Source organism: Magnolia sinica, chromosome 8, assembly GCF_029962835.1.
Source record: "Magnolia sinica isolate HGM2019 chromosome 8, MsV1, whole genome shotgun sequence".
Lineage (NCBI taxonomy): Eukaryota > Viridiplantae > Streptophyta > Magnoliopsida > Magnoliales > Magnoliaceae > Magnolia > Magnolia sinica.
The window spans coordinates 6,892,018-6,953,469 of record NC_080580.1 but is presented as its reverse complement, the minus strand read 5'-3'; the positions used below and the strand labels follow the sequence as shown (position 1 = coordinate 6,953,469).

Here is a 61,452-nt window from a genome sequence, read left to right as displayed (position 1 = left end):
TAGATGGTTGCAAAGAGAAACATAGAAACGGTCCACATTCACCTAAAAAGAGGGCTAAGTTTAGCGGCTATGATCTTTTAAAGTGAGAATTTTTCAGGCATGGTCCATCTACGGTAGGACAAAACAAAACAATGGTCTGGATTACTGACCAACTTACTGACCATGACCCGAGTATCAAGTTGATGCATTGGTTGGAGAATCCCGCCAATTTCTGCCTTTCATAATCAAAGCCAAATTAGAAAAATAGAAATCGTGGGTTGTATTTTCCCACTTCCTGTCCTAACAAATGGTACTGATCTCCTACTTACAGTTGGACATATGCACAGTCCAATCCGAAGATCAGAACTGTCCAATATATTCAATGGTCTACACTGCTAAAATCGTACCGATCGGATGATCCTATCCATCTGAAATTGGCGTATTCTATCTGATGGATAGAATACAACGGCCGTTGGCATTTTTGAATGGTACCCAGTTGAAGTGCGGCCTGGACCTAATGAACGGCCCAGATCGATTAATGAACTGGATTATTACTTTTTTGAAGATACAAAGTCCAAAAGTGTAAGTGCATTGACAGAGGAGAATCCGAGTAAATCCATACACACATGGAATGTATTAAATTGGTACTGCTGTTTTTGATAGGGACATAAGTGTAAATATAAGATTTCCCAAATCATAGAAATTGCAATTGCATTTCAGATTCTTGGATCGGTGAATGGCTGAATGCTCTCAAAGCAATGGCGAACTTGCATTTTCTTTCATTCCTTGTCATTCTCTTCGGTGTCTTGATCGCCGTTGATGCTCTTGATGCTGATAGAAAGGCAAGTGCTCTCAGTCGTTAGCTAATCATACGTGGAATTCACACGTGTGGGAGATCTGAACCATGAAAGTGGTGGGGCTCACCATGAAGATCATATGGTGAGGAAATCACTCATATACACTCGTTGGCGCGACACATCTGTGTGTTGATTTGGAAAGCAGCGGGCCGGGAAGTGAAGGGTGTGAGCCTTTTTGGCTCGACAGAGGGGAATGTTAGGGGAGCTGTGCCGTCGGCAAGGATCGCTGTATACATTGTATGCTGGCCCAATGGCTGCTTTTCACATAGCGTCTTGGCTGCATTTAACGACGCTATTGCCGACGGTGTCGACATTGTCTCTATTTCATTGGGCCCAGCTGCTTCAGCATACTATGATCATGATTCCATTGCCATTGGAGCTTTTCACGCCATGCAAAAGGGTATCCTCACTTCACAATCTTCTGGAAACAATGGCCCGGTTCCTGCATTTCTATTGAGCGTGGCTCCATGGGTCTTAACCGTCGCGCAAGCAGCACCAATTGATGGATCATCAATAAGCTTAGACTTGGAAATGGCAAGACATTTTTGGTGAGTGAGACAGTATATCCATAGTTTGGATTCTTTACTAGGCCGAATTCATATATCTTTTTTATTCCACTTGCTGTTTGGATTGGCACAGAAAATTGGAATTGAATTGAGTTATATTCCATTTTTCCACTTCGCCACTCTGATTTCTATCACACTCTCATTTTTATTGCAAGTAGAGAGGAAGTATTTTACGGGAAACAAATTCTCTGAGAAAGAAATTATGCTTACTATATGCTTGGGTGTTGGGAAAGCTATGCAAAGGATCTCTTCCTCTTTTTATTGGTTTCCATGTGGAAACGCCGTTGTTTATACGCCATCCAAACCGTTCGTTATCCATGCCCCTGTAGATGAAGGGAAACTCCAAAAATTAGGCAAATCCAAAACTTAGGTGAGTCACACTACATAATCTACTGTTTATGTATTACTTCACATTATTCCTTATAATGTAGCCTACCTTGGCTCTTAACTTAGCAAAAGCGTAGATTAAAAAGAAAAAAGGAAAAAAGAAATCATGGTATTCTTTTCAAAAATAGCCCTTGAATTTAGAAGAATAGAGATTATTGATATTATTGAATAAGGTATTAATTACAACCTAATTTACATGATTATATAAGTAATAGAAAATTTCAATTCTTAATTTAATATGAAATAAGATAGCTTTTGGAAATGATAAAATTACTAAAAATAGTAAAAAGATGTCTAATCTTTTCAAAATTTATAAACAACATTTAAAAGACTAAAGTAAAGATTTTGGAGGACATCTAGACTCTTATAATCTTAAAAATATATTTTTAAAAATGAAATTTATTAAAAAAAATAGTTAATTTTAATTTAAAACTATAATTAACTCTTAAAATGACCATTTTGAGGCCAGTTATTAACCGAGGTATAGAGTTCGTCAATAACTTTCCGACAATATCTTATACACACAAAAGGGACAACGGTCACAAAATTATAGTCATCAGAAGTAATAGCATGCATTTAGGCTATTTTTGCCTTAGTTTTTAACCTTTATGCTGAATTTCCTTCAATCCTAGCTGTCCTAAAAATCATCCCCATCATGTAATAAATTTGTTCTAGAATTTGTTTTTATGTGGGGGTCTGATATTTTGGATGGGGTGCCTCTGATGAGAGGCTTGGATGTCTGACAAAGACACCATGCCCCACTCCAAATTGTATGTTTGGTGGAGTGAATGCTAGATCAACACCCACAAAACATATATATCTAGAGAGGGAGGATTTCAAAAAAAAATAAAATTGACCGTTGGCAAGGAATCTATTTCCTTAGAATTCACAAGTTAGCTGTGACAAAGGAAACAATAACATCTCTTAGCTTGAAACCATTTCCTAGGAAACTGTTTTTAGACATCTTCTTAAACCCAAATGTAGGAAACATGTACTTTTTATGGAATCCATTTCCTTTGGAACCTCTTTCCACACAACATCCACATGTAATTTCAATTTTTCCTGTGTTTGGATGTCCAAATCACCAACGGACGCATTTCAGGTTTGACCCATAATGCATTCAAAATTGATTTGGTTAGCCCGAAACACACTGAAATGGAAGATTATCTAAACTGCTGAAATATGTAATTGATTTGAGATTTGGAGTACACCCAAACAGGTCCTTTGAAATAAATTTATATTGGACAACCTAACTAGATCATACCACTACACCACAATCGCCAACCGGTACGGTTGGCTTTTTGGTTCAGAGACGGCTTTAAGCCGTATCTGATTTGAAACGGTAGTGAACCGTACTCGAATAGTTACTGTTGTAAGTTGTTGCTTTTACTGTTTTGTTAGTGTGTCCCGATTGATTGTTGTATATTCTTATTTCTTATTATTATAATTTATTGTATTATTTTGAAACAGATGGACAAATGGATTCTATTAGAACCCTCTATGTGGACCCCACATGGCCCAACAGTCACATTTATATAAATATGCCGCAGACTACTGGATTATTTTCATCGCCAGAACGCCAAAACGCGATCTCCCTCTCCCTCTCTTTCGATCTCCCTCTCCCGATCTCCCTCTCACTCTCCCTCCCTCTCTCGATCTCCCTCTCCCTGCAACATCCACCATCCCACGATAGTCCCCAACACATGGGGTATCTAACATTGTAGAAGCAACAACAGCAGCTCCATATCTGTCGTCCACGGTTGAATGGGGAAGACTGAAGGGAGGGAGTGAGTGCAGCAGCAGCAGCAGCGTGCAGACAGGTACACCCAACCCCTTCTTACAGCATTTGTTGCAATATTGATAAATCCCCTATTTCCCTGCTTTAGAAAACCATGAAGGTTCTAGTTTACCATATTATCTCTTTTGGGGAGGTCTGTTTCCCCATTTGTATTTTCAAATCCGAGTTCCTCGATTGACATGACACTACCTGTGTAGGGAAAAGATAGAACTCAAACATTCAGGATAGAACAACTTTCAGCCAACTGCAAGTGACGGTTTGATTGGGAAATTACCTGTTTTAGTGCTAATTATGGTCTAAGCTTTTTATTGACAACTATGGCCTGTGACAATAGCATCTGAGGACCATGAAATAGAAAATAGAAGAATAATGTCTTTTGTAAGGTGAAGACAAGTAAAACAACATTGGAAAATCAATAATCAACACAACCAAAGCAATTTTCAGTTGAAAAGCAAAAACCAAATCCTGTTTTCTTATGTTTGTAACATCTCTGTAGTCTAAGGATGAGAAAATAGGCTAATTAGTTAGAGCAGTTTTATTTATTTTTATTTGATACTTGTTTGAGACTTGATATCACATAGATGGTTGGGAAGAGAATGCATTAACTGGTTGTGATATTGGTTTTGATGGAATGTTTTTTCTTTCTTTCTTTCTTTTTTTTTTTTCTTTTTTTCCATCTGGCGTCCATTTGTTTCATAAACTGTGGCCCATCTGACGAGGTAGATCAAAAGCTTAAGGGAGTGTGTGTCTGGCCTTCGGAAGCCAAAAGCCTTGTATTTTACAGTGGAGTTATTTAATACTCTGGCAGGATGCTTGATGCACAGGCACTCAGAATTGTACACGTGCCATGCATTAACTCAAATCAAACTGACTAAGCTGTGTAAACAACTGTTTCTAAGATGCAGTCCCAAAATCAAATTCGTTGAACCATCCTAACCCAGATTTTGTTGAAATAGGATCATTTAGATATTTTCATTTATAACCATCCAATCAATGTCAACCAATCCGATAGTCACATAATCAAATGAGTATAATGTTTAATTCATGATACATCTAGATGCGACCCGTTACTTAATTAGACAGTTTAATTTTGAAGTACTTGTAAGCCACTTATGCAATTTCTAAGTAATTTCAAAATGCATGCGTATCAACCATCGCACTAGCCAGAGTATCGAAGTTACTTCCCTATTTTATTACATGGAAAATGGACCATCTCATCACATAACAAACACAAGCATGGGTCCTTGGTTTAGTCATCAAGTCCTTCAGCTCCTTTGTTTTTTCCGTAGCATAGTTTTTTGTTTTTTATTTTTATTTTTGTCACACGTGGAGATACAAACATTGCTGCTCATTGTCAATGAGTGCATTTGCATCAGGGATATGGCTCGATAGAATGCAGCAGCCACTTCTGGTTCAAATCATTGGACTCTCTCTGCATGTGGACCCCGGTGTGGTGCAAGGAAGGACATGATGAGGTCGATCACCGTCTCACTGAGCTCTTTGGAAACAAAGTTACAACTCTTTAAATAAGGATATCAAACTCAGTACGAAGATTTAGACTTAGACTCCAACTCAAACACCCTAAAAAATGTGACTTCAAGCTGGCAACTGTATCCGATTTCATCCACTCTTGCTTCCGCTTGTGGGAAAATTGGATCTGTTTTACTCTATATGGCTGGAAACTGTCTTGGGTCTTGGTTGTGGATACTCTCTGACACTGCACTTTGGGGTTATGCTTCTAGTTTTTGTCTGCATACAATATTCATTTTTTGTCTTTTTTGCTCTGGCTCTGGTTATGGTATTACAAAAATAAGAGAAACATATGCACACATAGTTCAAATTTCACTATCATTTATGCCTGTGATCTTTTTCTTGCCAGATGCCATGGTTCCAAATGTCGTCTGAATGCATCATGTCACATGTTTTGTATTTATTGAAGTACCTTTGATATGACACACTCTGATGTTTTGAAACTAGACAAGTGCCACATTTGGCAAGTGTTCAACTGGAGACATATTGAATGAAGAAGAGTGATTTTTATTTATTTATTTATTTTTCTATCAAGACTTTTGCATCTACAGGTAAAATGTAGTTGTGTGGTATTTGAATTATAATTGCAACACAAGTATTTTGCTAATATAAATTTGATGTTCTTTAATGTAGGCTGCATCACTACCAAAGAACTGTGTACTATGATGAGATCTCTTTGGCAAAATCCAACTGAAGCTGATCAGCTCCAAGATCTCTTTATTATTATTTTTTTCTGTTGTCTTTTCTGAAGAATTGTCAACGTCATGCTCAATTAAAAATGATGGCTCATATATGACATTTTCAACTTGAAACAGAGCTGCTTTTGTGAAATAGATTGAGGGGTTATCTTTGACTTGATTGAACTGATTGATTACTATTTGCAGCTGAGCATATTTCTCTTATTGGTAAATTGTACAAAGCACAAAGCAGTTTTCTGCATATAGTTTCTTGTTTCTACACTTCACTGTATGTGGTGTTAATCTGTTGTTAATGACATTCAAGAACTTAAAAGTAGGATTCAAGCCTGAACTTGGTTCTTTGAAGTATTACAATGGTTTGTCACATGGATGTGAAATAGCTCCTTGCCAGTACAATACATAAGTGCCCAATTTTGGAGTTCAGAATAATACATATGAATTTTCTCTGTTTTACAATCTTTATAATCTTTTTATGGAAATCTGTACCCATGCATTGTTGGGGAAACTGAAAAATGGTTTCAAAGACTTTTGGTTCTTCTTCTCAGGTATGAAACTTCAAGTTCTTGTTCTGTTATTTATTTATTATTTTAAATTTCTATAGTTTGCTGACATATCATGTTGTCCAACCACCAGATTTTCACAAGTGCCTTTCCTGTTCATTATAGTCCTCCAAATGGTTTCCATTTTGAAGTCAATGATGAATCTTCACCTATACAGGTACCTACTTCTTATGACAGTTCTCATGTACTCATCTGGATTTTGTTATAACTGTGTCTCCTCATTGCTATCATGGAACAATTGTAGGATGATCCTCATCTATATCTATATGACTACAATGTTGAACAATGCATAAATGATTTCATTGATGCTGCTAGGACTTAAGAATTTTGTGTACTCTTCATATGAAGTGTCCTAGTGGTTTCTGATAAGAGTACAATGCAGCCCATGCATTTTATTTGGCTTTGATGAACAGGCAAATGTGACACGTACAAATCACATCATGTGGACAATGGGTGATGATTTTCAGTACCAATATGCTGAATCTTGGTTCAAACAAATGGACAAGTTTATCCATTATGTTAACAAGGTAACGCACTAGGACAAAATTCAAACTGCCCTTCAATCTTGGGTGGAAACTTGGAAGTAGTTCTATTCAACTTTAGAATATTGTTACTTTTCTTCTTCTCTCTCTCTCTCTCTTTATATATATATATATATATATATATATATATATATATATAAACTATAAGAGCCAATATATGACCAAAGAATGTAGGTACAGAATAGTCATACAACAGATTAACATTACATTTGTTCTTGTTCTATCTTGGAGTTAATACAAAGAATGTAATTTTTTTTAGCAGTTGAAGTTCTGTGATATTCTGTGGAGGTATCCAGAATGGAAAATCATTGTCTACCACTGATTTTTATATAACTATTAACTTGTAGGCAGTTATCTGTTTGGATGGTGATGGTTGCAAGTTAAGAACTGGACTGGTGAAAATTGAGGAAGGTTTTACTCTTGACACGTTAATTGCTTATGATTCATGTGATCTTTGGCAAGTACATTTCTTTGACAAAGCTTCCTAGAAACCAAACTAATGATAATTGCCAACTCTTAAACTCACTGACACACGTGCCCTTAACAGCAAGATGACTCTCATGCACCATCTCTGCAAGGTAACACCTTTCATCCAAAGTGATGCTTTTTCTTCCACTAGGCTATTAGGCAGCAGTCTTTGAAATATAATGTGAACAATTAGTCTTTTCTTTCAGTTTCTGCTGGCATGTACATGTACATTTTCACATACATGTCTACTTATTTGGGCTGTCTATGAAATATAATGCCAACAATTAGTATTTCATTTCAGTTTCAGCTGGTATATGCTTATTAGATGTTGTGAACAAAAGCAGAGTTCGTCATCATTGTTCTTCTATACTATGATTAGTTTTTTTTTTTTTTTTAGGGTGCAGCTACATGCAGAAAGAAAGAGAGTCGGGTTTTAATAGTGAGCAACAATGCCCACTTTTTCCTATGTTGTGGCCCACTCGAGCTTTAGATCAGCCTTATTTTTTGGGCTGACACTGTAACATAAATGTGAGTTTGAGTAGATTTGAATAATCTTACCGAAATAGCTCGCCAGATCAAGTATGACGGTTTCAATCCAGGCATGGGCTGGAATGCCAAAAACTTTGATCCAGACCCCATCGGCCCCGATAACCTCTTCTGGAGACCATGTTTCAACAGACTGGAGTCCCATTTCGTTATGTAATGGAGCATTTTTACTAAATGCTATCATATCTGCGTCAGATCTGAACAATAATAGGAATTTTGAGACATTTATTCTCACAACTTCCACTGCAGAGAGCTTCAGCTTAGGGTTCTTCAATGCTCCAGCTAGCCGATCAATGCGGATGCTCTAATCCACCGCTGTCCCCACCATGGAAAGTTTTAGACCTCGGAGCCAGTTCTCGACTGCTCTCGGGTCTGCAATGGTTGTGATCCCTGAGCTCCCCTCCATCCGGATTCGGTCTACTGGTTTTTCTCTTGCAATCGCATCAATAAACGGTCGGTCCTTGATTGGTCCTCTCTGGTGGGTTATTGATTGTAAAGTGGGTGACAAAGCCATCCGAGCGGCACCAAACTGGCCAGTCGCCCACGCAATATGAGCAATCCTACCATCAATCCGTCTTTCATGTAAAAATTGGATAGCATTGTGAGCATCTTGTTTGTAGTAGAAACGAATGAAGGCGAATCCACGAGATCTGTGGAGTTGATGATCCCACGGAATGAATGCATCCCGTATTTTCCCAAATCGGCCGAAAATACGGAGAAGATCCTCTTCCGTGGTATCAAATGTCAGATTCGCCGCGAATACGGAGAAAAAGGATTTTGAAGAATGGGATTTCCTTGCAGTAACTCAAACCCAAGGGTTATCCCGATCCCGATCTCACTTATGCTCCTGTTCCTCCATCCTGCTTGGGCTAGCTCGAATCATTTGCTTACTCTTCTGTGTAGAGAGATGAAAGTTATAAGTAGCCAATTCTACTTCTTTTGATTTTTTTAAAAAGGATTTTGGATGTCATAATTATGTTTATAAGTAGCTTTTCATCAATGTTTCACAGGGAGTTGTGATGGTTAAAAGTTTGGCTGCCAAGGAATCATCTGCATGCTGGAATTTCTCACTATCTTTTTAGCGAATTCTACCCTCTCCTTCTTCCCATTCTCTGCTTCCTCTTCTGTATAGAGAGAGATGGCTTGGAGCTGCCTTCTCACGCAGGTCAGATTCACCATCTGAATAGCTTTATTTTTTTAAATCTGTTCAATGGTTTTTTTTTTTTTTTTTCCTTCTTCATCTTGAATCTCAAACCCTTTTCTTCTTGTTGCTGGTTCGCCCTATTCCCTTTTTTTAAAAGATTTTTTTTTTTTTAAAGGTTTCAAGGATTTCTACAATTTTCTCCCGAAAACCCCTTCTTTCCATCGTCGACGGATATTTCTTTCAATTTTCATGTATTTCTGCCTTATTCGGATGGATGGATTTTCAAGGCTTTCTGATGTTTGGTTCTTACATCAGTTCTCTTGTTAGTCTTTATGCTTCAAGAATCTATTTTTTTCCTTTATTATTTATTTATTTTTGGAAATGAGTGTTGATGCAATCTGGACTTGCTGTTTTTGGTCGTATTTGGATTCTATTCGATCAGTGGTGATCTTGTCTAGAGCATTGTTTGTTCTAATTTCTTTCTTGATTAAGAAAGTTGTTTTGATGAAAGCATTGATGGTTTGGATTTGAAAAAAGAAAGTTGCAAGGTGTGAATCTGGGATCATATGCTCAATTAGAGAGCCTGTTGATTGGAAGTATGGAGAAAATTGGCAGCTTAAAAGAATTGATCCACACATGGCCCACTGTTGAGCAGATATGCCTGGTTTTTAGGCCATGGCTTATACATGGTGGGTCATTGGAAAGAATTCAATACAATAGGCATCCTTTCTTCAACAACATTATGAAATCTAAACATTTTGTTCGAGAAGACTGTTCTATAGGCTGAATTACTGCTGTAAAGGGTGTTTTTGTTGTGTTGGGATGCACAAGTGAGTTGAATTGTGCATCCACAAATTTTAATGATGTTTGCTGGTATTCATAATGTCAAAGTAGCCCCTGGTGTTCCTTTCGAGTCCAACATGATGGTCACCCAACTTGGATTTGGAGATCATACCCTTGTTGTGAATATGGAAGGAAATCATAATTGGTTCTTTTTGATTTTGTTAGACTGATAATTGCAGTTCAGTTCAATAATGCATCCAAACATACCTTTAATCACATATGCAGTTCCATTAGTTTTACATGGGGCATTCTCATGTGGATTTATCGACTTGGTGTATTTGGTATGTTTTGGAATCTGTTTTATTTCATTTTAAATTTAATCCTTTTTTGTACTGCAACAGGTTACAAGACAACAGCGATGGGACATGCCACATTTGAGTGGACTGATTTGTGGGGGATGGACGAGAAGACATTGAAGAGGAGGATTTGCAGCGGATGTCATATCTGGAGGCAGTGATCATTCTAGAAAAGAGCAAGGAATTGTTGGATTATAGAAGCCTGGAAATGAAATGTTGTATTGAAATTGAAATGTATACTAGAAAAGAAGGAAAAAATTATTATGTGTGAATCATTCTATTGTCTTTTTTCTTCTCTGTGTAATTATCTAACATATGATACAAGTAGATTACATAACCCACTCTCTCATACAATGAACAAAGGGGTTTAAAATTTTTCTTAAAATTTCGTCCTAAAATCTGACCATGGCAACATTAATAAGCATTCAAAACCATTTCTAAGGTTGTGCTTAAAATGTGACCATTGGCACTAGAACGGTTTTAAATCGTTCCTAAAATTCCGTTTCTAACAATTGAAACGGTACCCAAAACGGTTCTGAACCGTTCCTGTTTTTCTGCGATGCCTCATTTAGGAACGGTTTGAAACGGCTCTGAAGAATTTAGAAACGGTTTAAAACCGTTCCTAAATGACGATTTTGGTCTACTCAATAGTAGTCAACACTTTCAAGTCGGGTGGGAAGATGCATTCCTTGATTTATGGTGGGGACGCTGCACGCAGCTGCGATGAAGAAGTGGCCCAGTAAGTTTCAAATGGTGATTTTTTTTTAATGGAGTTAATTAATATTATGCAAATATAATCCCACATGATTTGAATTTCATTTCAGGAGTTGCATTGATGGCTGTTTGGATGAAAAAGCATAAAGGGAAAGATTGTTTTCTGCGATGCACAAACGCAAGGCGAAGAACCATTCACCGCTGGCGCATTCAGATGCAAGATTCCAGTACCGATTTCTCTCTCGTTTATCCATTACCTTCTACTCTTTTAAGCTTAGATGAGGGCTAGCTGGTGAAGTCATACATAAACTCCACAAAGTAAGCTTTCTTATCTATGAAAAATGTTGGCATAAACGTACCATACATAGATGCTGGTCTGCCACAGTTAAAAGACTTAGGGTCCATTTGGATACCACCAAATAAGTTACTTTTTCTACTTACAACAGTAGATAAGTAGCTTATTTTAAGATTAGTTTATGATTAGTTATAAGTAACATTTTTACTTAAAATTATTTAATTACTTCAGTTAAATATTTTTAGCCTTTTTACTTTTCATAAGCTTTCGAAGAGAGGCATTAGGAGAAATGGAAGAGAGAAGCTGATAATTATGTTGTTTTCCAAACATACTTATTTACTTAATAAGTTGATACAATGATAAGCTACTTGAGACATAAGTAGCTTAAGTAACTTAAATCCAAACAGGGAGTAAGTAACTTATTCGAGATAAGTAAGTTTGGTTTAAGGGGGTGTTCGGATCATAAGTTACTTAAAATAAGCTACTTATGCCTCAAGTAACTTATCTTAATGTTTACTTATTAAGCTAAAGTGATTAAATAACATTAAGTAAAAATGTTGCTTATAATTGATCTTAAACTAGACTTACTTATCTGAAATAAGTTATTTATCTATCGTTGTGAGTAAAAAAAAAAAGCAACTTCATAGTGGAATTCAAATGGGTCCTTAATCACTTCAGCTTAATAAGTAAAAATTAAGATAAGTTATTTGAGGCATAAGTAACTTATTTTAAGTAACTTACGATCTAAATGCCTCCTTAACGACTCAGACCGACCCATTTGGTTTTGAGTTGGGTCATGTTGACTTGAGGCCTTAGTCAACTCCACATAACTCATCATGGCTCAAATTGTTCATCCAAAACAATCTTTTGGGCATCCATTTTTTTAGGTTGTTGATGAAGGGATAGAATCACCCTGTTGGTCTGAGTTTTGCGTGGTAGTCTATGAAATAGTAGATGCACCTGATGGACGGTTCTGATTGATTAATTGGATAGTCCAAGTGTGGGGTAAGGCTTGGGCCCATAAAAGAGGCCCATATGTTAGCATGGGCCTTTGAAGTCCAACTAATAACTGATTGGGCCTAGTCCAATACCTGGCCTAAGCTCATGAATAGACCCGTTTATGATGCTAATGGGCCAAGATGGCCAGTTACTAAATGGACCCAGCCCATTCTGACTTTCTGTTGAAAAGATGTTACTAATCCAAACCAAAAGATTGTATTTTCTTAAACTCATTTTTCTGTTTCAATTTGAGAACTCAAAGCCACCCTAACAAGAAGTGCAGCCATTAACGACTCCACTGCTCCCGTCGTCGTCTCATTCTCTTCTCGAGGGGCCAACGACATCTCGAAAGACATTCTAAAGGTGACTGTTTCATCAAACCTCTCAACCATCCAATCTGGACCACCTTTCATTATCTTGGAAACATGTCCATTGATCATCTGTTGTGCAATGCAGCCGGACATAAGCGCTCCCGGAGTAGACATCTTAGCCGCATTTTCCCCTGTGGCTTCAATCTCCAAAGTGCATGGAGACACGAGATCTGTGAAGTATAGTATACTATCTGGGACGTCCATGGCATGTCCCCACGCTACCGGTGCAGCCGCATACGTTAAGTCATTCCATCCAAAATGGTCGCCGGCAGCCATCAAGTCAGCTCTCATGACCACTGGTAATTTTTCTAACTTCAGTTGTACAAACATCACTAGCTATCTATGAGCCGGTTTGAATAGACCTGGCCCAACATATCTAGCCCAATGAATATGGGTCCGACTCAAAATCCAACAGGCTTGCCTGGACCATTCCAAATGGTCCCAACAGCCTTGTCAAGGCCCAATAAATGAACGTCCCAGATCTTGTACATGTGTGTTCGTAACATGGGAATTTAGTGTTTACTCATTCGTTTCTGTTGTTTATAGCATCCCCAATGAATGGAAACACGACCGTATTCGCCTATGGTGCAGGCCACATCAATCCAATCAAGGCCGTTGATCCGGGCCTTGTTTATGCTACTCAACAAGGAGACTACATAAAAATGCTATGTAGTGAAGGTTACAACTCAACGACGCTACGGCTCATAACCGGGCATAAAACCACATGTCCCACCTCAAGCACAGCTACGAAGGATCTTAATTACCCTTCAATGACATTATCAGTCAAAGCAAACAGTTGGATCACAGCCAATTTCACCAGAACGGTCACTAATGTGGTGCCCATGAATTCAAAATACAAAGTGACATTTAATCCCAACTCTTCGCTTAACATTACGGTTAGCCCGAGCGTGCTATCTTTCAAGTCGTTGGGCGAGAAACGGACATTCATCGTGACGGTTGAAGGGGCGGTGAAGAAAGGCGGCCCGTCGGGCCGTTTGTCCTAGCTACTTCGATTGTGTGGTCTGATGGTGCCCATAATGTGAGGAGTCCCATAGTTGTGTATGCAAGCTAGAAATATGAATTTGTTTGATGGAACCCCCATTGGCTTATGATATATGATTAATCTTAATTTGGTATTTTTATCTCAGTAGTACTTAATAACTGAGTTAAGGAGAGTAAGGGATGTGGGCCCCACACTAGTAGTGGAAGAAATGTGGGGCGTCAGTGGGCCCTACTAAGCCGGGCTAGTTTTAATTTAAGACCTATGGGCAGGGTTTGGGCCTGGTTTGAAGCCCAAAATGTAATGGATCGGGTCTTAATTGATTTTATCAATTTCCAAGGCGATGGGTTAGCTACTATCTAGCTTTCAGTTCCATGGGCCTAGGTGGGCCTTGTGATCAGGTCTGGCCTGAGCTATTGTTGTCAATGGGTTCGGCTAGCTATTGAGCAAGGCTTTCTAGAACTCGGGCCTATGATTTAAGCCTTGTCAGCCTGACCCAACCTGTGTTAGGATTTGAAAGGCATTTTTGTCATATATCATGCATGGTGGCCCCACAGCTTCTGCCTACATGAACTTCCTGTTGGCAGGGTTTAATCCCCACTGCGTGGTCCACATGAGTCTTGCAACTGCCTCATTTTTGGGCTTGCATCCTAAAATGATATGGAAAAATGGATGGACGGTGTGGATAAAACTCAAAATGAAAGGGATACGGATTGGGTACTACCCCCATCCCTAGTAACAGACAGGGGCTATGAGAGTCCATGTGATGTATTTGGTTTATCCACACCGTCCATCCATTTTTCCATATCATTTTAGTATAATGCCCAAAAATGAAACAGTTCAAAGGCTCAAATGAACCACACCACAGGAAGCAGTGGTGATAATGACACTCACCATTGAAACCTTTCTAGGCCCCACCGTGATGGTTAATTTCCATCGAACCTGTTCATCGGGTCACATGGACCTGGATGAAGGTAAATCACAAATATGGGCTTGATCCAAAACTTCAGTGGGCCCCAAAAAAAATTCAACGGTGATTGTTTAATCCCCACTATGTGGTCAACTTGAGTCCTTGAACTGCTTCATTTTTTGGGCTTTTACCCTAAAATAATATGAAAATATTGATGGACGGTGTGGATAAAACCCAAAATGAAAGGGATACGGATTGATAGGGAAGGATTGGCTACATCCCCTGCCACCAGCCCCGTGGCCGGTGATCGGTGCTCTGTGGGACCCACCATGATGTATATATTTCATCCATTCCATTCATCCATTTTTAAAGATCATTTTAGGGCCTCATACCAAAATTGATAGGGATATAAATCTCAGGTGGACCACACCACTGGAAAACAATAGTGATTGGATATCCACCATTAAAATCCTCCTAAGGGCCACTGTACTGTTTATTTGACATCCAATCTGTTAATTAGGTCATATAGGCACAGATGAAGGGAAAAAACAAATATCAGCTTGTTCCAAAACTTTTATGGCCCCTAAAAGGTTTTTAATGGTCGACGCTCATTCAACGTTGTTTCCTGTAATGTGGTCCAATTGATATTGGTATATACATCAGTTTTGGACTTATAGCATAAAATGATATGGAAAAATAGATGGACAACATGGATGAAACACATAAATCATGTTGGGGCGCACAGAGCACCGATTGGCTGGTGGCGGGGGGAGTAGCCAATCCATGTCCAGGAAGGGGTAGTACCAAGTCCACGTCCCTTTGAAACTAAGGGCCCGTTTGGATGCCGGTAAGTTGTTTTAAGTTGTAAATGACTTACCTATAAGTCAATTACAAGTGAAAGTTTCTTATAGGTAACTTGTTTGGATATTAGTTGTAAGTCACTTACAGGTAAGTTAGTTTTTATGTTTAGATAACATATAAGTTACTTATAAGTAGAAACTTGTATATTCACATCAAGCAAAGCTTAAATTATAAAAAAAATAACATGGGATTAAATATGTTATTTTGTTAAGCTTATCAAGATGAACATTTGAGATAATTATTAAGCTAAATCAATCAACAAGTGAGCTATAAAAGTGGGCCCACAAATTCAAAATATCTATAATATGGAGTAATAACTCAATTTAAACATTGAGAATAAACTTCCTTTGTGAAAAACTCGAAAACACAAACATGGGCCTAAAATCTCTGATGGAGAAATGGTTAGGCAGAGTGAATATATAATACGTCATCAAGGTGGGCCCACGGCAAGGGTAACACCTGGTACTGTGTTACCAGTGATGCAATAAGATTACATACTAAGTTGTTGCTTTACTTTTATTACACAAAGTAAATTCAGTTGGGCCATTGTAAACGTACACGGTTTATTCAATTAGTCCATTCAGTTTTTTCATCTACATGCAGGGGTCAAGCCATAAAACTAAGCACATCCAAAGCTCAAGTGGACCATACCACAGGGAACAGTGAAAAATACTGATTTAAACTGTTGAAACCTTTTTTTATTTGTCATCCAACATGTTCATGAGATCACAAAGACCTGGATGAGGGGAAAAAAAATAGCTTGATCCATAACTTACGTGGCCCCCCAGAAAATTTCGACGGTATACACTCAATTCACACTATTTCCTTTGGTGTGGTCCACTTGATCTTTGGATATAGCTAATTTTTAGGATCAGGACTTAAATTTAAGTATTAAAATGGATGGACAGTGTGGATCAAATACATATATCATGGTGGATCCCACAGAGTTTACGCATTACTCCGCACTCAATCCCTTCCATACTCAATCCCACGAGTTGGCAAGAGTTCTCCTAAGAACTTTTTGAGAACTCATCATACATGACTTGAGTCCAAAATCTGAACGGTCCATGTGATGCAGAACCCATGAAACCTGTGACCCAACTTTTACTTTGATCTAAAACATTGGTGGGCCATGACAAAAGAAAACATTTTCATTTCTTGATTTGCATTTCTCTTTTATATGGCCCACCAGAGTTTTATATCAGGGTGAAAATTGGTCCCGAAAGGTTTCATGGGATTCTGCATCACATGGACCGTTCGGATTAGAGGTCTATGACACGTGTGAAAAAATGAGCGCATGCGCAGGTGCGTATAAGTGAGTGTGCCTTACTGAGTAACGTCAAGCCACCACCGTTTTCAAAGAGAGAAACAGGGTTGATGAAACCCTACCGTTCCAGGAGGAGAAGAGACGGAAGGCGTAATTGCAGAGAGAGATTGCAGAGACGGAGAGAGATCGCAGAGAGGGAGGGAAGGAGGGGGAGAGAGATTGCAGAGAGGGAGGAGGAGAGAGCTTGGGATGGAGAGGCGAAACCTTCAATCCCCATTGGTGCGTTTCTCCCTCTTCCACTCTTTTTAAAAATCCGACCGTTGAGCCTGTAAGTGACTTACAGGGAAGTGACTTCTCACCCCCACCCCCTGCAGTTTTTTGGTAGATTTGCCTGTAAGTGACTTACAGGTGAATTTTCTCCCCCAAACACCACCTGTGAGTGACTGCCCTGTAAGTTACTTCCTACCTACCCAACTTACAGGCATCCAAACAGGCCCTAAGCAAGGCGACTTGGGGTAACACTCTTCCAAATGAACCGGATCCGAAAAGTGAAAATACAGGCCCGATACGTTCCGAATTTCCATGCCGGAAACGTGACGGAACCGAAGCCCTCTCCAATCGACCCTTCCAATCTCCTCCGTGTCTGCACGATCCTCTACCAGCGACAGAACGCCACCGACAGGAAACTCTTCTCCAATCTCCGAAACGCTAACTTCCCTCTCACCCACGAATCGTTTCTCCAAGTTTGTAACAGATTCCTGGTTTCCTGGAAACCCGTGTACCGGTTTTTCAGATTCTCCGTATCGGAATCCAAATTCCCACATTCTCCCACCACCCACGACAAGATCCTCGACATCTACGGAAGGTCCCGGAACGTTGAGCTGCTCTGGGAATTCCTTCAGGAGACTGCCGAGAAGAAGCTCGTAACTGTTACGACGCTCCGCATCGCCGCCAGATGGCTCGCGGTGGCGAAAGAGATGAAGAAATGCGTTGAGATGTTTCGGTTATTGGAGGATGCCCATTGCTATGATTCCTACAGTATAGAGGTATTGAATTCCGTGGTGGAGAGCCTCTGCTGTCGGAAGCTTGTATTGGAAGCGAGATATCTGGTTTCGAAGCTGAGAGATCGAATTGAGCCGGATGAGATTACGTATGGGTTTTTGATTGATGGGTTTTGTGAGATTGGTGATTTGGTGGAGGCCTGCAAGGTTTGGAATCGAATGGTGGAGGAAGGACTCGAGCCCGATGTTGCTTCCTGCGAGAAGATTATAGAGGCATTTTTCAAATGTGATAGGATTTCCGATGCGATGCAAATGTTCAGATCTGTAAAGATGGAGAGATTTCATGACGTGGGTATCTCTTTATATAGGCTTTTGATCACGTGGTTGTGTAGAAAAGGGAAGGTGGATGAAGCATACATGGTGTTCGATGAAATGCTCAAGAGAGGGATAAGTGCTGATAATCCAACATTAGCTGCTTTGGTTTATGGGCTTTTGTGTAAAGGGAGGGTTAGAGAGGGCTATAAGATTGTGGAGGGGATAAAAGAGCCTGATGTGGGTGTTTACCATGGGCTGATCAAGGGTCTGTTGAAGCTTAGAAAGGCAAAGGAAGCCACCCAAGTGTTTAGAGAAATGCCTGAGAGAGGGTGTGAGCCCACCATGCACACATACATCATGCTCTTGCAGGGGCATTTAGGGAAGAGAGGGAGGAAGGGCCCACATCCATCAGTGAATTTTGAGAGTATATTTGTTGGTGGGTTGGTGAAGGTTGGGAAATCACTGGAGGCTACAAAGTATCTAGAGAGGATGATGGACGGTGGCGGCAGAGTTGAGGTGCCAAGGTTCAACTACAACAGGTTCTTGCATTGCTTCTCGAATGAAGAAGGGGTTGTCATGTTTGAGGAGGCGGGGAAGAGGTTGAAGGAGGTGGGGTTGGTTGATCTGGCTGATATTTTGGTGAGGTATGGGGAGAAGATGGCAACTAGGGAGAGGAGGCGAGCGGCGGTCCACATTGACGGTTAGGCCATGTAGATTAGTTTTGAATAGAGGTTTCAGAGTGTGACTCGCTTGGAAATTGAAACCGGTATAACTCACCCCAACTATTCCCATTATGATCCCATTTCAATCTGGTGACTCGCTTTGTTGCCCACTGAACCGAGACCAACTTAGCTGAGTTCACTCAGTTTCCCAATGTCAGCAGTGGGGTCATGTAGAATGGTTCTAAACAGTGGTTTCGGAGTGTGAGTTGGACATTGAAACCAGTACTTTTGTTGCTCGCTGGATCCGGACCAACTTGGCTGAGTTAAATTGGCTTCCAGATGTCGGTAGTGCGGTCATGTGGAATGGTTTTAAACAGCGGTTTTGGAGGGTGAGTTAGTTGGACACAAACATGGGCTCCACCTTGCTTGCAATTGAACTTGGTTTCATGGGGCCGAACTATTCAATTTCAACCGCATGTGCTACTGCCAATTACTGCTTCTATGCTGCTGCTAACCACATCCGGCGAGGCGAGGCTGATTTAATGCTTGCTAGGGGAACTGAAGCTGCAATTATTCCCATTGGCTTAGGTGGTTTTGTTGCATGTAGAGCTCTATCCCAGAGAAACGATGATCCCCAGACTGCATCTAGGCCATGGGATAAAGACCGAGATGGCTTTGTTATGGGTGAAGGTGCTGGAGTATTGGTATGTCTCTTCATGTGTCGTATAGGTGAAATTCAAGATGACCTATCTATTGTTGGGTAGATTTATGCTCATCGTACCTTTTCAAGTTCAATGGATGATGTTGGAATGAGCACAGTAGTCAACGATGTGAGGACTGCCTGACCACCTTACAGATGAGTTGCACAAAAGTTGCTTCAGGGCCCTCCATCGGTCACCTGCTGTCAAGGTTTTCCATCATAGCCCCAAAATCACTCGGATGGGATAATTGGGTCTTACCATCCATTTTTGCGGCCCTGAGTCTGATGGATGTAATCATCTGGTCAGGGTGATATTCGGGTCGTCTGCAATCCACTGTGGGATCCTATCCAATGCTGTCATTGCTTGTATTGTGTGCTCACCTGGACCCCACAAGGGACTTGCTGTATTCTGGCAAGGAGAATTATCACTGCACCGCTACTCTCCCTCCCTCTCTATGAATGACTGTTGAACCATATTTGAAGTAAAACAAACGGTACAGCAAGAGTCCATGAAGGCAATGGATAACAGTCCTGCATACAAAAAGAAGACCTCTCGCTGTGTGTGGGTGTGTGCGTGAATGTTTGCGTGGTTGCATGTGGGTGCGTGCATGCATGTGTGACACCTTTACTTTGATTACCTTGGTGATTTGTGAATAGAACTGCATTTGGTAGTGGTTTCTAGTCTTTTTCCATTGCATCGTCCTGGCTTCTTATGGTTTTTATTTTTTTTATTTTTATTTTTAATTATCAGTCCAATCATAAGGCTTAAGCCTCAGGCCATTGACTTTTTCTCCTCAATCATGAGGCTTACGGCTCAGAGCCTTGCAAGCCAGAGAATTTTTTCCCTCACTTTACTTTTATTACCTTGGTGGTGATATGGGAATAGAAAAACGTTCGGTTTTCTTGTTTCTGCATTTGGTTATTATGTTGCTTGTCTTTTCTCTCTTTCCTTTATTTTATTTATTTTAATTTTTTTTTAAATGCATCGTTTTTCTTATGAGTATGGATTTACATAAATGATGGAGATCTCATGACTTGATCTTTACAATAGTTTTCTCATCTTCTTGGTAGGTAATGGAGAGCTTGGAACATGCAATGAAACGTGGTGCACCAATTATTGCCGAGTACTTGGGAGGTGCTGTTAACTGTGATGCTTATCATGTGATGGATCCTAGAGCCGATGGACTTGGTGTCTCAACATGCATTGAAAGGAGTCTTGAAGATGCTGGTGTGGCCCCAGAAGAGGTTTTTTCTTTGGTGTTGCTTTAGATAGCATTTGGCTATACTGCTAAATAGTAGTTGGCGGGACTTCCCCGGTGTACTTAATATGCCTGCTGTTTGTGGCTGCATGGAAAATGGAACCTGCATTAAATACCTAGCATTTCCCATATTTTTACATCTTAAATCACAATTGAGATAAGAACAGGAAGGTCATGTTCTTATCAAAGTCACAATTTGGCAGTAGCTGTTCTGTTGGCCTTGTCTGGGCTATTTGTAGTTGCTTGTTACCCTTCTTTTAGTAATTTTATGAATTAAAAAAAAAAATAAAACTGTTGGCCTTGGCAATTGGGAACACCCATACATATTCATAACCTCCTTATACCAATTGGTTATAATTGGAGTTCAGTTTTGATTTTCATTTTAATTTTAAATATATATTTTTTTTTGTGAGTTGTGCACATTATTGTAAATGTATTTTCTTCTTATCTCTTCAAATGAACATCATTATCTTTTTTATTTGGAAGATAACAACAAATTTGTATAAACAGAAAGTGCAGAAAAGGCCTAGTCAATAACCAGACCCCTTGTCTCATTGTCACCCATGTCAAGAAGTGACTTGAATCTAACGTATCTCCCGTTTCTTTCTTCCCAAACCCCCTAAAGACCCACCAATGAGTTCAGCTGCCAAATTCCTTTCATCTCCTTTCCAACCTCCATTGCATGCCAACCCAAAACATAGTAGCCGGTAGAGCTCGGAGAGGCCCAAGAAACGTTGAACTTGAGTAAGTACTAGTTCCATAAACTGCTAGCAAACATTTGGAAGCACCATCCTCCATTTTTAGAGAGTATCCACAGTCAACATCCTTTCCCTTCCAACAAGCCAATAGAAAGCTGCAACTTTCAGCAGAGCACCATAAGACCAAACATACTTTGTAGTCTTGATTTCCCCATCCATTCTGTGGCTACACAATAGGATATGAAAGAATGCATGGAGAAGCATCCAGATTTACCACTACGCCAAACTATCCTATCTTTTTCTTCAATGATCAGGCGACAAGTGCTGATGAGATTTTACTACAAGACCAATTCCTCGATCTGTCATTGGAAAGAAAGTAACCGATACGTGGGTTCCCTTTATTTGTGCACCCTCTAAAAATATATAGGAGAAATGGAGTTCAATTCTCTCCTTTAAGCTTGGCCGATTTCGATATATTGTTTTGTGGTGAGGTAATCTGTTGGAAATATGGTAATGGAGCCAACTTGTACACTAGGATTAAGGCTCATTGTTGAAGATCTCAACATAAAAAATAGCAACTGTGTTAGTAATCAGTGGTGGCTAAGATCAGCCCTTCAAGCGTCTTGACACTGTTAGAAGAAAGATGGCTGAAAATGAAATGAAGAGAATGAAAAGAATAGAGCTCGAGTTCACAATCTGGTAATATCCTGTAACACTGGCCACTGGTAAAGCCTGAGACCCATCCATATCCTCTAGCCTTTGCTCCCTTGCATGTGCTGCACCAGCTGCTTCTGAAGCCCTTCCACAAAGATCCTTCCCCTGCTGATGACTAGGGAAGCAAGCAGAACCATCTTGCCTCAGAAGGATAGCCTTGGGACCGCCTATACTAACTATAAGGGAGTAAAAACCTCTTTTGTGAGTAGGAAGAACGGGAGGGAATTGGGACCTTCTCGCCCTGCTTAAAAGCCTCACTGGATTGAACCATCGCACGTGGTAATGGCTCTACTGGAAGATCTTGCAAATCTGCACATGCCAAGGGCTCTTCGGGAAGAGAAACCAAGTCCACACGTGTCGATCCACATGTCATCATCAAAACCCGTCCAGTGTCAAGATCAAGGCAAGCATTACACGTGGTGCGCTTGATTGGCTTAAGGAGTTTTCGACCTAGAAAACTGACGTAGGAAGAGGGGCACATGTCTCCCTCTTGGTGCCGCAACCAGCTTTTAGTGTTTCGAGATAGACACATCGACGATTCTTGCGATCCCTCCGAGGCTTGGAACCACTCATGATCCGAAGCCCCTCTGTTTTGGACACCTCGACCTGCCCCTCTGTTTTGGACACCTCGACCTACCCCCCCGGTACAGCCTGAGCCTGCAACCCATTCGTGTCCTCTTTCCGGACACACCAGTCACCAGTTTTATCAGGTTGGTGTTTGTATAGTCCAAGCCGGGACCAAACCTGATACATGCTGCCCAAGCCCAACCCAATGTCGGGTCAGTTGGGTTGAATCCATCCGACTTTCAGCCCTAGCTAGCAGGGGTGTCAATGGGCCGTGCTCGGGACTACAAAATCATTATCTTGAATAGGGTTGGCCCGAAGCTCCGGCCCGAAACAGTTCAATATCTGGGCCAAGACCAACCCCAGGCCTTGCATGTTGACAGCCCTACTAGCTACGTACTTCCTAATCCCCTGCAGACACTACACCGTCCCGCCTTCTGGTGCTCTCGATCATTGAAGTGGCGCTCCTTCCCGACAACCATTGCCAACTTGGGAAGTTGTCAATGCCTGCTCATGCATTTTCCAGGCCTCTCCCCACCTGCACATAACCGCCTACAACGATTCCTTCACCATCTTTACTTGAATGGTGATCTCGCCACTCTAAGGCTGACAGAATCCAGAGCTGGGGCAGCCCTGCTTCTTCTAATACAGAGCCTAGCAATGCTTAGGTCTTCCCCGAGCTCGGATGCTTCGTCTATGGCTAGTACCTCCCCTATGCACCCTCCGACAACCACGAACACATCCTTGTTCCACAACTCCAGGGGGATAACCCAAATGAAATACCATGCTATCTCGCTCCCCAACATAGACCCATCTTCCCATTTACAGATAGAGATAATTGGCCCATTGTTGAACATTACAATGGCCATCACCATATGATCTAGATTGGAGCCTGCCTTGACTGAAATCTACACCTCATTAGCTGATAGGGGCTTGATCTTGTAGTCGCGATCCTCCAACCTTCAACAGGCTTTCAGCCAAACCCTAATCTGCCAGAGAAGAGCCCCCTCCCTGGTCTCCGCCAGCACAGACCATTGGAGCATCGGCTTGTCGCTTTCAACCAATTTCGAGTCAACACAGACCTCAACTCCCAGCGGGGTTTCTCTCTTCCACACCCAGCTCCTCTGCAGAGCAGCGCCTGCAGCTCTCTGCTCTCCGGGAGTTTTCTCCTTCCGATTTTGCCTTCATCTTCAACTAGTGCTGCCTTGAAAGAGTGGGGTCTCTCTCTCGGACTGGGAACTGCGTTGGGATAAACCTCCCTCAAACCAGATGAGTCCCCCTCGACCTCTTTCCTGGTAACCACCTTGCCCACCTTCTTGTTCCCTCCTCCTTGCTTGATAGGCTAAGGCTTTGCTTTCTGTTCTTCAGTGACCTCTGCTGGACCAAACTTGGCCCTTTAGACCAGCATCTTCCTGCCAGCAAAACTCTCACCATTCGGTTGATCAATAGCTGCCTGTAGCTCCTCCGTCTTCATGCGGACAAAGGCGAAGCCACGCGGAGCTCCAGAGCCTCGAAAGCGAGGAGTCACCACCTCCCTAACATACCCTGCCCTTCCGAAAACCCTAGCAAAATTGATGGGCAGCCACCCTTCTAGATAACCCCTAATGTACAGCGTCAGCATCTACTCCAGAGGAGCCTTGACCACCCTTTTCCAAGCACCCTCCTATCCCCTTCTCCTGCCTGCACAAACCCAACCTCTATCGTCATCTATTGACCTAGAACGTTCCCCATCTCCATTGTGATCGCAGCCGTCGATCCCCTTCCCCTTATCTTTCCCTTGATGTTGGCTCTCACCCTCCTCGTCGCTTCCTTTCTCCGAGTTCCCCTACCCTGCTATCGATCTCTGAGGATTACCTGAGCTCTGGTTGCTACCACTGTCTCTCCTCTCCTTCGATCTGCCTCTTGTGTATCCTCAACCACCTTCCGTAGATCTGCTTCTCTCAAAACCACTCCCGACCCTACTCCCCATCATCTAAAAGAAACCGACTGTTCCATATGAAGGTTGCAAGATAATATAACCATTTGACACATAATAAACTAAGTGAAACAATGCTTCTTTCTTTTATTTATTTATTTCTTTGAAGTCTCTTCTAAATCGATGTGGTATAAGAACACAGTTGTATTTATTATATTTTGAAATCGAGATACCAACAGCATTTTTTAAAAGAGATAATACCAACAGCATTAATTCAGAACTACATACAATCTATATACTGAAGGAATGAAATAGTCTCAAATCCTCTCTTACTTGTATGAGCCAAATTATCTCCAGGTTAACTACATAAATGCACATGCAACTTCCACACTCGCTGGAGACCTGGCCGAGGTGAATGCTATCAAGAAGGTCTTCAAGAACACTTCGGAAATCAAAATCAATGCAACCAAGGTGAATGTCCTAATTCAGACTTAGGTTTTGATGTTAATCTCTTTCTGGTTGGACAGGAGAATTAATTACTGATTTTTTCTGACTTGTCTGTCTCCAGTCTATGATTGGGCACTGCCTCGGAGCTGCAGGCGGACTTGAAGCCATTGCCACAGTGAAATCAATTAATACAGGGTGGCTGCATCCTACCATAAATCAATTTGTAAGGATAGAAAATATTCCTACTTGAACTTTGATAGAAAGGGCCCTTAAAATGAAAAAAAGAAAAAGAAAAAGAAAAGAAAAAGCACTCAAATGCAGATTGGAGTGATTTGAGAGGTTTTTACTCAAGAGTCCGTTCGAACCGTTTATTTGTTATTTGCAATTGGTGTTGAATATGCATACCCGCCAATCATTTCAGTTTCCGATTATTGCACTGACCGTTATTTTGTGGACTGCAGAATCCAGAGCCTTCGGTTGAGTTTGATACTGTGGCAAATACAAAGAAGCAGCATGAAGTGAATGTTGGTACGATGTGTGACCCTATTGATGTCGGACCAATGCTAAGCCCAGACATACCTTTCTACATGTGCCACTCTACACATGGCCACACATGCATGTGACATCTAATCCTTTGCATCAGGTGGGGCCCACTGTGCAGATGGCCTGGCCCTGAAAATCAGGCTGGGCTCACCAGTTGGGCATTCATAATACCGTCCATTTTTTTTAACATCCAGTCCAGGGGATGATTTCACCAGACTGATTTCTGGGTCAGCTCGTTTACAAGGGGGTGGGGTCCACTTGATGCATGGCTTGATGTCCCAAATGTCCCAGGTTTTATGTGGGCTCAGCAAAGCTCTCAGCCTTTGTTTCGGTTGATATAAGAGGGAAGCCAACCAAACATTTCTTTTTTGTTATTTTCAGCCATTTTGAATTCTTTCTGATTCGGAGGACACAACTCGGTGGTGGTTTTTTCTGCGTTCAAGCCTTGATTACAGACCGGGTCCATATAACCACAAGAAGGGGGCCTGCTGTTCTTGATAAACTAGGTACCCATTACCTTTTCATCTTTGGTTTCTTCTCCTTTCTTTGACTGTTATGAATCGACGGCTGAGAAGGAATGATTTTTCTGAGTGGAAGCTTTAAGTTATTGAATAAAAGTAGTGAGAGTTGAGATTTTAGTTGCATTCGGAATCATAGTTTATGGATCTTGGACTGTTGGCCAGGTAGTTTTTAGTTGCATTCAGAATCATAGTTTATGGATCTTGGACTGTTGGCCAGGTCATAGTTTTTCCCCCACTTAGCTTTTTAGATGAATTTCTGATACTTTGTAGACAGCAACCTTTAATATTTTTTGGGGAATTACTTAAATTTCATTGTCATAGTTCTCTATGGAACGTGTGGTTGCTGAATCTCTGCTGATGGTTCCCTTCTTTTTTCACTTTTCATTTATCTATCCCGGTGTTTCCTAAAATCCAACTCAGGGTTTCAGTTTATATGAGTAGGGCCCATGGTTTAGTAATCCAGGCCATTGGCTCGGTAGGCCCCGTCCTAGGTGGACCATGCCCCAGTGATCTCCCATGTTGGTAGATCCTAGCCTCCATTCTTGGACCTTGTTTGAGTTGAATGTGGACCATGGCTGCATCTCTTCTTGGCTGTCCATTTTCAGGCCAGAGAACCAAAGGCCAGTATTGTTACAGTGATGATATTTTCCGGCATAGTGGTGCAAGTTGGGCAGACTCAGGAGGTTTTTGAGTTTTAGGCCTATGTATCATACAAGTCAGGGCTGAAATTGATACGGCTTGGATGAAGCAGAACTTTATTGGATGATATTTCAGACCATGCTTGTGGCCCAACAAACCATGTTCACTTGTGCATGGCTGGTGGTGTTTTGACATTTTTCTTTCAACAGATCTCGGGGAATCTGTTGTGCAGTGTTGGTGTGATACTCTTTGGGAAGATATTATTGAATTTCAGTTTCTACAAGTGGGCCCATGGTATGTAATCCAGGCCATTGATTTGTTGGCCCCACCACTGATATACAATGCCTGGAAATGGAAGATCCCAGCTGCCAATATTGGGCCTTTCTTCAGTCGACATTTTCGAATTGGACGTCTTAGATTGTATTAGTTTCAATACACACACATACACATACAAGCCATCCATCCCTTTTCTCAGATCATTTTAAGGTATGAGCTACAATGTGTGCAGCTCAGCTACACACTACACTTTTGCGGCAGGTTCTAAATTTTAACAAGCAGGGGCCAGGATCCGTCAATCCAGGATTGACCATTTTTGTGCACGATCGCAGGGTTGAAGCACATCCAAAACTCAAGTGGACCAATGCCATCCACCTTTGAAACGTTCCTAGGGCCGACAGTGATGTTTATTTGTCATCCAACCCGTTATAGGTCACACAGACATGACCAAGGGATAACACAAACATCAGCTTCAACGCTTCCATCCAAAATGTTTCAGCCCTGAATGAGTTTTCAACGGTAGGCATTTAATTCCCACTGTGGTGTGGTCCACTTGAGCTTTGTGCATGCTTCAATTCTGTACTCCTGCCCTAAAATTATCAGGAAAAGTGATGGTAAGACATGCATCATGATGGGTCCCGCCGAGTTTACTAAGTTACTCAGTACGCAATGCAAGCTAGGGCATTTGTGCCAACTTGGCAAGTCTAGCAAATCTGAGCTGTACATTACGTGTCGCCCAGGAGGATATGTGCATATGTTAGAATCAGGTCAGTCGATTCATCAGGTGGGCCTCAGGTACATGTCGAATGTAGCCATTTCAAAATTCAGTTAGAACATTGATTCTTTTCAGTCAGGGGTGCCTCACCTAATTAGCGGTCTGGCCATGTTTTTGTATATGTCAACCTGATGGTGGGAGCCACCTTCATTGTGGCTTGGATTTTCACACGATTTGTCGTGTTCGCCTGTATGCCATCTTTATAGCGCATCAAACGGGTTGCGTGTACGGTTATGATTATTCAGTCTACTTGATTTTTGAGCTGTGGTCTCTCCACAATGGGGGCCTGTGATTTCTACGGTTGGGATTTTGTTTCGTTGATCCAGGTGTTTAAGGAGAGTTTGGAAAAATTAATAGGAAAAAAGAAAAAAGAAAAAACAGACATCCATCTTGATGGCCAGCTTCTGTGCTGTTTCACTAGTCCGATCAGGGTGAATTTCAGGCCATATTCCATCCACAGTAAGGTCCACAATGTGGACGGTTCAGATTAGTATTCAAGTACACAATTTTGATCTCTGAATCTCTGGTCTAGTGGACCCTCAGCAGTTTCAGTTGATACAAGAACCTATGCAAGATATGGCCATTCAATTAGGTTAGACGGTTGGGATTGTTGGATATGTGCATCAAAATGGATAATAGAGATTTACTTAATAATGTATTGATATTTGTTGTACAATATACGCACAAAGCTATGATCAAGAGAGGAGACAAATGGTTCTAAATATTATCTGAAACTGAGTTAACTCGGTCAAGCTGGTTTCGATTCGCCACGCAATGAAATGAGCGGCCAAATCGAAATGGGACCGAAATGGAAGGAGCCGGGGCAACGCATACCAGTTTCAATCTCCAAGCAAGTCACCATTCCGAAACTGCTACCTTAAACCTACACAACATTGGGAAATCGAGTTAACTCGGCCATGTCGTTCTCAATTCAGTGGGCAATGAAATGAGTTACTAAGGCAAAAGCGGAAGCCGTCCAGGAAACTTGTACAAGTTTCAATGTCCAGCTAACTCACCCTCCAAAACCGCTGTTTAAAACCATTCCACATGACTGCACTACCGACATCTGGAAGCCAATTTAACTCAGCCAAGTTGGTCCGGATCCAGCGGGCGACAAAAGTACTGGTTTCAATGTCCAACTCACACTCCGAAACTGCTGTTTAGAACCATTCTACATGACCCCACTGCTGACATTGGGAAACTGAGTTAACTCGGCTAAGTTGGTCTCGGTTCAGTGGGCAACAAAACGAGTCACCAGATTGAAATGGGACCGTAATGGGAATAGTCGGGGTGAGTTATACCGGTTTCAATTTCCAAGGGAGTCACACTCTGAAACCTCTATTCAAAACTAATCTACATGGCCTAACCGTAGATGTGGACCGCCGCTCGCCTCCTCTCTCTAGTTGCCATCTTCTCCCCATACCTCACCAAAATATCAGCCAGATCAACCAACCCCACCTCCTTCAACCTCTTCCCCACCTCCTCAAACATGACAACCCCTTCTTCATTCGAGAAGCAATGCAAGAACCTGTTGTAGTTGAACCTTGGCACCTCAACTCTGCCGCCACCGTCCATCATCCTCTCCAGATACTTTGTAGCCTCCAGTGATTTCCCAACCTTCACCAACCCACCAACAAATATACTCTCAAAATTCACTGATGGATGTGGGCCCTTCCTCCCTCCCTTCCCTAAATGCCCCTGCAAGAGCATGATGTATGTGTGCATGGTGGGCTCACACCCTCTCTCAGGCATTTCTCTAAACACTTGGGTGGCTTCCTTTGCCTTCCTAAGCTTCAACAGACCCTTGATCAGCCCATGGTAAACACCCACATCAGGCTCTTTTATCCCCTCCACAATCTTATAGCCCTCTCTAACCCTCCCTTTACACAAAAGCCCATAAACCAAAGCAGCTAATGTTGGATTATCAGCACTTATCCCTCTCTTGAGCATTTCGTCGAACACCATGTATGTTTCATCCACCTTCCCTTTTCTACACAACCACGTGATCAAAAGCCTATATAAAGAGATACCCACGTCATGAAATCTCTCCATCTTTACAGATCTGAACATCTGCATCGCATCAGAAATCCTATCACATTTGAAAAATGCCTCTATAATCTTCTCGTAGGAAGCAACATCCGGCTCGAGTCCTTCCTCCACCATTCGATTCCAAACCTTGCAGGCCTCCACCAAATCACCAATCTCACAAAACCCATCAATCAAAAACCCATACGTAATCTCATCCGGTTCGATTCGATCTCTCAGCTTCGATACCAAAACCCATATGTAATCACTGAAGTAGATAGAAAGACTACTTTAGTAGGGTTTGACAGACCTGGTTGCGGATCTCCATTACCTCCTTTAGAGGTGAAAATCTCAAGGAGGAGGCCTGATAATGGAGTTCGTTGGTCGATGGTATACCCCCAATTGGGGGGGCTTTACGCCTCCGAGGGACTCCAAGGATCAGGGTTGCCCAAGCCTAGGGAGAAATAGAGCAAAATACTCAAAAAAGATTCCCAATACTTGGGAGAAATAAAGCAAAAAACAGTAACAGTCCATGTTCGACTGAGGAAAGGCCCAATATTGGCAGCTGGGATCTTCCATTTCCAGGCATTGTATATCAATGGTGGGGCTAACAAATCAATGGCCTGGATTACATATCATGGGCCCACTTGTAGAAACTGAAATTCAATAATATCTTCCCAAGGAGTCTCACACCAACACTGCACAACAGATTCCCTGAGATCTGTTGAAAGAAAAATGTCAAAACACCAACCATGCACAAGTGAACATGGCTTGTTGGGCCACAAGCATGGTCTGAAATATCATCCAATAAAGTTCCATTTCATCCAAGCCGTATCAATTCCAGCCCTGACTTGTATGATACATAGGCCTGAAACTCAAGAACCTCCTGAGTCTGCCCAATTTGCACCACCATGCCGCAAAATATCATCGCTGTAACAATACTGGCCTTCAGTTCTCTGGCCTGAAAATGGACAGCCAAGAAGAGATCCAGCCATGGTCCACATTCAACTCAAACAAGGTCCAAGAATGGAGGCTAGGATCTACCAACATGAGAGATCACTGGGGCATGGTCCACCTACGACGGGGCCTACCGAGCCAATGGCCTGGGCCCTGGATTACTAAACCATGGGCCCTACTCATACAAACTGAAACCCGAGTTGGATTTTAGGAAACACCGGTATAGATAAATGAAAAGTGAAAAAAGAAGGGAACCATCAGCAGAGATTCGGCAACCACACGTTCCATAGAGAGAACTATGAATATGAAATTTAAGTAATCCCTCAAGAAATATTAAAGGTTGCTGTCTACAACGCATCAGAAATTCATCTAAAACGCTAAGTGGGGGAAAAACTATGACCTGGCCAACAGTCCAAGATCCATAAACTATGATTCTGAATGCAACTAAAAACTACCTGGCCAACAGTCCAAGATCCATAAACTATGATTCCGAATGCAACTAAAATCTCAACTCTCGCTACTTTTATTCAGAAAATTAAAAGCTTCCACTCAGAAAAATCATTCCTTCTCAGCCGACAATTCATAACAGTCAAAGAAAGGAGAAGAAATCAAAGATGAAAAAGTAATGGGTATCTAGTTTATCAAGAAAAGCAGGCCCCCTTCTTGTGGTTATATGGACCCGGTCTGTAATCAAGGTTTGAACGCAGAAAAAACCACCACCGAGTTGTGTCCTCCGAATCCAAAAGAATTTGAAATGGCTGCAAATAACAAAAAAGAAATGTTTGGTTGGCTTCCCTCTCATATCAACCAAAACAAAGGCTGAGAGCTTTGCTAAGCCCACATAAAAGCTGGGACATGTAGGACATCAAGCCATGCATCAAGTGGACCCCGGCCCCTTGTAAACGAGCTGACCTAGAAATTAGTCTGGTGAAATAATCTGCTGGACTGGATGTTTAAAAAATGGATGGTATTATGAATGCCATCGGTCCACATACAGTATACCTGTGTCGCCCAACTGGTGAGCCCAGCCTGATTTTCAGGGCCAGGCCATCTGCACAGTGGACCCCACCTGATGCAAAGGCTTAGATGTCCCATGCATGTGTGGCCATGTGTAGAGTGGTGCATGTAGAGAGGAATTTCTGGGCTTAGCATTAGTCCGACATCAATAGGGTCACACATCATACCAACATTCACTTCATGCTGCTTCTTTGTATTTGCCACCGTATCAAACTCAACTGAAGGCTCTGGATTCTGCAGTCCACAAAATAACGGGCAGTGCAATAATCAGAAACTGAAATGATTGGCGGGTATGCATATTCAACACCAATTGCAAATAACAAATAAACTGTTCGAATGGACTCTCAAGTAAAAACCTCTCAAATCACTCCAATCTGCATTTGAGTGCTTTTCTTTTTCTTTTTCATTTTTTTTTTTTTCATTTTAAGGGCCCTTTCTATCAAAGCTCAAGTAAAGTAGGAATATTTTCTATCCTTACAAATTGATTTATGGTAGGATGCAGCCACCCAGTATTAATTGCTTTCACTGTAGCAATGGCTTCAAGTCCGCCTGCAGCTCCAAGGCAGTGCCCAATCATAGACTAGAGACAGACGAGTCAGAAAAAATCAGCAATTAATTCTCCTGTCCAACCAGAAAGAGATTAACATCAAAACCTAAGTCCGAATTAGGACATTCACCTTGGTTGCATTGATTTTGATTTCCGAAGTGTTCTTGAAGACCTTCTTGATAGCATTCACCTCGGCCAGGTCTCCAGCAAGTGTGGAAGTTGCATGTGCATTTATGTAGTTAACCTGGAGATAATTTGGCTCATATGAGTAGAGAGGATTTGAGACTATTTCATTCCTCCAGTATGTAGATTGTATATAGTTCTGAATTAATGCTGTTGGTATCTTGATTTCAAAATATAATAAATACGACTGTGTTCTTATAGCACATCGATTTAGAACAGACTTCAAAGAAATAAATAAATAAAAGAAAGAAGCATTGTTTCACTTTTTTTTTTTTACACACACCCACGCACGCCGTAGTGGGATTTCACCACCTATGGGTTTCAAACCCAAGACCTTGTGTTGAAACTCCTCAGAGTCTACCACTCGGGCAAGGACATCGTTTCACTTAGTTTATTATGTGTCAAATGGTTATATTATCTTGCAACCTTCATCTGGAACAGTCGGCTTCTTTTAGATGATGGGGAGTAGGGTCGGGAGTAGGTTTGAGAGAAGCAGATCTACGGAAGGTGGTTGAGGATACGCAAGAGGCAGATAGAAGGAGAGGAGAGACAGTGGTAGCAACCAGAGCTTAATCCTCAGAGATCGATAGTAGGGAAGGGGAACTCGGAGAAAGGAAGTGACGACGGGGGTGAGAGCCAACATCAAGGGAAAGATAAGGGGAAGGGGATCGACGGTTGTGATCACAATGGAGAGGGGGAACGTTCGAAGTCGATGGATGATGATAGACATTAGGTTTGTGCAGGCAGGAGAAGGGGATAGGAGGGTGCTTGGAAAAGGATGGTCAAGGCTCCTCTGGAGTAGATGCTGACATTGTACGTTAGGGGTTATCTAGAAGGGTGGCTGCCCATCAATTTTGCTAGGGTTTTTGGAAGGGCAGGGGATGTTAGGGAGGTGGTGATTCCTCGCTTTCGAGGCTCTGGAGCTCCGCGCGGCTTCGCCTTTGTCCGCATGAAGACAGAGGAGCTACAGGTAGCTATTGATCAACTGAATGGTGAGAGTTTTGCTGGCAGGAAGATGCTGGTCTAGAGGGCCAGGTTTGGTCCAGCTGAGGTCAATGAAGAACAGAAAGCAAAGCCTATCAAACAAGGAGGGAACAAGGTGGGGACGGTGGTTACCAGGAAAGAGGTCGAGGGGGACTAATCTGGTTTGAGGGAGGTTTATCCCAACGCAGTTCCCAGTCCGAGAGAGAGACCCCACTCTGTCAAGGCAGCACTAGCTGAAGATGAAGGCAAAATTGGAAGGAGAAAACTGGCGGAGAGCAGAGGGCTGCAGGCGCTGCTCTGCAAAGGAGCTGGGTGTGGAAGAGAGGAACCCCACTGGGAGTCGAGGTCTGTGTTGACTCGAAATTGGTTGAAAGCGCTAAGCCAATGCTCCAATGGTCTGTGCTGGCGGAAACCAGGGAGGGGGCTCTTCTCTGGCAGATTGGGGTTTGGCTGAAAGCCTGTTGCAGGTTGGAGGACTGCGACTACAAGATCAAGCCCCTATCAGCTAATGAGGTGTAGATTTCAGTCAAGGCAGGCTCCAATCTAGATCATATGGTGATGGCCATTGTGATGTTCGACAATGGGCCGATTATCTCTATCCGTAAATGGGAAGATGGGTCTGTGTTGGGGAGCAAGATAGCATGGTATTTCATTTGGGGCATCCCCCTGGAGTTGTGGAACAAGGATGTGTCCGTGGCTGTTGGAGGGTGCGTAGGGGAGGTGCTAGCCATAGATGAAGCATCCGAGCTCGGGGAAGACCTAAGCATTGATGGGCTCTATATTAGAAGAAGCAGGGCTGCCCCAGCTCTGGATTCTGTCAGCCTTAGAATGAGTGAGATCACCATTCAAGTAAAGATGGCGAAGGAATTGTCATGGGGGGTTATGTGCAGGTGGGGAGAGGCCTGGAAAAGGCATGAGCAGGCATTGACAACTTCCCAAGTTGGCAATGGTTGTTGGGAAGGAGCACCACTTCAGTGCTCGGGTGGAGCACTAGAAGGAGGGACAGCCCGGTGTCTGCAGGGGCATTAGGAAGTACATAGCTAGTAGGGCTGTCGACGGGCAGGGCCTGGGGTTGGTCTTGGCCCAGATTTTGAACTGTTTCAGGCCGGGCCTTCGGGCCAACCCTATACAAGATAATGATTTTGCAGTCCTGAGCACGGCCCGTTGACACCCCTAGTAGCTAGGGCTCAAAGTCGGATGGATTCAACCCGACCGACCCGACATTGGGTTGGGCTCGGGCAGCATGTATCAGGTTTGGTCCCAGCTTGGACTATACAAACACCAACCTGATAAAACTGGTGTGTCCAGAAAGAGGATACGGATGGGATCGCAGGCTCAGGCTTTGAGGGGCTTCGGGATCATGAGTGGTTCCAAGCCTCGGAGGGATCGCAGGAATCGTCGATGTGAACTGTGAAGCTGGTTGTAGCGCCAAGAGGGAGACATGTGCCCCTCTTCCTACGTCAGTTTTCTAGGTCGAAAACTCCTTAAGGCCATCAGGCGCACCACGTGTAATGCTTCCCTCGATCTTGACACTGGATGAGTTTTGATGATGACATATGGATCAACACGTGTGGACTTGGTTTCTCTTCCCGAAGAGCCCTTGGCATGTGCAGATTTGCAAGATCTTCCAGTAGAGCCATTATCACGTGTGATGGTTCAATCCAGTGAGGCTTTTAAGCAGAGCAAGAAGGTCCCAATTCCCTCCCGTTCTTCCTACTCACAGAAGAGGTTTCTACTCCCTTATAGTATAGGCGGTCCCAGGGCTATCCTTCTGAGGCAAGATGGTTCTGTTTGCTTCCCTGGTTATCGGCAGGGGAAGGATCTTTGTGGAAGGGCTTCAGAAGCAGCTGGTGCAACACATGCAAGGGAGCTAAGGCTAGAGGATATGGATGGGTCTCAGGCTTTACCGGTGGCCAGTGTTAGAGGATATTACCAGATTGTAAACTCGAGCTCTATTCTTTTCATTCTCTTCATTTCATTTTCGGCTCTCTTTCTTCTAACAGTGTCAAGACGCTTGAAGGGCTGATCTTAGCCACCACTGATTACTAACACAGTTGCTATTTTTTATGTTGAGATCTTCAACAATGAGCCATAATCCTAGTGTACAAGTTGGCTCCATTACCATATTTCCAACAGATTACCTCACCACATAACAATATATTGAAATCGGCCAAGCTTAGAGGAGAGAATTGAACTCCATTTCTCCTATATATTTTTAGAGGGTGCACAAATAAAAGGAACCCACGTATTGGTTACTTCTTTCCAACGACAAGATCGAGGAATCGGTCTTGTAGTAAAATCTCATCAGCACTTGTCGCCTGATCATTGGGGAAAAAGATAGGATAGTTTGGCGTAGTGGTAAATCTGGATGCTTCTCCATGCATTCTTTCATATCCTACTGTGTAGCCATGAATGGATGGAGAGATCAAGACTACAAAGTATGTTTGGTCTTATGGTGCTCTGCCGAAAGTTGCAGCTTTCTATTGGCTTGTTGGGAGGGAAAGGATGTTGACTGTGGATAATCTCTAAAAATGGAGGATGGTGCTTCCAAATGTTTGCTTGACATGCATGGCTAATTTGGAGTCAGTTAATCATCTCTTTCTTCATTACCTGTTTGCTAGCAGTTTATGGAACTTCTACTTACTCAAGTTCAACGTTTCTTGGGCCTCTCCAAGCTCTACCGGCTACTATCTTTTGGGTTGGCATGGGATGGAGGTTGGAAAGGAGATGAAAGGAATTTGGCAGCTGAACTCATTTGTGGGTCTTTAGGGGGTTTGGGAAGAAAGAAACGGGAGATACTTTAGATTCGAGTCACTTCTTGACATGGGTGACAGTGAGACAAGGGGTCTGGTTATTGACTAGGTCTTTTCTGCGCTTTCTGTTTATACAAATTTGCTGTTATCTTTCAAAATAAAAAAGACAATGATGTTCATTTGAAGAGATAAGAAGAAAATACATTTTCAATAATGTGCACAAGTCACAAAAAAATAAAAATAAATAAATAAATAAATAAAAAATTTTAAAAATTTTAAATTTTTTTTTAAAAAATCAAAAATAAAATCAAAACTGAACTCCAATTATAACCAATTGGTATAAGGAGGTTATGAATATGTATGGGTGTTCCCAATTCCCAAGGCCAACAGTTTTATTTTGTTAATTCACAACTTTACTAAAAGAAGGGGAACAAGCAACTACAAATAGCCCAGACAAGGCCAACAGAACAGCTACTGCCAAATTGTGACTTTGATTCATGTTCTTATCTCAATTGTGATTTAAGATGTAAAAATATGGGAAATGCTAGGTATTTAATGCAGGTTCCATTTTCCATGCAACCACAAACAGCAGCAATATTAAGTACTCCAGGGAAGTCCCGCCAACTACTATTTAGCAGTATAGCCAAATGCTATCTAAAGCAACACCAAAGAAAATACCTCTTCTGGGGCCACACCAGCATCTTCAAGACTCCTTTCAATGCATGTTGAGACACCAAGTCCATCGGCTCTAGGATCCGTCATATGATAAGCATCGCAGTTAACAGCACCTCCCAAGTACTCGGCAATAATTGGTGCACCACGTTTCATTGCATGTTCCAAGCTCTCCAATACCTGCCAAGAAGATGAGAAAACTATTGTAAAGATCCAGTCATGAGATCTCCATCATTTATATAAATCCATACTCATAAGAAACCAGAATGATGCATTGAAAAAAAAAAAAAAAGGGAGAGAGAAAAGACTAGCAACATAATAACCAAATGCAGAAACAAGAAAAACCGAATGCTTTTCTATTCCCGTATCACCACCAAGGTAATAAAAGTAAAGTGAGGGAAAAAATTCTCTGGCTTGCAAGGCTCTAAGCCGTAAGCCTCATGATTGAGGTGAAAAAGTCAATGGCCTGAGGCATAAGCCTTATGATTGGACTGATAATTAAAAAAATAAAAAATAAAAACCATAAGAAACCAGGACGATGCAATGGAAAAAGACTAGAAACCATTACCAAATGCAGTTCTATTCACAAATCACCAAGGTAATCAAAGTAAAGGTGTCACACATGCATGCATGCACCCACATGCAACCACGCAAACATTCACGCACACGCCCACACAAAGCGAGAGGTCTTCTTTTTGTGTACAGGACTGTTATCCATTGCCTTCATGGACTCTTGCTGTACCGTTTGTTTTACTTCAAATATGGTTCAACAGTCATTCATAGAGAGGGAGGGAGAGTAGCGGTGCAGTGATAATTCTCCTTGCCAGAATACAGCAAGTCCCTTGTGGGGTCCAGGTGAGCACACAATACATACAATGACAGCATTGGATAGGATCCCACAGTGGATTGCACACGACCCGAATATCACCCTGACCAGATGATTACATCCATCAGACTCAGGGCCGCAAAAATGGATGGTAAGACCCAATTATCCCATCCGAGTGATTTTGGGGCTATGTGCAACAATGAATGGGCCTCCTGTATGATGGAAAACCTTGACAGTAGGTGACTGATGGAGGGCCCTAAAGCAACTTTTGTGCAACTCAACTGTAAGGTGGTCAGATAGTCCTCACATCGTTGACTACTGTGCTCATTCCAACATCATCCGTTTAACTTGAAAAGGTACAGTGAGCATAAATCTACCCAACAATAGATAGGTCATCTTGAATTTCACCAATACGACACATGAAGAGACATACCAATACTCCAGCACCTTCACCCATAACAAAGCCATCTCGGTCTTTATCCCATGGCCTAGATGCAGTCTGGGGATCATCGTTTCTCTGGGATAGAGCTCTACATGCAACAAAACCACCTAAGCCAATGGGAATAATTGCAGCTTCAGTTCCCCCAGCAAGCATTAAATCAGCCTCGCCTCGCCGGATGTGGTTAGCAGCAGCATAGAAGCAGTAATTGGAGGTAGCACATGCAGTAGAAATTGAATAGTTCGGCCCCATGAAACCAAGTTCAATTGCAAGCAAGGCAGAGCCCATGTTTGTTATGGCATATGGAATGAAAAATGGGGTTATTTTCCTGTAACCTCTCTCTATAAGTGACTGAACGCCGTCAGAAAACACTGTAAGACCACCCATGCCCGTCCCAACAAGCACACCAGCTCGCTCCTTATCTATCTGCAAACATAACATAATAACTAACATTAAAAAATGCATGAACTCAACAAAGCGTAAGAAATGCAGTTTAAGACAGACCCGGCGAAGCATAAAGAGTGTGTGGACTCAAGCAGCATCAACTATAGAAATGAGTGATAATCTGTAATAAAAAATTACGGAGCCATTAATTGAAAATTTACTGGTTTTCATTAATTCTTAACGGGGAACAGTTTGTATAATTCAAATCATCCAGGGGTCTAAGATAGAGAACCATTATCAACAGCTCTTTCCATTATCACTGGAAAAAGTGCTCAGCAGAGAAATAGAGAGCATCTTTCAGAGGGTTGTGGCCTCTCACTACAAAGTGAAGAGGGGCTGTCTTTAAATTACACATTAGCTATCTGCTGATGACACAATAAATTTTGTCAATGACACAAAAAGATCACAGCAGGGAGTTATGGAATTCCTGTCAGAATATGAGAATGCATCTCACCAGCTTGTTAACAAAGAGAAAAGTGGATATATAATATCTGAGAAGGCGTTGACAGCAGGAATTAGCAAGGCTGAGAATCAAACAGGTTTTTCAAGAAGAACTTTTCATTTTCAAGAACCCAGTGCACCTCTTATAATGGACAGATTGAAGGCTGTTATGAATGAGCTGATAGCTAAAATTCAGAATCAAGTAGCCAGCTGGAAAGTTATTATCTTTTGGTGGTACACTGACTCTCAGACAGCATGTTCTTAGCTGCATTTTGATATGCTTATTATCACCCATGTCTCCTCTGAAAGCAGTGCTGCTGAGAATATAAGGCGTGTTAGTAAAGTTTCTTTTGGGCGAAGGGGAATTTGGTGCCAAATTCCACAGGGTTGGGTGGGATGGGCTGCTGACCAATCCAGGAAAAGGGTTTGTGCATCAAAAAATGGTTGATGTGGAGAAATGCTTTATTGAAGATGATATGGAGCCTTATGAAAGTGACTCCCTATGGCGGTGGCCCCGGTTCATGAAGGAAAAATATGGTAAGCTGTCAGAATTTTCAGAATTTGGCACTAAGGAATGCATCTAATGGATGGAATCACATAACGCAACTAAAAGAGGACTACTTAAATGTCGGAAGATGACTGATAGGAAAAGAAAAGAGGGTTATTCCGGAAGGATATTTGGCAGGGCGAAATGCACTGATGGAGGCCATAATCCAAATACTCCAATCAATAATATGCAGCTTTGTCTAAATGAAGTTTTAGCAGTTGATGGAAATTGGAATTTTCAGCAATTGAACTGTTCTCTTCCGATGCATTTTCTAGGGTCTAGGATCTGGCATCTCATGGGCATCAACGACAAAGAAAGGCACGGCCATGCCTAAGTAATGCAGGTTGAACTCAATCATAACATGCTTCACTAGCAACTGATAAATTCACAAAATGCCTTGCTTAGTTCAATAAAAAAGCTATGTAAAGGGGATTTACCAAAAAAAAAAAAACTCTAGATGGAAACCGAATTCTTTCCATTCTCCATTTTGAGCTCGAATATACTCCAAAAGTCCAATAAAAGGATGCACCAGGAAAAATCAGTTCAATAAAATAAAATAAAATCAAGATAACCAAGTCATGATGATGAAATTTCCTAATTTTGAATGTGAGGATTCCTTTCAAGTGCCAGTTGAAAGTGATGTGATCGCAATTTGGAGCCAAGTACTTTGATATGTATAATAAGGAATATAATAACAATTTGATCGTTGCCATTTTATTAAGCTAATTATTGCATTCCAATTCAATAATGCATGCAAATGTGGTGAAAAGCTCCATCCCTCCAAATACTTGAACTACTTCCTCAAGTACGTATTAACTCAAATGTTGACATCAAATCTACAATTGGTTCTGTTTATGTGTTGAACAACTGCTCATATTCTGCAAACAATTGCAACTCATGCACTCATCAATATCAAGACAGACAAGAAAACTACTATAATGAAACCATATGATCATTTACCATAGGATGATGGGACATAGATAGTATACTCAAATTTTCAGTTTGTAAAAGTGGGGCCAAGGTCCTGTGATCTAGACCGTTGAAATGGTGGCACCAAAAGCCTCCCAATTGAAAATCTAGCCATTTCAATCTTTGGCCCTTTTATCGGTTGAAAGCGGACCATTGCTCAAACTTCTCTGTTAACGGCCTATTTACAATCTGCCCACAGATGGTTATGATTGTCAAATGAAGGAGAATTACAGTGCATGGCCCATCAAAAGGTAGCGCCAACGGAGAAGTGCTCTGGATGCACTGAACCATGGGCACCTACTTGTACAAAGCTGTTCATATCTCAGGTCAAGGATCACACTGTCTAAGACCTCCAAAGCCATCTGCTCCATTCATCATTTCAGGTCTGAACAGGCGGGCCAACAGAGATGACATGCAATACGAATCAAGAAACACACTCATACTCAAAAGCCCTCAATCAGCATTCTAAAATCCGGATGAGATCTGTCACCGCACTGATTCAAACAAATGCATAAATCACAATACTCAACAGTAATGATGAACAGTCACTATCCCACAATGCCCCACTGCTCAATTCCCAAATCACCAACCAATCGACAAACAACAAACGTGCAAATTTAAGATCACAACAGTAACAATAAACGGCAAAGATCGCACCTTATCAAGATGGCCCGCACCGAGGCCGGCATTCTCCAACGCCTTCTTGCCACTGACAAGGCAGTAGCGAAGGCAGTCATCAAGACGCCGATCGTTCTTGCCGTCGATGTAGCCGTCGGACTTGAACCCTCGGATCTGACCGCCGAATCGAGTGGGGAATTTGGAGGCGTCGAAGCGATCGATGGGTCCGATGCCGCTCTCACCGGCAAGGAGGCGATCGTAGTAGGTGTCGACGTCGTTGCCGAAGACGGAGACGAGGCCCGTCCCCGTTATGACGACCCGCTTCTTAGGGTCGGTCTCCCTCTTCGGGGCAGACCCGGAAGCGGAGATGGTGGTGGCGCGTCTGACGTTACTGGATCTGACGCGTCGGACGGTTGGGTGTTTGGGTAAAGAGAGGGATTCTAAGGGTGAGAAGCGGAGAGAAGGCGATTGGAGTGTCTGCATCCTTTGCTGTTTGGGGAGGGTGGGCACAATGCGCTACTGAGACTGACTGAGAGGCGCACGATAATTTCCTCTCTTTACCGAGACTGGCTGAGAGGCGCACGATACTCTCTTCTCTCTCTCTGTCTCTGTCTCTGTCTCTCTCTCTCTCTCTCACTCTCTGTTATTCAAATGCAGAAAATCTGAGTTAAGAGGGGCGATAGAAACGATGGAGACGCACGGTCGAGCTGGAAGGGGAATTGGTGGGCGCGGATTGGGTACTAGGCCCACCTGGCTAGAGACGGACGGTCATGTCAGGGGCTATGTGGGACCCACTGTGATGAATATATTTTATCCACTCCGTTCATCTATTTTTAAAGATCATTTTATGGAATTATCCAAAAAAATGAGGCAGATCGAAGAGTAAGTGGACCACACCACAGGAAGCAGTCGAGATTGAACTCCTACCGTTGAAAGCTTCCTAAGGGCCACCGTGATGTTTATTTTCCATCCAACCTGTTCATTACGTCACATAGACCCCTATGAAGGAAAAACATAGATATCAGGTTGATGCAAAACTTCCATGCCAATCAAGAAGTTTTCAACGGTAAGCTTTCAATCCCCATGCTTCCTTTGGTGTGGTCCACTGGAGCCTTCAATCAGACTATATTTTGGGATCCTTTTCTGGAATGATCTTTAAAAATGGAAGGACCGCGTGGATAAAACATATACATCAAATTGGGTCCCACAGAACCCCCTACAGGACCGTCCGTCTCTAGCTAGTCCTGGTGGGATAGTACCCAATCCGCGGCTGAATATGGTACAGCCATCTCTTTCATCCACCAATCTGAACCGTCAAACTAGTGGGGCTCACTGTGGATGAACTAAAATTTGAAAATCGTACTTTATAGAAGGCTATGACCATCACTGGGATTTACTTTCTAGTGCTTAATTTTGACGGTTGATTATTTTCTTTTCCTATCGTCGATTTAAAGGATGCTGTTTGTATGGATATGATTAGCCGATGTATTTTATACTGGCGTCAGTTTTCATCTATAGTGGACCCCATTAAATGAACAGTTCTGATTGAAATATAACCCTGCTACGTGTAAGATAGATATGTGGATCTACCGTATTTTGGTTCTCCTGTCTCTACGGGATCATCTCCCTGAAGGAGTGCAAATGGTACAATCGAGTCGGAAGAACCGTAATATGGTTGAGCTATCTTTCTATGGTACACGTGGCAGGTTGATGGTGAAATCAAGTCCGTCCGTATGTAAGTTCCTGGCACGGATGGTTTAGTTATCAAAAATCTCAATTATTAGAGAAATCTATCATTCTGATCTGTGGCCATAAAAATGACGGTAAAAAGAAGAACAGTTAAAGGTGAAATAAGGAGTTGGATAAACCCTAAAATTAACGGATAAGATTTTGTTGGGGAACGTAAGTCATCCGACCTGGTGGCAGTAGCATATGGATGGACCGGATCAGCGCATGATGGAGCTATAGCTTATAGCGGCCCATCCGGCCCAACCAAATCACGTGAATCTCAACAACAGGGCGGTTTGCGTGGTGACCCTTTCACACGGCGGTCACCGTGTCAGGAACTGTGGGGCCCACCGTGATGAGTTTTATATGGGCGCAGACCAGGTCCGCTGTCTGAGCTCAGACAGGCTGGACCTCCGAGGGTCACTGGATGTATGGCTTTTATCCACACCGTCCATCCATTTTGCATGTCATTTCAGGGCGGGGTAAGACCACAGGATTAAATAGTACGGAGTTAACGTATGATTGTCGATGATTTCATGTCTGGAAATAGGAAGCGGATTGGCCCGTGTACCTCGCACCAGCTATATACAGTTGCTGTATTGACGTCAGTGAGTTACGTGGGTCTAATCATGAGGTGTGTGTTATCCAAACTGTCCATCCATTTGGTGAGCTCTTCTTAAGGCTTGAGATGAAAAATAAGACAGATCTAATTATCAAGTGGACCACACTACAAAAAGCAGTAGGGGAGTAAACGTCTACCATTGAAACCCTTTTTGGGGTCACGGAAGTTTTGGATTAATATTGATTTTTTTTTCCTCTTCATTAATGTTTTTGTGACCTTATGGACATATTGGATGGAAAATAAACAATATAATTGGCCCTACAATTTATTTAACAGTGAAATTCATTATCTCTGCTGCTATTTATGGTGCAGTGATCTTTGGATAAGATTTGTTTCTTGGATAATGAATTAATATGATCTCTAAAACTAGATGAAAGTGCAGATATAATAAATACATAAATGTGGGGCCATAAAACTTTAATCTCTTTTAACTGTTGTTACAACTCGGATCTTGAGGAGCATCAATGCTCGTCTTAGCATGACACTTATGTACACCAGCTATATAGTTATGTAGCTGGTGTGTGGTGCACCAGCCAATCGCTTCCATTTATTATTGGCTGGTGTAACATACTTCACCGACTTTTCTGGTGTGTTCATGTGATTAAGTTCAATAGGCTCCATCATGAGATATTTGTGATATCCAAATCGTCCATTCTATTTATCCAGGCCGTTGTAAATCTTGAGTCCAAAAGTAAAATAGATCCAAAGGTAAAGTGGTCCACATTATAGGATGTTACGGGAAAACCTTATTGAGGTCATAGAAGTTTTGGATGAATCTACCATGTATTTTTTCTCTTCACCCAGCTCTGTGTGACCTTATGACTAAATTAGGTGGGAAATAAACATTATTGTGGGCCCTATGAATGTTTTAATGCTAGAAATCCCACTGCTATTTATGGTGTGGTCCACTTGAGCTTTGGATATGACTAATTTTTTGGATCATGCACCAAAATGATCTCGCCAAATGGATGGACAGTGTAGATACAATAAATACATCATTGTGGGCCACATAACTTTGATCTCCTTTCAATCCTATTTCAACCGTTCTTACATTTAGGCCGCCACCTACACACCAGCGAGGTTGGTGGTGTGTGGTACACCAGCCAATCCGCTTCCATTTTTCACGTGCCCAGAAAACACTTTATTCATTGAAGCTTTTGTTTGGTAGACCCGCGAACTATAGTCAACAGACCACATTTCGCAATTGAAATTAATCACCAGTACACATGCGACACGCAACTTGTATACGACATGTAAAGATGAAGTAAATTTCGAAATCCAACAAAAATACTGTGGTATTTAATAATGGCTCTAGATGATACAATAGTGGGATTAATCCAATCATTTATGTGATTCCCAAATGCGAAATAAACGTGACCAAATGCAATTATATGCCACCTAATTCCACCTACGAAGCAAGCCCAAGTTATGAACTCAAAAATGCGGTAGATTTAAGGCTCAAGTGAACTACACAGTAGGAAGCAGTTAATGATGCCCATAGTTAAAACCTTCTTAGTGCCTGTTGTGATGTTTACCATCTAACTTGCTTATAAAGTCGTTTACAAGCTTGGATGAAGAGAAAACATAACTATCAGCTTGATCCAAAATTTATGTGCCCATATGTAGTTTTCACATTTAATCTCTATTGTGAGGTCCACTTGAGTTTTAGATATGCCTAATTTTAGACTAATAATCTAAAATAACATGACAAAATCGATAAACAATATGAATAAAACCCATACATCATGGTAGCCTTTCACAACCCTAGCCTATTCCAAGGTTGGGATAAGTAGGTGTAATACCTAAACTATGTTCATTTCATATCCACACAATCCCTCTTATTTTCTTATTTTAGGGCAAGAACAAAAAAAGAAGTAGAATCAAAGCTTAAGTGGACCATTAGCACAAAAAGAGAAGGGATGGTATCGCCCATTATTGAAACCTATCTATGGCCTATTGTAATGTTTATTTGACATTCAAGCCGGTGATAAGATCACAAAACTTGAATGAAGAGAACGTGAATATAAGCTGTAACAACCCGTTTGTTTTTTTAAATGGTGGGAACTATTTCCCTTTTTTTTTTTTTTTCTTTTGGTGTGGCCTACTTGAGCATTGGATTGCTCTCATTTTTGGGCCCTCGCTTTAACTTGACCCATCAAGACTGATGAACGGTGTGGATTTATCACATCATTTCCTATGAGGCCCATTCTCTAAAACAAAAGAAGGAAAAGCTTCTTTTGCAATGACGTATAAAAGCACGTCACCTCTCCCCACTCCTTATTGAACTCTCTCTTTTCCTTTTCCTTCGGCAAACGTAGTAGGTCCTACACCCACCTTGATTCAAACTGTCTGCTTCTTTCTCCATCATTCTCACATTAGAACATCTAGCCTATTCAAAATTCATTGGGATTAACCTCAACACCATAAAATACTCCAAGAAGATCATGTCCACAGCTTGTGACGTGTGGAACTTTTAAACCAAGAACCCACTGGCAAAAACCTGCTGGACGTCCATTGTCATGCACTTACAAGCTTTCATACACCAATCTACATCGTCCATCAACCTTGGAATGAAGGAAAACTCACTGGTTACAAATCCGCCATTGACGACCCTTGTCTTCTTTACGGCGCCAAAAATCAGTCATTCCATCAACAAGAGAAAGAGGATCGAGAGAGTAACATAGAGAGAGATCAGAGAAGAGAAGAAAAGAGTTATAAAAAGAAGAAAAGAGCAAGATAAAAAAGAAGAAAGAGAAATATGTAGTTTCATTGAGTTAACTCAGCGAGTCAACCTGATGACCTGCTGGTCCGATCGTCCGAATTGATTCGAGATTCTGACTTAGAGCCATTTATGAGTTAAGTTTCTATTCTTCATCCTTTGACCTCACACGTTAAAATAGCCTTGATTTGAGTCGACTCACTGAGTCAACTCAGTGATTTAACGTGTTATTTTCATATATTTTAATATTAAAGAATTAGAAACTTTAGTGTAGGTCTTAATAAATCAGCATGTATGATTTGTGCAGGGATGACATCGTTTACATTAAAAATATTCACCGAGTGTTACTAGTCCAAGAGGCGTTGTGTTGAATTGAGTTGAACTTGATCTAACTGAGTCGAATGGACTGCATTCGTATCGATCTTAGATATTCTCGCCTAATCTAGCCATACATGGGATATGTCACACTAAATCAGGTAGGTAATCTTTCTTATTGAAAATTTTAGGTTAACATATACATTGATTTGATTATTTGTTATAAATTAAATTTATCTGATCACTGTCATTAATTGTATAGTTATTAATTGATTTCAATTAATTATCGTTATGTGCTCAAATTGTAATTAATTCCTTATTATTACATGATGAATAATGTATTTAAATTTATGGGTGCTCTGCCCTAAAAGGATCATTATATTTTCATGGGTGCTCTGCTTAGGGTCATTCCCGAAAGGATCGGCACGGTACGGGTGCTCTGCCCAGGGTCATTCTCGAAAGGATCAACACGGGTGCTTTGCCCTGGGTGATTTCCTAAAAGGATCAACACACACGGGTGCTCTGCCCTGGGTATTTACCATAAAAGTCTATTAACCAGGTGCTCTGCCGAGGGTCATTCCTTAAAAGGATCAACACCGGTGCTCTACCGAGGGTCATTTCCTAAAAGAATTAACACACACGGGTGCTCTGCCCTGGATTAAACCAAAAAGGATTTTAGATGGCTGTATTATCTTATTTTGTTATTATGAAATACAAATTGTTATTATTATCATGTAAAATGCTGATTTAATACTCATAATTGATCATATTTATTTTATTGAGTTGTATTAGTGTTAACATAGAGTTTTCAATTTTGGGAAGGATGTGACCCTACGAGCCATCATGCTCACACCCGTATAGATTATTTTGCAGGATTTGTATATGAAGAATCAATTAGACAACATTGAAGACTTTTATCCTTATTAATTAAAATTCAATGTATGTTGTTTTTTTTTTGTGTCAATGTAATTAAATATTCAAGGATTAATTAGTGGACAATATTTAATGACAATGATTAGTATCATTTTAGTTGCTCTGATTGCCTTGAAAATGCATGAATAATGTGGGTTGCGATATATATTTCTTTAAATATAACTCACAGTCCTGAAATTCGGGTTCGGGCCTGGACAACTCAGGTTCCGAATTTTGGGGTGTGACAGTTTGGTATCAGGGCCTAGGTTTTAGATTCTCACGAGGACCTTAGATGTATGTTATACTAATGATTAGATTAAGCCTAGGCTAGAATCAATTTAAGGGCCTATGATAGAGATTGAATTAGAGAACCAAATATAAGATTTTTTTTTTTTTAAAATTTTGTGATAAAAAAATAAAAATAAAATATGCACTTAGGAAACCCTATATTTGTATGACAACAAATATGATATTAATTAGGCTTGACATTGAACTAACAATCCAAAATTGGACCCTAAGAAATTTTTAAGAATCTTTAGCCTACTACGATGAGTTGGACAACAATAGTAAGCAGAAAACACCTGAATTATAAAAATCATAACTAATTAATTATAATTCCGTTTAATGCGATTCAAAATCTTAGTCGTAGATTAACAAGTGTAGTTTTATGAAAAAAATAATAAAAAAATATAATTATAGGTTTCTCATATAACGATTTTAATTTAGGTGTATACTAGTCAAAAATCATCTGCTTCTGGGCAAACCTAATTTTTCGAATTTTAGGATTTTTTGTAAACTTTGGATTAAACTGAAATTTTATAGAGTTATAATAAACTAATAGATGCATTATTATAAAAAGTTTAGACCAATCCGATACCCGAAAATACCAGAAACATTAGCAGGAACAATGTCTTCAAAATCTGATTTTTTTTTCACTACAATCTTGGTACATATCATAGCTTTTATCCTCTTGATCTTCATGTGTAAGTCTTTTAGACCATCTAATATTCCTTGCAATCCTACAAAATCTTCAACGTAATAATAATAAAATAAAAAATAAAAAATCAAAGACCTTTATGACATTAACGTCAACCCTTGATTATGTTGTCGCACAATCAGAAGAGAGTAGGTTTCTACGAATAAATTCATAATACATTATCACCTGAAGAGACATCACAACTAAAGTAAATGTTAGCACAAATTATGTCATTCGCAAACTTACCACACAATTTTAGTTTAGGTATTGACATAATAAATTTCGGGGACGAAATTTTTGTTAAGGAGGGTAGAATGTAACAACCCGTCTGTTTTTTTAACAGTGGTAACTATTTTCCATTTTTTTTCTTTTGGTGTGGCCCACTTGAGCATTAGATTGCCCTCATTTTTGGCCCTCGCCCTAACTTGACCCGACAAGACTGATGAACGGTGTGGATTTGTCACATCATTCTTATGGGGCCCATACTCTAAAAAAAAAGAAAAAGAAAAAGCTTCTTTTGCAGTGATGTGCAAAAGCACGTCACCTCTCCCTACTCTTTATTGAACTCTCTCTCTTCCTTTTCCTTTGGCAAACGTGATAGGTCCTATACCCACCTCGATTCAAACTGCCCGCTTCCTTCTCCATCATTCTTACATTACAACATCTAGCCTATTCAAAATTCATTGAGATTATCCACAACACCATAAAATACTCCAAGAAGATTATGTCCACAACTTGTGACATGTGGAACTTTTAAACCAAGAACTCACTGGCAAAAACCCATTGGACCTCCATTGTCATGCACCTACAAGCTTTCATACACCAATCTACATCATCCATCAACCTCGGAATGAAGGAAAACTCACTGATTGCAAATCTACTATTGACGACCCTTGTCTTCTTTACGGCGCCAAAAATCAGTCATTCCATCAACAAGAGAAAGAGGATCGAGAGAGTAACATAGAGAGATATCAGAGAAGAGAAAAAAGAGTTATAAAAGGAAGAAAAGAGAAAGATAAAAGGAAGAAAGAGAAACATGTAGTTTCATCGAGTTAACTCAGCGAGTCAACCCGATGACCCACTGGTCCGATCATCCGAACTGATTCGAGATTCTGACTTGGAGCCATTTATGAGCTAAGTTTCTATTCTTCATCCTTTGACCTCACACGTTAGAGTAGCCTTGATTTGAGTCGACTCACTGAGTCAACTCAGTGATTTAACGTGTTATTTTCTTATATTTTAATATTAAAGAATTAGAAACCTTAGTGTAGGTCTTAATAAATCAGCATATATGATTTGTATAGGGATGACATCGTTTACTTTGAAAATATTTACCGAGTGCTACTAATCCAAGTGGCTTTGTGTTGAATTGAGTTGAACTTGATCTAACTTGGTCGAATGGACCACATTCGTATCGATCTTAGATCTTCTTGCCTAATCTAGCCATACATGGATATGTCACACTAAATCAGGTAGGTGATCTTCCCTGTTGAAAATTTTAGGTTAACATATAGATTGATTTGATTATTTATTATGAATTAAATTTATCTAATCATTGTCATTAATTGCATAATATAAAGGTAATTTATTTGAGTTATTAATTGATTTCAATTAATTATCGTTATGTGCTCAAATTGTAATTAATTCTTTATTATTACATGATGAATAGTGTATTTGAATTTATGGGTGCTCTGCCCTAAAAGGATCATTATATTTTCATGGGTGCTCTGCCCAGGGTCATTCCCGAAAGGATCGACACGGTACGGGTGCTCTGCCCAGGGTCATTCCAGAAAGGATCGGCACGGGTGCTCTGTCGTGGGTGATTACCTAAAAGGATCAACACACACGGGTGCTCTGCCCTGGGTATTTACCCTAAAAGTCTATTAACCTGGTGTTCTGTCGGGGGTCATTCCCTAAAAGGATCAACACCGATGCTCTACCGAGGGTCATCCCTAAAAGGATCAACACACACGGGTGCTCTGCCCTGGATTTGTAATAACCCAAATTTATGTGGTAATTTACACTCACATAAAACTACTATACATGAAATGTAGTAAACATCTAGACACATAGCTGATTATAAAAAGTATCCTTATCAGCCCCTTTGGTGGGTGTGCTTGAATTTCGGAGACAAAATTCTTGTAAGGGTGGTAGAATGTAATGACCCAGAATTTTGGTACACGTGCGTACACATGCATGTATGTACAATTGCCTTCATTGGAGTATACACACATAGACCCATGCATACATCCACGCACCCATGCACACATGCATCTATCGACTCATGTAAATTGTGACCGTTGATGTGTGATCGTTTTGCTTGGTGTGAACTATTAATTAATGTAATTAATGATTACATGATTTTGGTAGAATATATATAAGTTTATTTATAATGCACTCTCTCAACTCATATACTTAAGACCACGTGTTTAATTATTAACTAATCCAAATCTAGCCAACATCAACTATTGACTGTGCACTGAGATTAATCTGATTTTAACCACTAAATTGTTGTTAAAAAATAAAATAAAAATCAAGAACAACCCATTTTTTTGTGGGAACCAACCCCACCGTCCGCTTGTGTGTGGCTCACCTGAGTTTCGGATCAGCCTCATTTTTTTGCCTTATATCTTCTGTTGGCCAGGCCGAGATGATGGACGGAGTAGATTTAAATTATTGTTAGTAGGACCCCCCATATCTTAAAAAATAAAAATAAAAGTTATATCTTCCGCACAACTAAACCACTTTCTCCACTTTCCTTCATTTTTGTACGGTAATGGCCGCCGAACCTCCCACTAAATGAAACCGTCTCATAATTCTCACTCCTCCATTCCATTACGCATCCATTTAAAAAAGAAGAAGAAAAAATCGAAGGAATCAATTAAATTTTAAAAAAAATTTTGAGTGAAGGAGAGAAAGATCTTTGTAAATCAAGAGAGAGAGATTAAAGCGGGGCCGGATCATTAGACTTTAAGATAGGTGATCTTAATATGAAATTTATCATTTTCAGTTATTATCATATTTATTTAATCCAAATTTTTGTACAAATATTATTGTTAGTTAATTTTTTTATATGTAGGGAATCTACTCATTAGGAATTTCTATTTTATTCTTTTTTTAAATATTTAATACTGAAATAATTTATAGATAAATAAAATAAAATAAATTTACAGAATAAAATAAATAGTTTATTTAAGATTAATTTATTAATTCTTAAATATTTTGTTAAGAAAAAAAATTTTAATTAAATTTTAAATAAATTATAATATCCTACAATATTTTACAGTACAAAAAGAATATATAATTAATTATTTAAAGTAGTGATGATTCATTATGCAGAATTGTGAATATAAGTGATGTAAGATTGATAAGTATATATAAGTAAATATGATTATAAAAATAAAATAAAAATATATAATAATAATAACCAATTATAAATTATATAATTGTAATATGTAATAAGTATTAATATGATATATAATAAAATAAAATAAAATAAAAATGTTTATAAGATCATTAAGGTATAGTAAAATATAAATATTATGTTTTATAATAATATAGTAGTAATACAATATAATTGTAGGTTACAAAAAAAAAAATAATGACAAAGTATATAACATAATTAAAGTAAACATGTGTAAGATAATATTATATTATATAATTAACATATAAGTATTTAATATTATTTATATGATTATCTTATAAGTAAAAAAGTTTTATCTGATAATATATAAAAGTTGTAATAAATATAATTTATTATTTCTAAAAAAAAATTTATTTAAATGATGATATTAATAATTTAATATAAAAGTAATATAATAATTATATTAAATATATCAAACAAAAGTAAATTTATTAATTTAGATAGTCAATTATAAAACAAGGTTAATCATACTAACATAATGTTGTAACAAATAATTTATATAATAATAATAGTATTCAAAGTCCAAATTAATATCTTCCTTAATCTTATTTAATTTAGATTTAAAAATAAATAATAATAAAATTCTGAATTTAGATTTAAATAGTTAGATTAAAATAATAATAATAATAATAAATTTTAAATTATCAATAATAATTTAATTACATTATTAATGTTATATTATATAAATCAGTGTGATAATTTTTGTTCTGTAAAGATTAAAATTCAAATTTTAATTCTAAAATTTGAAGAGTTAATTAAATTAAATTTAAATGAACTTAAGTTTAAGAAAATTTTCAAAATTTTGGAATTGAAACTAAATTGATTAGATTTCTATATTTTGGAATTCTAGTGATTAATGTGTATTTAAAACTTTATTAAATTAAAATTTTAATAAAATATAATATTAGATTTTTAAACTTAAAAAAAAAATGTTTTCCTTGTAGTTCAAAATTTTTGTTTAAATTAAAATTTAAATAATTTATCGATTAAACCTAAATATACATTCTCAATGAATTATCAAAGAGAAATTAAAATTTGTTATAAAATAATCAAGTTATTTCAATATATGTGTGTGTGTGTGTGTGTGTGTGTGTGTATTTGTTAAGTTGATGTGATAAATAAAATAAAAATTTTATTTTGAGAATTTTAGTGAATAAAAATAATAAATATTTTTATGCTAATATTTAACATTATTTAAGTAAAAAAAATTAATTTAATTAAAGTTATAATTTAAATAAAATTTCTTATACATTATTTCATTGTAATTCCTAAATTAAATAATAGTAAAAATACTATTTTATTTAAGTATTTGAATTATTAAAGTTTTAACAAAATGATATCTAGAATTATTAATTTGAAATAAAAATTTATATTGTTGATATTTTCGATTGTAAAACGGTGATTCATCTTACATACCATATCAGCCCAACAACACGAACAGTAAAAAAACCTTGATTAGAAACAACCATAGTTAAATAGACTAACCTGAAATGCAAACCATTCATTAAATAGACCACTTAGGTGTTATTTTTTTTGGTAGATGGTGTCCTGAAACTCAACTTCTCACGCATCCAGCGAGTGTAGACAGCAAGTTAATACTATGTGTTGCGTCAGTGGGAGAAACTCGTTAAGAGCGTAAGCGTGGGTCAGGTCTAGCATGCGACGCTAAGCAGGTCGTGGGTGTATGGTTTAGTCCAGAAATCGACGGTCTAAATATCACGTGGGTGATTCTCCTCAATTTATGAACTTTATGATTTTATGTATTTTAGAAAATTTATTTATTTATTTGACATAATGACTTCAAATTAATATTGTCAAATTCCTTTATACCTAATATCTACTTTTCTAAATTTTAGCATTTACTGAATTTAATTAACTTATAGAGTTAGATTTTAATCTAACTTTTATTTCTGAAATTTGGTGTTAAGATTTAGACCTTAAATCTATGTTAAATTAATTGGTTTAAAGTAATATTAATTAATTTGATTCTAAATTTTGGTTTTCTTTTTTTTTTTTTTTTTTTTTAAAAGGCAAAGAAAATAGTTTGATGTTTCAGTAAATTTCAGGAATTGAATTTTTACGGCAAAAATTTCTGCACGTTTCTACAGAACTTGTATTGTTGTATCGGGATTTAAATAATTAAATTATTTCGTTACTGATTTTGGAATAATTCATGGCATGCATTCATCTCTACTGATTACGAAATTATAGAAAAAGAAAGAAAAATGAGGAAATGATTGTGGTATTAGCAAGTAGGGCAATCGTGTCCCTTGGGTGAAAGACCCTAGAACCCGTTGGATCCTTCGGAGTCTCCTTTGTGTACGGCGTATGAGTACAATTGTGTGCCCGGACATACGTCAGAGGTACAACTGGAGCAGTAGTCTGACCAGCTAACGTATAAATGAGTTCCTTACCATGAGGTACCAGTGTGTGGGCGTTAATGCAACGTAACCATACACCTAAGTACGGTGTTGTAAGATGTGATGATTATTTAATTTTATTATTGAATTCATGGTAGTGTAGCATTCAGTACGTCTTTATGATTCCAACATCGTATTCATGTCATATTTAATATTCAATATTTGATTCATGTTTTGAATTTCAAAAAAGTAATTTTATTATTTATTTGTTTAATATAAATCTAGAAATTTCAGATTTGGTTGGATAAGATCCTACGAGCGGTTGTGCTCATACCCAAAATAACAGTGTTTCAGGGCATCAGAGTTTAGTCAAGGGCAAAGTGGAGTGAAGATCCAATCATCAATTTACTTATCTTTTATTTGTACCGATGGAAAAAAAATGTATAATAAGAATTTAGAAGTGAGTTTAGGCTGTAATAGTTAAAGGTTATATTTGATGAGCGTTGTTATTGTAATGATATTGATTAAGTGTAGTTGTGAATGTTTAATATTAAATCATGACCAGAGATTCGGACCTGGGTCTAGCCAACTCGGGTACCGAATTTCGGGGCGTGACAGGATTAAACCAAAAAGAATTTTAAATGACTGTATTATCTTATTTTGTTATTATGAAATACAAATTGTTATTATTATCATGTAAAATACCGATTTAATACTCATAATTAATCATATTTATTTTATTTAGTTGTATTAGTGTTAACATAGAGTTTTCAATTTTGGGAAGGATGTAACCCTACGAGCTGTTGTGCTCACACCCGTATAGATTATTTTGCAGGATTTATATATGAAGAATCAATTGGGTAACATTGAAGACTTTTATCCTTATTAATTAAAATTTAATGTATGTTGTTATTATTATTATTATTATTTTTTTGTGTTAATGTAATTAAATATTTAAGGATTAATTAGTGGACAATATTTAATGACAATGATTAGTATCATTTTAGTTGCTTTGATTGCCTTGAAAATGCATGAATAATGTGGGTTGCGATGTATATTTTTTTAAATACAACTCACAGTCTTGAAATTCGGGTTCGAGCCTGGCCAACTCGGGTTCTGAATTTCGAGGCGTGACATAAGCTTGATTCAAAACTTTTTTCACCCTAGGATATTTTTAATAGTGGGCATTCAATTACCACCACACATTTCTCTATGGTGTGGTCACCTTAAGCTTTTGATATGTTTCATTTTTTAGCTCCAACCCCGTCATGAGCTTGGAAAAAAGAATTGATAACGTGGATAAAAGGGCTTTACAGTGCCACCTGCGGCGCCCCAATCCTCATGCAACCATGGATTAGATAGTGAGGCCCTCACCACACCGCAACTGAGGGTGGTGAGTACCTGACCATCTAATTCTTGGAGGGAGAAGGGAAGAGAATGTTGTCTCGTAGAAGCATTTGAATTAGAGTCTCCTATAAATATTCACCTATATTTTAAGATCTCCATGAATAGGGTTGTCAACAGGCCGGACCTAATCAAGAGGTTTCAGCTTGGATTTTGAAAAATTTTGGGCTGGGCTGTTGGGCCAGCCCTATTCATAATTCTATGCACCTTTTGAATAGATTGGATGGCGCATACAAAACATAAGAGGCCCCGCACACAAGCTAGAAGGTTTTAATATTGGGTGTCCCATTCAATTGTTTCTTATAAAGGAGCAAACATCATGGACAGATTGGATGTGGGCTCTACTTCACTACTTTGAGATAATAAAAAATTCATACGCATCAAGCATGGAAGTGTTTTAGTTGAATGTAAAGTTCATATATTTCTCCTTATAATAATTTATTTATAGGCTTAGCTATAATCCACCTTCATAGAAGTTAGCAATGTCCTTGAAGTTTTTAATTTACACATGGGATGTCCGAGCATTGATGGGATCATTCATTTCGATAGCACTATTGGGAGAAAGGCATTTATCAAAAATAACACCAATTGGATGATCGTAACACTATGAATAAGGCCAATTTGTTCTATCTATTTTCTATGAGCCATACATCATATCTATCTATTTTCTATGAGCCATACATCATATGGTCAGAATTATCAAATAAAAGTGATACTTTTGAAATCATAAGTAATACAAAGTGGATTCTATTAATAAATAATTCAAGATGATTATTGGACCTATTTTGTTTCTCTGCTCAATCTTGACTGTCCATTTTTCATGATATTGATCAGATTCTTAAGATTGTGATAATTGCGCCTCCCATGTATTATTTAAAAGTTTCTCCCGGATGAGAGGGGGCTGTTATCAAAACCCTATCAAAGAGAATTTTGGGATGCGGTCCATCCATTTTGGGAGATTTGATGAAATCACCAAACCATGAGCCCTTCCAGGTAGAATTGAAAACCCAAGAATTTGATGCCCATAAGATCATATGCCTAATTAAAGGTGGCAATGTACTGGGCAACCCAGCCTAACCTGACTCTGGACTAGGCTTAGACCGATTAGCTTGGCTCATGAGCTAGGCTTGGACCTGGCATGCATGGGTCAGATCAACTTCAGGAGGGCTTGTCCCAGGTCAGTCTAGCCCAGATCAGCCTGACTTGACTTCATATGTACAAGCGCAAATATGCCATTCTATTGCAAACCTTCTTCAAGCAACCCATTTCATTCCTTCAACCGTCGATTTCTTTTTGCAATGTGGCCCACTTGATCAATGAATATTAGGAACATTCAAGTGGGAAATAGGGTTTTATCAAAATTTGGGCTTGGGTCCAACTTTTTTTTTTTTTTTGGGAGACTTGGGCCAGGCTCAGTCAGGCCTTGGGTGTTATGTATCGGGCCAATTCGGGCTTAACCTGACCAGGCCCAAACGCGGGGCATCGGGCCAGGCTCATCCATGTTGACAGGAAATAATTACAAGATAGTGATGTTCTTTTAATTTAGTTGCCTTCTGTAATTTATACTGCTGACCGTATCATGGATGGGCCACAGCCCAAAATTAGGCCGGGTTGGATAATCCTGACCGTTTAATTTGAGCAAAAGAAAATAATATAACCATCTGTATTTGCAAGCCTGGTTCCACTCAAGCAATCCGGATCATGTGATGGACCTGAATTTTGGGATATGGCCTGTGTAGTGTGTAGAAAGGGATGTGTCAATTGGGACCATACATCTAGTGGGCCTTATCATGAATGGAACCAGTATTGAAAACCACGCTACATACAATCCTAGCCATCACGGCGTGCCTGGGCCCAATAGGGGAGCGGATTGGCTGGTGTACCACACACCATCGATCTGGCTGGTGTGTTGACGTCACCAGGTATGAGAAAGCAAAAGAGATCAAAAGGGTCGAATTTGAACAGTTCCTATTAAAAAGAAGACTGTCCATCACACTTCACCGTGTATGGGTGACGCTGTAGAGTTCACATGAGAAATAGTAGGGTGATCGGATCCGTCCATCTTTCAGTCCATATTATGTGGCAGAGATTCGATCTTTCTAGGGGTGTCAGTGGGCTGGGTTGGCCCGTTGGGCTTATGGGCCTGGCTGCCTTGGACCGAACATGTGCTGGAGGTTAAATTTCAAGCCGGTTTCTAAATCAGGCTGGGATCAGACTGGGATGTCCAAAAAGCCCATCAACTCGGTCCAGCGTGGCTTGTTAGGGCTTACGAAGGGCACTTTCAATTGGCTCGACGTAAGGTGGAAAAAGTTATAATTTCATAGACTTGGAAAAGAGGTTTTGAGTTTGATTGGCCCCACCATGGTGTTTATGTGAAATCCACCTTGACCACCAAGTGTTTCATGCCATGTCAGGCCTAGGCCTAAAAAATCAGCCCAAATCTCATTTCAAATGGACCACATGATTGGAAATAATGTATAGGGAAAGGCTCAACCACAAGAACGTGGCCCACCTGAATAAGTCATAGACCTAATATTAAGTCCTCGAGCCAAAGTTTTGGTGTGGTATCTAATGGTTGGAGTGTATTTTATATAATCATCATGGTGGGGCACCGTAAATATTAAGCATGGATGTCTCTTTGCTAACTTTTTCCTTTGGTGTGGCCCATTTGAATCAAATATCAGTTGAGTTTTTGGCCATGAGCTCATTGTAAGATTATCCATCTAATGCTCGGAGTGGATCTCATGTACACATCAAAGAAGAACCCTTAAAAGATAAAAGGTCGGCATAAAGAGTTATTTGGGATGCATATCATCACATCACGTGAAAGGGAGTTACTATTTCACGTGACTTTTGAAACAGCAGGTTGACAGCTTGAAATCTACCTTGATGTGGATGTGAAATCCACCTTGCCGCACCGTATATGCCACGCACATATCCCAGACATCAGCATCGTCTATGTTTCAAGAGTGTAATAAGCATGGTTCACCCTCCAAACTATTCACCTTCATGTGGCCCACCTAAATAACTAATGGGCCTGATTTTTGAGCCTCAGGCCTAAGTTTTGGCATGGGATATAACAGTTAGAGTTTACTTTATATAGTAATCACGGTGCCCCAACAATCAAGGGTGGTCACCTTACTTGCAACCTTTTTCTTTGGTGTGGCCCACCTGAATTATGTATTAGCTTGAAATTTTTTGTTCTCGGCCTAAGTTGGTATTACACATATAATGGCTGGAGTAGATCTCATGTAAACATCATGGTGGATCCCATATTTCTCTTTGCCTTAACCTGAGGGGTAAAGATTAGTTACTTTGTTGTTCTTGAACTGAAAGAGGCCGAGCATAACCACTGGAGGGGGATGTGAGCTTGAAAAGAGAACAAGAGCCAAAGAAAGAAGAAGCAATGCTTAGAGAAACACGTCTTTGTTTGAGCACGGCTATCAAAGGCCTACAAAAACGTTCACACGGCTTTGATTTTTCTAGAGACGGTCAGATTTTAAAACATAACCATCAACTTCATTCTTTAGCCATTTTAGTCTTCACAGCATGTTCCATATGCTGCCAATGCTTGACACCTGGCAGGTTGGGGTGGTGGATCGATCCAGATCGTCCATCAAGTTGGTCTGGTCTTTATGGTCCACTATTGAAATAGCATGAACTGGTGATCTAAGATACCTGATCATGGAGTCTCAACTCTCAACTGGTGATCTTAGACACTTAATCATGGAGGCACTTGATCTTAGACACTTGATCATGGAGTCTCAACTGCTCGATGGACCGTCTGGATCAACAGTCAAACAACGTACATCTCTTTGATGATTGAGCCAGCGAGATCAGAGGCTTCTTTCTAGAATAATCACGTTTGATTTCGAACTTGATTTATGATCGGTTTATAGTATTCAATTCAGTGCTTCTAGAAATTGAGAAAATACCATATTCTACAGGGTTTGTTCACATACGCTCTCATGTAACGTAATATTGAAGTTACCATACAATGGAGCTGTGTGGGCACCTTGTGATGTTTATAGGGAATCCAAAGCATGAATCCGGTGAGCCCATTACGATTGACCGTACATAGCATTCCTTGTTCCGATCTAAAATACAAGTGGGCCACACCCCTCGAAATCAATGTACCATCACGGGCAAAACCCATATATCACGCATCCTACTTAAGTTTTGGAGGGGTTCTAGTTTTGGTGTCCCTTCATCCTGGTGGGGATCGCCTGATGAATGGTTTGGATGATACATACACAACACGGTGGACCACAGGAAGGTAAACAAGGGGGCGCTTTCATCCTCACTTTTGTGTGGTGTGGCCCACCTGATTTTTGGGTCTTTATCTTTTGGGTTCTCCTAAAATGAGCTAGCGAAACTAATGGACGGATTGGATGGTACACGAGCATCTATGTTGGCCCCCACAGAGCTTCCGCAACCACCATTATCTGACATCTAGACAAATCCGGGCTGTCAATGTAGTGGTCATGTTCATAACCTAGGTTGAAAATTGCAGTCCTGGACGGGGTCAATCTTAGCAATCTATCTCTCTTATATCCATCAGTTTTAATCTCACCGTCCATCTCAAGGGTACCGTCCACACTGATAGTATCTTCTGTTTATTTTGTGATCCCAATCCAATACATATATAAAATTGTCACATGCGTCGGTCAATTAATCTAGACTGACCAATTAATGGGACATGTCATGAATGGCCCAATTGATAATTATCTGGTTGGATCCAATGAAGTACTGATCTCCTGATGTATTAAAAAAGATTATGAAGATGGTTTTGAATTTCCAAATTGATGATTTTGGACTTTGGCTTATGCATATGGCAGGTTGTATTGCCAACTGGGTTTAGGATAAAATGAGCCCATGTTGTTTACTTAGATGGTTTGGGGCCATAGCTGGAAATTCATGCTCAATCCCAGCCGTCGACACCCCTAAACATGTCCACCTTCGAGCCGGTAAAACTCAAGTGGAAAACTTTATGTATCAAGCTCTAAGTTTAGGAGTCTGGCCTCAATCCAACAGGCCATACATGCAGTCCAAACCCTAAGTTTGTTCATGTTCATCTCTCCCTCTAAAGAAAGTCCAAAGGCCCATCGATCAGGCTCTCTGATAAAAGATAACCCAAAAGCCCACCAGTGATGCTTAGCTCCTAAGAAGTGCTCCTTTCATCATTTTCCTTTGCTAATCCCACACATGTAGGAGCGTACACAATAGCATGCAGGCACACAAGCCAATATGTAACACGTGTGCAAGATCTGATCGCTTTCCATATTGTTAGATATGATGGCTAGAAGTCAGGCTATTTCATACCTCAGGTGGGCCACAACATAAAAAACAAACGGACCATTAGAAAATGTTGTTTTAATCATCAGGTCCACTTTGAGGAATCAAACTGCCTAATTTTTGAGGCAGAACATCAAAGTATTCTTTTGAAGTAAACGTAGACGTACGTCTTCCATATTGGCAGGTATGCATTCGTGTGGATGGATGGACAGGGTTCTACATGTGTGAGCTTAGCAAACCCTAACGCTGGAATCTCACAAAACAAACATATCAGATGGTTTTAAAAGAGTCTAGTACAAATAAGTAATCCATACATCCGAACTTACAAAATCCAATAGCCCACATAAAATCAATGCAATTTCCAAGGTCTACAATCGAGATTTAGGCAGGAGGAGTCCCATGTACTCTTACATTCACCTCTGGCACCATCGCAGCACCTACAAACGACTCCGAGTGTGGCCAACACTTTCACATACCCTGGTGAGAAAACAAAAGAGATCAAATGGATTAAATTTGAACGGTTCCTATTAAATAGGACAGTGTCCATAACACTTCATTATGTATGGACGGCGCCGTGGAGTTTCTCATTTCGGGTAATTCAGTTAAGTCTTTGAT

At 40.1% G+C, this 61,452-nt stretch overlaps 7 protein-coding genes and 1 long non-coding RNA gene across 8 annotated transcripts in view; 5 read left to right on the top strand and 3 right to left on the bottom strand.

The window, feature by feature from the left end:
- Positions 1 to 737: 737 nt before the first annotated feature.
- LOC131253812 (subtilisin-like protease SBT4.9) lies at positions 738 to 11,250 on the top strand. The gene is made up of 3 exons (XM_058254949.1): positions 738 to 837; positions 982 to 1,384; positions 11,039 to 11,250. Exons 1-3 carry the CDS (start codon positions 738 to 740, stop codon positions 11,073 to 11,075), a joined length of 540 nt encoding a protein of 179 aa, XP_058110932.1. The 3' UTR covers positions 11,076 to 11,250.
- On the top strand, positions 5,837 to 7,906 carry LOC131252739 (alpha-mannosidase-like). Its single transcript, XM_058253415.1, has 3 exons — positions 5,837 to 6,532; positions 6,789 to 6,902; positions 7,265 to 7,906. The coding sequence occupies exons 1-3, from the start codon at positions 6,431 to 6,433 to the stop codon at positions 7,403 to 7,405; spliced, it is 357 nt and encodes a 118-aa protein (XP_058109398.1). The 5' UTR covers positions 5,837 to 6,430; the 3' UTR covers positions 7,406 to 7,906.
- LOC131253811 (subtilisin-like protease SBT4.10) lies at positions 11,097 to 13,758 on the top strand. The gene is given in 5 exon segments (XM_058254948.1): positions 11,097 to 11,172; positions 12,476 to 12,585; positions 12,679 to 12,892; positions 13,140 to 13,594; positions 13,597 to 13,758. Coding segments are annotated over 5 exon segments (924 nt in total). The 3' UTR covers positions 13,666 to 13,758.
- A 2,990-nt stretch (positions 13,759 to 16,748) lies between these two features.
- LOC131252737 (putative pentatricopeptide repeat-containing protein At1g26500) lies at positions 16,749 to 18,782 on the top strand. Its single transcript, XM_058253412.1, has one exon. It carries the CDS (start codon positions 17,162 to 17,164, stop codon positions 18,650 to 18,652), a length of 1,491 nt encoding a protein of 496 aa, XP_058109395.1. The 5' UTR covers positions 16,749 to 17,161; the 3' UTR covers positions 18,653 to 18,782.
- Positions 18,783 to 19,019: 237 nt separating this feature from the next.
- On the top strand, positions 19,020 to 26,297 carry LOC131252738 (3-oxoacyl-[acyl-carrier-protein] synthase I, chloroplastic). Its single transcript, XM_058253414.1, has 6 exons — positions 19,020 to 19,313; positions 20,381 to 20,554; positions 24,817 to 24,930; positions 25,028 to 25,129; positions 25,368 to 25,434; positions 25,831 to 26,297. The coding sequence occupies exons 1-6, from the start codon at positions 19,020 to 19,022 to the stop codon at positions 25,848 to 25,850; spliced, it is 771 nt and encodes a 256-aa protein (XP_058109397.1). The 3' UTR covers positions 25,851 to 26,297.
- Positions 26,298 to 28,277: 1,980 nt separating this feature from the next.
- On the bottom strand, positions 28,278 to 30,680 carry LOC131253809 (putative pentatricopeptide repeat-containing protein At1g26500). The gene is made up of 4 exons (XM_058254947.1): positions 30,569 to 30,680; positions 30,318 to 30,399; positions 28,677 to 29,953; positions 28,278 to 28,543 (listed from the first exon to the last, which is right to left on the bottom strand). The coding sequence occupies exons 1-3, from the start codon at positions 30,678 to 30,680 to the stop codon at positions 29,023 to 29,025; spliced, it is 1,125 nt and encodes a 374-aa protein (XP_058110930.1). The 3' UTR covers positions 28,278 to 28,543; positions 28,677 to 29,022.
- A 249-nt stretch (positions 30,681 to 30,929) lies between these two features.
- Positions 30,930 to 41,724, bottom strand: LOC131252736 (3-oxoacyl-[acyl-carrier-protein] synthase I, chloroplastic-like). Its single transcript, XM_058253411.1, has 7 exons — positions 41,122 to 41,724; positions 38,058 to 38,489; positions 36,805 to 36,978; positions 32,337 to 32,450; positions 32,138 to 32,239; positions 31,827 to 31,893; positions 30,930 to 31,400 (listed from the first exon to the last, which is right to left on the bottom strand). The coding sequence occupies exons 1-7, from the start codon at positions 41,563 to 41,565 to the stop codon at positions 31,333 to 31,335; spliced, it is 1,401 nt and encodes a 466-aa protein (XP_058109394.1). The 5' UTR covers positions 41,566 to 41,724; the 3' UTR covers positions 30,930 to 31,332.
- A 19,367-nt stretch (positions 41,725 to 61,091) lies between these two features.
- LOC131252734 (uncharacterized) overlaps positions 61,092 to 61,452 on the bottom strand; it is a 1,001-nt gene continuing 640 nt past the window's right edge. The window contains exon 2 of the long non-coding RNA XR_009174661.1: positions 61,092 to 61,314. This is a non-coding gene — a long non-coding RNA (uncharacterized LOC131252734). The remainder of the gene's footprint in view (positions 61,315 to 61,452) is intronic.

Bases quoted from the DNA above. Each gene is read 5' to 3' on its own strand.
- LOC131252736 (XM_058253411.1), bottom strand. From the start codon at position 41,565: ATGCAGACACTCCAATCGCCTTCTCTCCGCTTCTCACCCTTAGAATCC. The intron at 31,894-32,137 runs GTAAGGATAGAA...TGTGGACTGCAG, and splicing joins ATCCTACCATAAATCAATTT to AATCCAGAGCCTTCAGTTGA. The intron at 31,401-31,826 runs GTATGATGTGTG...TGTTATTTGCAG, and splicing joins GCAGCATGAAGTGAATGTTG to CCATTTCAAATTCTTTTGGA.
- LOC131252739 (XM_058253415.1), top strand. From the start codon at position 6,431: ATGTTGTCCAACCACCAGATTTTCACAAGTGCCTTTCCTGTTCATTAT. The intron at 6,533-6,788 runs GTACCTACTTCT...TTTGATGAACAG, and splicing joins ATGAATCTTCACCTATACAG to GCAAATGTGACACGTACAAA. The intron at 6,903-7,264 runs GTAACGCACTAG...ATTAACTTGTAG, and splicing joins TTATCCATTATGTTAACAAG to GCAGTTATCTGTTTGGATGG.
- LOC131253812 (XM_058254949.1), top strand. From the start codon at position 738: ATGGCGAACTTGCATTTTCTTTCATTCCTTGTCATTCTCTTCGGTGTC. The intron at 838-981 runs GTTAGCTAATCA...TTTGGAAAGCAG, and splicing joins AAAGGCAAGTGCTCTCAGTC to CGGGCCGGGAAGTGAAGGGT. The intron at 1,385-11,038 runs GTGAGTGAGACA...ATTTCATTTCAG, and splicing joins GAAATGGCAAGACATTTTTG to GAGTTGCATTGATGGCTGTT.
- LOC131252738 (XM_058253414.1), top strand. From the start codon at position 19,020: ATGGGCTCCACCTTGCTTGCAATTGAACTTGGTTTCATGGGGCCGAAC. The intron at 20,555-24,816 runs GTTTTTTCTTTG...AATTATCTCCAG, and splicing joins CTGGTGTGGCCCCAGAAGAG to GTTAACTACATAAATGCACA. The intron at 25,130-25,367 runs GTAAGGATAGAA...TGTGGACTGCAG, and splicing joins ATCCTACCATAAATCAATTT to AATCCAGAGCCTTCGGTTGA.
- LOC131252737 (XM_058253412.1), top strand. From the start codon at position 17,162: ATGAACCGGATCCGAAAAGTGAAAATACAGGCCCGATACGTTCCGAAT.
- LOC131253809 (XM_058254947.1), bottom strand. From the start codon at position 30,680: ATGGCTGGATCTCTTCTTGGCTGTCCATTTTCAGGCCAGAGAACTGAA. The intron at 30,400-30,568 runs GTTCTTGAGTTT...AACAGATCTCAG, and splicing joins AAATTGGGCAGACTCAGGAG to GGAATCTGTTGTGCAGTGTT. The intron at 29,954-30,317 runs GTAATCCAGGCC...TATCTACTTCAG, and splicing joins TACAAGTGGGCCCATGATAT to TGATTACATATGGGTTTTGG.